This window comes from Microtus oregoni, unplaced genomic scaffold (genome assembly GCF_018167655.1).
Source record: "Microtus oregoni isolate MIOR12 unplaced genomic scaffold, Mior012 000042F_ref0000377, whole genome shotgun sequence".
NCBI classification, from domain to species: Eukaryota; Metazoa; Chordata; class Mammalia; order Rodentia; family Cricetidae; genus Microtus; species Microtus oregoni.
The window spans coordinates 2,204,713-2,276,801 of NW_024543209.1; the positions used below are offsets into that span (position 1 = coordinate 2,204,713).

The following is a 72,089-nucleotide window of genomic DNA, read 5'->3' on the forward strand; positions in this document are numbered from 1 at the left end:
CAGATTAATTTAAGAAAAACTGACTAAAAATGAGTCAAGCTAAGGCCAGCCATTCATAAGTAAGAATAACCCTCTGTGTATTTATTTGGGAATTGGGTTGTAGATCCCCAAAGAGCCGAAAGGATAAAGAGTAAGAAAAAACCCATCTGCAGCTGCGGGTCTTGGTATTTGTAGGCGGCATCTTCTCTGATGATGGCTGAGCAGGGCACTGATCTACAAGTATAGGAGAACATCATTAGGAATCACTTTACTGTTTTATCATTGTCATTGTTACTTGAGATAGGGCTTCTCTGTGTAGCTCTGGCTGTCCTGGAACTTCACTGTGTAGTCCAGGGTGGCCTCAATCTGAGAGATCTTCTGGCCTCTGCCTGAGAAGTGCTGTGATTAAAGGTATGCACCCACAGCACCCAGCTTTTTTTTTTTCTTTTTTGAACAGTAGTATTTGGTTTAGTTGTAGTAGGTTTCTGTGCTATGCAGTCTTAGGTGCTTGATCACCCAAGCAGGGTCGGGTATAGATTTGACCTTGTGGAGCAGGCTTTAGATCAAATCAGATATTGGCTTGTTACTGCACAAGATTTGCACCACCATTGGATATCTTGCAGGCAGGACACCACTGTCGATCCAAAGGGCTGTGGCTGGGCTGGTGTTTACAGTTCTCTTATGCTAGTGTGCAGAGTACCTTCCTGTACAAAAGACACTAGAACATAAGGATGAAGGCTCTATTTAGGAGCCAACATGACTCCTCCATGTTTAATGGGTTGTATAGGTTTTTATTTTCAGCAATGAAGCTGTCAGTTTGTAGAGAGAAACCTATTGTCTTGGCAACAGCTTGGGTTGTTGGGGGATTGCCATAGGACTCCTTGGCCAACAAGTCAATTAGATGGAACCCAATTCTGGCAATGGAAGCTTTATTTGGTGACAGGAAATGTTCAGTTGGGGCTCTCTCTCTCCAGTTATTTGGCAATTTCAGTTAGATAGCTGATGGAGGAAGGTCATTGGCTAATAAAGGCACTGCCCTGGCCCATTTTATTGGTTAGAGGATAGGTGGGAGGAGTAAACAGAACAAAATGCTGGGAGGAAGAGGAAGTGAGCTGAGAGACTTGACAGCTTTCCTCTAGGGAGCAGACGCCTGAGAGAGACGCCATGCCCCGCTCCCGGCATGAAGCTCCGACCCAGGATGGACTAGGCTAGAATCTTCCCGGTAAGACCGGTTCTTACAGATTATTAGAGATGGGTTGATCAGGATGTGAGAATTAGCCTGTAAGTGCTAGAGCTAAAGGGCCAAGCAGTGCTTAAAAGAATACAGTGTCTGTGTAATTATTTTGGGGCATAAGCCAGCTGAGCAGGCGGCCGGGGTGCTGGGAACGCAGCCCCGCCGCCCCCATTACTACAGATAGCCTTCATTTATGTATATATTTTAAAAAGCTTCCACTGTGCTAGTTTATCATTTTAACCCTCAGTTTATCATTTTAAGCCTCTTAATTTTAGCTATCTTTCTCCATATTCCCTCTTTTGTCCTCCTCTCTCCTTACCCTCCCCTCTTGATCTTCCTGTCCCACTCCCCAATCCGGATCCATAGCTACCTCTTCTGTTTCCCTTTCCTAACAAGGTCTATTCCTGCTAGTCGCTTACTCTATACCTAACCTCTGCAGTTCTATGAATTATAGCTTGGGCTTCATTGACTGAGCAGTTACTATCCATACATTAAGTGAACACAGATCATATTTCTCTTTCTGGGTCTGGAATACCTCGCTTAGGATGATTCTTTTCTACTTCCACACATTTACCTCCTAATTTCATGATTTCATTTTTTAAAACAGCCAAATAATACTCCGTTGTGTGTACCACATTTTCTTTATCCGTTCATCTACCGAGGGACATCCAGTTCATTTCTAATTTCTGGCTATTATGAATAGAGCATCATTGAACATGACTGAGCAAGTTATGTCTGCGGTAGGATGTAGAGTACTTTGGGTAGATGCCCAAGAGTAGTCTAGCTTGGAAGCTTGAGTCCCATCTTCCTGAGCAATCCCCACATTGATTTTCTTAGTGGCTGTACAAGTTTGCACTCCCACCAGCAATGGAGGAGTGTTCCCATTGCTCCACATCCTCACCAGCATGAGCTGTCACTTTTAAAAAATTGATCTTAGCCATTCTGACGGGTGTAAGATGAAATCACAAAGCAGTTTTGATTTGCATATCCCCAATGACTAAGGATGTTGAACATTTTTGTAGTATTTCTCAGCCATTTGAGCTTCTTCTTTTGAGAATTTTCTGTTTAGATCTGTATCCCACTTTTAAATTCAGTTGTTTTCTTGATATCTAGTTTTTTGAAGGTTTATACACATACACAAACACACACACATTGGAAATATATTGTAAATTAGGCCTCCAGTGTATGTGAAGTTGGTAAAAAACCTTTTCTCATTCTGTAGGCTTCAGTTTGTCTGAACAGAGTCCTTTGCCATACAGAAGTTTTTCAGTTTAATGAGATACCATTTATTAATTGTTGATCTTAGTGCCTGTACTAACAATAAAAAGTCTTTTCTATGCTGATGAGTTCAAAGCTATTTCCCACTTTTTCTTGTACCAGGTTCAGTGTATCTGGTTTTATGTTAAGGTTTTTGATCCACTTTGAGTTAAGTTTTGTGCAAGGTGATATGTATGGATTTATTTGTATTCTTCTACTTGTAACCATCCAGTCTGACCAGCACCATTTATTGAAGATGCTTTTTTCCAGTGTGTATTCCTGTCTTCTTTATCAGAATCAGGTGTCTAGAAGTGTGTGGCTTTATGTCTGGGTCTCCAGTTTGTTTCTACTGATCTACATGTCTGTTTTTGTGTCAATTCTATGCTGTTTTTTATTATGATATCTCTGTAGTACAACTTGAAACTGGGAATGGTAAGATCTCCCTTTGTTATTCAGGATTGTCTTAGCTATGCTGAATTTTCTGTGTTTCTATATGAAACTGAAAATTGTCCTTTTAAGATCTGTGAAGAACTATGTTGTGATTTTGGTGGGAATTTCATTAAAGCTGTAGATTTCAGTAGGATGACCATTTTAACTATTTCAATTCTACTGATCCATGAGAATGGGAGATCTTTTCATCTTCTGATATCTTCTTCAACTTCCTTCTTTAATGTCTTAACATTTTTGTCATGTAAATCTCTCCTGCTTGGTTAGAGTTGCTCCAAGCTATTTTATATTATTGGAGGCTATTGTGAAAGGTATTCTCTGATTTTTTTCCTCTGACCATTTGTCATTTGTAAATAGTAGGGTTAGAGTTTTGTGAGTTAATTTTGTATTTAACTACTTTGCTGAAAGTATTTATCAGTTGTAGGAGTTTCCTGGAGAAATTTTGTTTTATCATGGAATATCTTATTCATCTATGGTGATGAAAAGTTTTGCTGGGCACAGTAGTCTGGGCTAGCATCTATGATCTCTTAGCATCTATAGAATATCTGTCCAAACCCTGCTGGCTTTAAAAGTCTCCATTGAGAAGTCCTGGGATATTCTATTAGGTCTACCTTTGTACGTTACTTGGTCCTTTTCCCTTGCAGCTTTTAGTATTCTTTCTTTATTCTGTACATTCAGTGTTTTGATTATTATGTTTCCAGAGGACTTTCTTTTCTGCTCTGATCTATTTGGTATTCTGTGTGCTTCTTGTTCCTTGATAGGCATCTCTTTCTTCAGGTTAAGGAAGCTTTCTTCTATGATTTTGTGGAAAATTTGTTGAAAATTTCCTGTGCCCATGATCTGGGTTTCTTCTCCTTCCTCTATTTCTACTTTTCTTAGATTTGTTCTTTTCATAGCGTCCCAGACTTCCTGGATGTTTTGTGCCAGGATTTCTTTTTAGATTTAACATTTACTTAGACCTGGGTATAAATTTATCCTATCACATCTTCAATATCTGAGAGTCTTTCTTCTAGCTCTTGTATTATGTTGGTGATGCATGCATGTGAAGTTCCTATTTAAGTTTCTAAGTTTTCATTTGCAGATTTCCCTTGGTTTGGAGTTTTTTTCTTTATCAATTCTGTTTCCGCTTCAGGTCTTCAGTTGTTTTATTCATCTCCTTCCACTGTTTGTGTTTTCATAGTTTTCTTTAAGGGGGTTATTAATTTCCTCTTTAAGGGTTTACAGCATATTCTTAAAGGGTATTTTAAAGTCTTTTTCTTGTGCCTTCATCTATGTTGCAATACGAAGGACACTGTGGTAAGGTTGCTGGGCTCTACTGGAGACACATTGTCCTGTCTGTTGTTGCTTATGCTTTTATTCTGGAGTTCAGGCACCTGTATTTGGGAAGATTGTAATTCTAGGTGCATATCTGGTTTTGTCTTTGTTGGGTGGGGGTTTGTGCCTTAATTTCTGTTGCCCTCTCCAGTTCTTAGGAGTGTGGTGGCTGTCTGGTAGGATGTAGGATGTTCTTCTTGGATCCTGATTGGTATGTCCTCTGGCATTCCAGGTGAAATGTATTTCTAGGTTGGGAGCTGACGGGTAAAAATGGGGATGGACTAGAAGGAGGGCACTAAGGGGGTCTACAAGAGGAAGGAAAGCAGGGTTTTCCACTAGGATCCCTTGGAATGGGGACAGAGAGTGAGGAGAGGCTGCAGTTGGTAGTTTTCTACAGAGATGGGCATGAGACTAGGGGATTGGAGTTGGATAAGAGAGGGAGTGAAAACCTACAGTTAGCCTACCTGCTTCACTGGCCAGAGTGGCTGCTGGAATTGGGGGATAAATGAGTTGGGGAGGAGAGTTTGGAGGGAAGATCTGTGCAAGGAACTGGAGATGGGGCAGAAAGGAAGGGGAAGCTGCCCCAGCAGGTGGTCTGCTATAGAGCTAGGGATGGGAGCTAGGGGGCTGAGAGCTAGGGAGCTGAGAGCTAGGGGCCTGAGGGAGAGGTGAAGATCTGTAGTTAGCTTACCTGCTTCTCTGGCTGCAGTTGCTGTAGGTTCCCAGGGAATGTCTTTAGAGTCATTGATTAACACACAAGCTTTAACAAGCAGATGACAATAAGAAAAAGACAGAAAAAAAAACTTGCAGGTTTTTTTTCTACAATGATCCACTTGAGACTCTTAAGAATGGCACCTCTATATTCTAAATAGTGTGCTTACCTGAAACATGTGCAGATAATTTCATTAAAAATACTTTGCTGTTGGATGTTTTAATCACCTTTCTTCCCATCCCACTGATGTGAATGGTACCGTTAAGAACATATGCAGTTATTACTGAAGATTCTTCACTGAGATGCAGAGTCCACATGCCTTTCCAAGTTCCTACTAAGAAGTACACTGATCATAAAGGTTTTGCTTCTGCTATCTGTTTGCATGTTAAACTCTACATAAGTGGAGAACGTTTCAAGCCAGGGTGCCAGTGATAATATTCACATCTACACTACATTGTCAACCTTCTGCATCCATGGGAGGACTGGTTCCAGAGTCACCCCTGGGTCTTGAAATCTAAGGATGCTTTATCTCTCATGTAAGATGGTGTATGCTTGATGAACACCTCTTGCATGCATTACAACATCTTTAGATTTCTTACTGCAACTAATTCCATGTAGATGCCTTAGGAACATCCACAGTATTGGATAGTTCACGGGATGATGGCAAGAAAAGGCTGGATGTGCTTAGCACAGGTACTATTTGTTTTCTGAATATTTTCTCCCCACAGTTACTTGAATCCTTGGATGAAATATGGATATGTACGGAGGAATCACTGTCATATTTTAATTCAACAAACATGTCATTCAAGCTCCTTTAAGAATTGTAAACCAGAGCACAAGATTTCAGGAAAAGCTATTATTTCAATATTTGTGGAATTTGTGAATTTAATTTGCAGGTACTATATGCTTGAGTGAATATATTTTTGTGATGATTTCGACATTATTCAGAGACAGAAGAGTGATATTTTGTTTGTCCTAGTTCCTTGTGTAATTGTTTTAGCTACTATGTCATTCTGTGAGATTGGCACTTGTCAGTAGAGGAACACCCTCTCAGGAGAATCCTAGGATGGATAATAAAACATTGTGTTGCTCACATGTGGCTTTGTTTAAATAATGTTCTATAAATATTGGGGCATATTCTAGTTTATGCTGTATTTTTAAATACATGATTTCATTTTATACATCTTTCTAATGGAGATTATCTGCAATGAGCAGGCAAGATAGACACAGAGTCTACATGCCTTTCTGAAGTCACACTAAGAATAAATGCTGACTTCAAGAGGTACTGATTCTACAGTGATTTTCTTGCCTCAGTGGCCTGAGGATATCTAAGTTCTTGGACAAAGAGACACCCAGGGTGCCCTTCTGCAAAATCTCAAAGAGCAGTCAAACAGGAGATGCTTAAGTAGCTTAAGTAGCCTCCCAGTCAAATAAGGCCTGTTCCCAATGGTAGCCCAATGGGAAAGGTCACTCCTGAGTCCAGCAGATGTATTGGCACTAAACAACGTTAACACCTCACTCACTTTGAACAACCAGCTCTTCAAGATACAAAAGACAGAAACATTGTCATAGAACAACCACTGTTCTGTCCTGCAGGAAGTGAAAATAATCCACTGTCAAGGATGTGCATCAGACATTCAACACAGAGCGAGATGTGTGAAGGTGGATGACTGGAGAGGAGGTCAGGATGAGCAGGGGTTGATGGAGTGATGTTGGGAGCTATAGATCCCTGGCTCCTTGACTGTCTTTGCCTGCAGCTGCTCTGAGCATGAGGCCTTGATGGCAGGCTGATGAGACCTGCAGCTGAAGGATCCCAAGAACTGGGCGTGGCTAAGGAATCCTATATGCCCCCAGCACAATAAAGTGGCATTTGGCATTCTTGTATCAAGGATGACCCGCGTTCGTGTCTCTGTCTGTCTGTCTCTGTGTTTGTCTGTATGCTTTTAAGTTTCCAGGCTTAGTTCCTGGCTCGAGTACTGGTCCTGTATTAGCATGGGAGCTACAGGGCCATTAATTTTTACAGGAATGTTTGGGTTTTTACAGAGTGACCTCTGAGGCGACACAAGAGAAACAAGAAGGTATTCATCAGTGTCCACAAAGGGATAGAGAAGATGGGGCATGACACATGCAAATACCAATAAACTACACTGTGTGTGTATGTGTGTGTGCGCGCGCGCGCACGCATTAGTGCATGCACTGATTCCAAGGAACTAGGAGAAGTCCAATTTTGGTGAACTTTAAAATTTAAGTTCTTTATCAACAACTCAGAGTCTGTTTGATGAGTCTCATGTATCCCAGGTTGGCCTTGAATTTATTATGTAGCTGAAGTAAATCACAAATTTCTGATCCTCTTGTTTCTGCTGCCCAAGTGCTCAGATTGTGGGCCTGTATTACCCAGTTTATGTAGTGCTGGGGATGGAGCTCTGGGTTTGTGTGTTCGAGGCAAGCACTCTACAAACTAAGTTACAACCCCAGCCCAAGAGTAGAATCAAACCAATGATCTTCCAGTTAGCAGTGTACCTCAATATCCAACTGAGCCACGGACACAGGCAGTATGTGTTTTTTTTTTTTTTTTTTTATTTTGACAGTTAAGATGTAGGGGCCAAGCAAGGTGGAGCAAAGGTCTTAAACAGACCTCAAGGTGTACGGAGGTTGAGAAAACTGTTGAACCATGATGGATAAGGTAGTCTAATGTAGGGAGGGACAGGAGAAAAGTGTGAAAACAAATGGATGAGATCTTCAGATTGTACGTCTGGAAGACATGATTCTTTACTGGATGTAGTTGGTAAAAGGGGTGGAGAACAAAGAAATAATTCCGACAAGATGACAGTAGCAAGCTCAGGAGCTCAGACAGTCTGTGGGAAAGAGTGGACCCACGGGGCTGACCCTCAGTCCCCTCAGCCCCTTCTACTCTTTCCCAATCAGAGTTTTTCTTCTTCAGCATGAAGAGTGCATGTTATTGTACACAGGTATCTGTTGATGTGTTTTTGTTTGTGGTGGTGGTAATGATGGAACCTGAGGCAGCTCCCATGATGGGTGAGTGCTGTCCCAGAGGGCACTATCCCTGCTCTCCATCCTGGACATTACTTGACCACCGGATATAGATGACTTACATTACATAGATAAGACTATAATTCACCCAACTTTCAAGATACTGCTTTATTTTTGACAGCAAAGAATTAAAACATAAGAAACACGCAGATTATTAATAAACACAACACACATCTACACAACTTGCTGTGAAGGACTCATCAGTGGGTGTGGCCAAGGCCAGCGAAAGGAAGAATTTCTTTTGGCACGAGCATATTCAAGGAAGCTGGCCAGGGCTTCCTAATCTAAGACCTCTAGCTAATGCTGGAAGGCACTCTGAAGGAGAACAGCAACCTTGTGATCCCCCATCCCTCCTGGGTAAGTATAGCCTTTAATTCACTCAACGGAAACTCATCCCTTTGCTGCTCCCACAATGAGCCCTAAACCCAGGGCAGCAATGTCAACGAGTAGAGCCACAGTCACTTCCTAAAGACCACGAGACGCACTAAGACTGTTGCAACTGGAAGTAATGGACCCCTTGGTGAGATTCATTTTGAAAGTGGACTATTAGAATATGTCGTCCTCTCGGTTGTAATACATGTCTGACTCCACAGTCCCCAAACCCGCATAGGAGTCAACCCTATTCATCTGGGCCACATCATTTCCACTTTTCTTCCTTTTGCGTGGCTCTCCTTCCTGTGTGTAGGACCTCTGCGAAGCAGGGGTGCTCACACCTGGGAGACCTTCTGCAAACGGAGCCTCTGCCCTTCCTGGTTCAGCTGCATCTGAAGAGTTGGCGGCGGACAGGAGCCGGTCACTCCGTAGCCGTTTTCTTATTTCTTCTTTTTTGGTCTGAAAAGTGATATTAAAGAATGGAAAAGAACCCTGGCAATCTTATTTTCTTCACATTCTCATCCATATTGCTTGTCACGACCGCTTTTACTTATTCTACTTGACTACTTGGTCTTGGAAGAGATGTTTGTCGGGGAACCATATTGGAAGAGACAGACACAGGGCCCACCCCCATAGAGTTTATAGTCCAGTCTTTGCTCTCTAGGCCACTAAATAGGGAGGCAGAAATGAAGGAAACTGGAGTAAAGGCATGTCCCCCAGGAACAACAGGCTTTGGGTTGTAGACCCTAGTGCTTAAATCTATAGGAGCTGACCTGACGGTCTTCAGAACCCACGCTTCGCTCAATACCCATCCCTACCCAGGTTGTCCTCCTCCCTCTAACCCGGATGGAAACTTCCCCCACACATGACTTAATCCAGAGGGTTGAATAGTGTTTACTGAGGGAATATAGACGAAACAACAAATTTCAACCGAGTTCACGGTTCTACTTCATTCCTGCACAGCACAAAAATAATTTTCAAGAAAAAAACAAAGTGTTGAGCCCCCGAAGCACACGGACCACTGAGCTGCAGTGCATCAATGCACGTGATTTGTCTTAAGGCTCCTGATAGGCTAGGTCTTGCAGCTGCTCATTTTAGGAGGCGGTCAACCCCATCCGACCAGCATCCACGGCCCTTACCTTTCTGCGCTCCTCGGCCGCCTGCATCTTTTCCTCTATGTCTTGGATTGTGAAATCTTTTACCTCTTTCTTCACCTTAAGTTTTTTCAGTCTGGCCGGCGGCTTTCTCAGTGGCTTCTCAGTCGTGTCCACCTGGAGGAAGACATTTTGCTTTTAATGGAGAAAGGATTATTACCTTGGCCTAGTGGAGATGAGCAGGCAAGAAAAAAAAAAACAGCTTCAAGTGCAAATTTCAAAGTCTAAATTTTCTAAGTGGCAGATGGATGCAGTATAAATGTGAAATCTGTTCAGAGCAGAAATACATTTATTATTGTTATTATTGCTGCTTTTATTATTGTGCGCGTGCGTGTACACGTGCACGCACATAAGGGCCTGAATGTGTCCCTGCATGTGGATGGAGGTTAGATGACCACTTTGTGGGGTTACTTTTCTTCTTCCACTTTTTTGTGCGTTCGGAGGTTGAACTTGGGTTGTCCAGCTTCAGCATCTGTACCTTTACCTGCTGAGACATCTCGGCCATGCACAGAAGCATTAAAATGCATTTGATGTCTCAAAAATACCAGGCTATTAAAACAAAGCCTGAGAATGTACCACTGAAGCCGGATGGAAGAGGACTCACCAGAGAGATCTCAAGACTGAAAGCCGAAAGAAAGTGTGTGTGTGTGTGTGTGTGTGTGTGTGTGAGTGTGTGTGAAAGTCTAGCTCAGTGTAAGACATTCAGAGTTTAACTTTAGTTGATTGATCTATACTCTTCAAGGACAGCAATTGATTTCATAATATTCTGTGTGTTACCACTTATTTTCACTTGGATAGAGATTAGCTTTTTTATTACTTTTTGATCTTATGATGGAGAGTGACCAGTTATTACTGAGCAACGACTCTATGCTAGGCTTTGCTATTGGCAATTGCCAAATAGTAAAAATTGCCCATCATATCTGAATGGCCACACTTTCGGCAGTTCAGAAAAGTGATAGTGACTTTCTGGTTATGCATCATCTAGTTACAAAAGTGAAATTGTAATAAAGGGCTACAAAATTTTAACTTGAATTCTTTTCCAAAAATACGGTTTTTAAACATGCATTTACAACAGAAAATTAAAAGAATACACGAACACTCTCCTAAGCCTCTACTTAATCACTCTAACCGTACCCATCAGTAGGAACCTAATTTTTAAATCTCTCTCTCTCTCTCTCTCTCTCTCTCTGTGTGTGTGTGTGTGTGTGTGTGTGAGAGAGAGAGAGAGAGAGAGCAGGTGTGCACACACTATGCCACACAGATGAACTTCTGAGGACAGCCTCAGGTGACCAGCCTTGCCTTCCACATTCCTTGAGACAAGATTGCTCGTCTCGTTCACTACTGCATGTGCAGAATGGCTAAACCAAGAGAGTCAGGGGACCTGCCTGTCTCCACCGTCCATTAGGAAGAGCTTCCATCTAGGAGAGCCGGGATTATATAGACATGAGTGACCACATCCTCCTTTATGGGGGCTTTGGGGAGCCAAAGTCAGGTCCTCAGGGATTGCTTTCCCCTCAAAGCCATCTCCTCAGCCCCTCAGCAGGAAATTTTTTAAAGAGTTTGTGGTGATGTTTTGTTTGTGATCTAACAAATAAAGCTTGCCTGAAGACCAGAGTGCAGAGCTAAACCACCAATTATCCATAGAGGCCAGGCAGTGGTGGCACACACCTTTAATCTCAGCACTGGGGAGGAAGATGCAGATGGATCTTTATGAGTTCAAGCTTACCCTGGGCTACACAAGATTGATCCAGTCTAAAAGAGAAAGTGACAGGTGGTGATGGCTCACATTTTTAATCCCAGTATTTAGGAGTCACACCCCTTTAATCCCAGCCTACAATCCACAATCCCAGAGAACCTAGACAACAAAGGGGACCTTAAGAGAGACACACATGGATCTACATAGGGAGGAGAAAAAGATAAGATCTCCTGAGTAATTGAAAGCATGGGAATCATGGGAGAGGGTAGAAGGGAAGAGAGGAGAAAGGGAGGGGAGTGGAGAAAAATGTATATCTCAATAAAAACAATAAAAAATTCTCACAAAAAAGAAAATGTATGTCCAAGAACATTTTAGAATTCTTTTTTACAACAATAGAGTGTGAACTACGATCACCAATGCTTCAATCCTTCCCACTGGATAATGGACTTAGCCTTAAGTGCAGGTTTGTTGTTGGAGGGGTGGATCTCAGGATGGGCTGCCCACAGAGTCATCTAGAAGATTCTGAAAGCATGAAAGCCAAGCCCAATACTCAGGCATGAGTCCAAGGCGGGATCTGGGTCCTGGGATTGTTAAAATCTTCCTAAGTGATTTATGCCAATGTAAGGTTAATACCTAGCACATTGGGCTACAAAACAAACAGGGCTGTGTGTTGCTGCCCCGGCCTCTTGCTAGCCTGGCTTACACTGGCCCATGTGGGTCTAATACAAAAGAGAGAAAAAGTATTGTGGTGTGCTTGTGGCTTGTGACATGTGGTCCTTTTGAGAAGGTCCTGCTCAGGCTCCCCATTCCATCCCATCCCATCCCATCCCATCCCATCCCATCCTATCCCATTCCATCCCATCCTATGTTAGAAGAGAATTTACCTTTAATTCAATTAATGATATCAAACTTCAAGTCCATCATTGTCATGAATAGAGTTCTTCCACAATATTTAAGCTAATCATTCTGTGCACTCCCTTGTTGGAAGTCAGAACTCATTCACCTCTGGTGACTGGGGCTCACTAAACTAAGTTGTAATTTTATTCCCACGGGTATTAGCATCAAGGAGTTACTGCATCTCCCTTAAGGAGGCTTCACTTAGCAACGGAGTGTTTCCATATGTCTTCCTCCATTTGAATTGCTCTCCCATCTTTTGACATCATTTTCTTTTTTCTGTCCCCAGAGGCTCATCTAGAGCTCAAAAAATAGCCCCTCTCCATCTTTATTACAGACATGTTTTTCTCATATTTTCAAATACAGTCAAATATTTGTCATCATCCAAACCATATTGGATCATGGTGATACTATGAAAATGTCAAATGACACTTTACTTTTCCATGACTGTAATAAAATATACCAATGAAAGGAACTTCAGGAAGGAAGAGTTTGTTGTTCAGGTACAGACCCTCCTGCCAGAAAGCCTTAGCTGCAGGAACGTGAGGCAGTTGGTCACACTGCATCCATAGGCAAAGTGGGAAGAGTGATACATGCTTATCTTCAGCTCATTTCTTTTTCTAACAGTGCAGAATCCTAGCCCAAGGAATGGTGCCGCCCACAGGGGACAGTACTTCCACCTCCAATGACACAATCAAGATGCGCCCTCCCAGGCATGCCCAAAAAATATTTTCTCAGGTGATTATATATTATATTATATCTTATATAAGTTGACAATTGAGATTAATCATCAAGTATGTTATAAATTCCTTTTAACCATCTCATTTTCCTATTTTCTTTTGTTGTTGGCTGTCTGGTGATAATCTTGATGTTGGCCATCTCTTTTCATTTCTGCTTATGCCTTCTTCAGGCCCTACTTTGTTTTGTATAAAAAGAATGCCACTTTGGATTTCATCCTCGAGTTCTCCCGTACAGAGTAGAATATTAGCTTAAGCAGTTAGTGAGTTGATCTACACACCATGCTGAGGTAATCACTGCCAACTGCTTTCTCTACAACGTTGAGAAACTTCTCAACTTCTGGTCTCTACTTTCATCTCTCCGTTTCTTGTCTTTTCCATTCATTTCCTTAGGCTCCTTTCCATTGCCCCTCCCCCCAATTTAATTTCTCTTTTATCTATGTGTCAGGTGATCCTGGGAGCCTTGGTTATAAACAAAGGAACAAACAAAATATTTAGTTCCTTAGTGGCATTTTAATTGTATTTTACTAAATAAAGCTTGTCTGAAGATCTGAGTGTAAAATAGCCCTCTGCTGGTCAGCATTATAGACCAAGTAGTGGTAAAATGCACCGTTGGTCCCAGTAGCCACACTAGTTTGCCAAAGAAACCGGGGGTGCGTGCCTTTAATCACAGCAGTGCACACCTTTAATCCCAGCCCTAGAGAGGATTACAGAACGGGAGGAAACAGCTCTCATCCACAGTCTCATTCTGAGGTTCCTGGAGGCAGGATCGCCATTTTGGACTGAGGTCGAGGTAAGAGTCAATGGTTGGGTGCTTGCTTTTCTGATTTTAAGGAAAACCCCAGTTTCTCTCTCTGAGCTTTTTATTAATCATGTTTCATAGTTCTGTTCAGAGTTTTATATAGAACATATTAAAAATTTTATGGTCATAAACAGGGCTCAGCCTGAGTAAATATCTGGGATTTTTTTTGATAAAATTCCTATAAAAACTGTGCAAGTGGGGCACACCTATAGTCCCAGGGATGAGATGGCTAAGGAAACAGGGCGATCCCTGGACACTGGTGGGCCTGCCTGTGTGGCCAGCTGCAGGTCAGTGAGAGACCCTATGTCAAACAGAGGTGGAAGCATTGGAGGACTGCTATCAGAGGTTGTTCTCTGATCTCCACATGTATGTCATGCACACACGTGTATGCACACACACACAAAGTTCACTTAAATAAAAATTTAGAGCCTGAGATCTCCACTAAATTAGTTAAAATCAGAGGATAAATATTTTTCACATTAATGTCAAACAGTGACAAATAAAACAAGGCGAATCAATGAAGAAAAAGAAAGAACACGACAATTTCTGGAACCTTCTTCTTCATGGTTGCATGTATTCCCATGTAGGCATATCTGCTGGAGCTCTGGCAGTTTTTCCTCATGGGTAAACCACAGTTTAGTTTTCTATTCTACAAGACAACACAATAAAAATCCCCGGGAAGATGAAAGCTTGTTATTTCCTGGGACTTATTATATCCAAATTCAGTCAAGCCCAGGGAATGCTTTATTGGCTTCATTAATCATTAATGATCAGGGTGATTCTGAATCCACCGAGAAGCATGGTGCGCAGAGAACTAAGCGAATTTATAGAAGGAAAATCTGGCTTAGACAAATGATATCATTTATACTGTAGGTCTTATATACTGGAAATAATGAGTTGTGATCAATTATATTTTATTGCTAATTTTAAGTATAAACAAATGTTAATTACAAAATCACTTGCCATGACATCATACGACTCTCCATCTCTAAATACTTTGCTTCGACTTTGTATGATTCCTTGGACAATTAACTCTTCCAGGATGTCTGATGACTTTGGTCGTTCCCAACTTTCCAGGAGTTGGGGTTTATTGATTATCCCATTGGCAACTGAGTCTTCAAAAAAAAAAAGCATAAAGAAAGAGAAATTTAAGAATAAAGAGTTTAACACCCAAATGCTAAATGGGGGCTGGAGAGAGAGCTCTGTGGGTCAAAGACCTTATTGCAAAATCACAAGGACCCAAGTTCAAATCCTCAGCACCCGTGTAAAATGTCTGGCATAGTTACCATGCTGACAGTCACAACACTGTAAGGGAACAAGGAACAGAGACAAGGGACTTGCTGGCTGTCAGTCCTGTTCCAGGTCCAGCAAAAAACCCTGTCTCAAGAAAACAAGGTTGGGAGTGATAGAGCAGGACACTGGGACATCTTTTTCTAACTTCATATGTACCCACACACACTCTAGGATACATGATGCACACATACACCATCCTCACACCCATACATGCACAAAGTAAATAATTAAAAACTGATTAATGGGTACCTTATACAAGTCCCTGAATCAAATCTGTCTCGACACTTTTGCATAAATATATAATTTCTTTTTTTTAAATAATTTTACCAATTATCTATCTAGCTATTTATTTATTATATTTTATTTATGATCTAACAAATAAAGCTTGCCTGAAGATCAGAGAAGCAAAGCTAGCCACACTAATCAACCATCCAGGCCAGGCAGTGGTGGCACCCACCTTTAATCCCAGCAACCACACTAGTTAGCCATAGGGGCGGGGTGGTTGTGGTGCACGCCTTTAATCCCAGCACTAGGGAGGAATTTAGGTGGGATGAGGCAGAAACTCGCTCTCTTCAGTCTGAAGATTTTGTAGAGGCGAGAGCTCTCTTTCTAGTGGTTGGCTGCTTTGTTACTCTGATCTTCCAACTTGAATCCCAGTATCTGTCTCAGGGTTTTTATTAGTCGTGCTACATTTACTTATTTATTTTATGTGTGGGTATGCATGCAAGTGTGTGTTATTGCATGATTGTGAGGCTGAAGGAGAATTTGAGGGAGCTGGTTCTGTCCTTCCACCATGGGCGTTCCAAGGACTGCACTCAGGTTGCTAACGCCCATGGCCACAGCCCCAATATCTGGCTTCCGTTATAAAGCTCTGTAAATCTTTGAAGTTCAAATTTTCGCTGCTGTCTTTACAAACACATCAGCATAATCTATTCCTTCCGTAGCAAGTCTCAAGTGCACAGAATCCAGCCCCGTCCCCGTGCTGCCATGGCCAAGCCTCTTTGTTGTAACAACGCGCACGCACTCTGGTCGGGTGACGCTGATTTGTTCCACTAATTACAATCTCAACTGCAGCTGAGGCTGAGGACATCCTCCTGGCGACTGCTCCGAGCTGCAGTTTGGTTTCTATGCTTTGTATACAAACGGTAAATGGCATGAAGTTGCCAAGGGCTGGCTGGTTCTACAGTCCTGGTATACAGTTCAACCATCTGCTAAATCTTCCGAGGGGAGGTCTGCCTTTTCGGAAAGAGTCCTCAAAGGGGACCCGATCTGGAGCTAGCACACCGGCAGCTAAGATCTTACTAATGATTTTAAAGATGAGCCATGGAGCCAGTTACAGGAGCAGATTTATGAGCTGTATTCTCGAGAGCAGCCTCCTCGCTGCAAATCCCCCATGCCCAGAAACAGCCACCTCCACACCATCAGGTCATAAAATAAAAGGTGCAGGCTTGTGGGCCCGAAGATGGCTCTGCTTCGCAAGTCATAGCTGACACTCTGCAGAGCCCTCTGAAGTGAACTCTTTTCAAAAAGTCCTCAGTGTTCAGTGGACGGGGGCTTTCGCAGCTGTTCCTAAAATCTGTGGTTACAAGGACAATGTTCACGGCTTTTTGTGGTTTGAAAACATATGCAGAGGCGGCTCCCATGACGGCCAGCTGTTTCTCATCTCAGACATTAGCCCCCCCCCCCAAGAAAGTGTTCAGCTGAAGGTCACCTGGCATCACTAAAGGGCCAAGCAGATCAGTGCTTTCCAATGCTGGCTCTTCAGCCTCGTAGGTGTATGAAATGGAGCCCATTCTCAATGCAAAGAGCTCGGCACTGAGTCTTATAGAATGCACCCAAGCTGGGCAGTGGTGGTGCGCACATTTAATCTTAGCACATGGGAGGCAGAGGCAGGTGGATCTCTGTGAGTTCGAGGCCGGCCTGGTCTACAGAGTGAGTTCCAGGACTGCCAGGGCTGTTATAGAGAGAAACCTAGTCTCTTAAAACAAAATGAAATGAAACAACAATAACAAAAAGAAAAGTGCTCAAACATGTAACTATGCTTCTCTCTATACGGGAGACATCACATGAAGAAGACACCTGATATCAACACATGCACCTGCACCGACACACGTACTCACATGCATACAAACATCATTTTATCAGCTAGGTCTCTGAGAACTGGAGGTACAAGTGTTAGTGAGTTACCTTATATGGATGCTGGGAATGAACCCGGGTCCTCTGTACCAGCAATCATGGCTCATAACCACTAAGCCAACACTCTGGCCCCATCCTCTTTATTTTTCTATCTTAACTTGTAGTGAGAGAAGAAATGCCAGGGACGTGGAGTAAAAGTTTTCCCTTAAACTAAATCAATGTTCTTTCCCTTGAGGTCTGTGCGGTTTCCTTTGTTCCAAAGGCAGACCAACTATATAAATAAGATGTCATCACTCAGCCACAAGGGAGAGCTCAAAGGAGGGGAGGCCACAGCATTGCATGAGAAGGGCCACAAATAGCTTTTTAAACATCATACCAGATAATAATTACGTCTTTTATGTTTTTACTGTGCACTTGCTTGTGCTGTGGATGGGTAGAGGGAGGGGGACAGTTTAATGAAGGTTTTATTTATTCTTTCAAATGCAAACCTTTCCCTTAGGAAGACAACAACACAGGGGCTTACATTCCCTTACTTCGTGCGGTTTCTACTCCTAAAATGTGTTTTCAAGTCTCAACAAGGGCTCTTGCCGCTCTTGTTGTTTTAAGATGGCTTTAACTACTTCACCCACAAGATTAATGGCTAACATTATTTACTCACATGATAAAAGCCTAAGACTAAATTCGAATGTCTTAGAGATAAGAACCTTGCCATTTAAAGTACACTAAGACCCCAAAAGAAGGGGCCATCAGATACATACACTATATATTTAGAGGTCGACCAGATATCTGTTGGAGAGCAACAAGAACAGAGGCAAAGTTACCTGAATTTACTCTCCCATTTATTTCACTAGGAGGTGGAGAGCTTTCTGGAATAGTCCCAGGCAGGCTTTCCATATGGGTTTGCTGGTCTAGATTTTCAGCATTGTCTGCCGTGTCCTTGGGCCATGCAGCTTCCGTTTTGGGGCTGCAGTTCTCTTTGGAAGAAGTCACTCTGTCACTAGCCTGAGAAAAGAGAACAGTTCGGTGAGATTTCTTAGGAAAACTAGAACAATCTAGCAGGGTCTGATTTGTGAGCACTTACCAATTACTGTCTGTAGTAGTCTGATTAGTAATCATAGCCCGTGGGTGTCATGTTATACAATATAGTGATCTTACAGATGTGATTAAGTCCTGCTCTCAAGAAAGTCAGGCTATTGGAATTATTCATGTGAACCCCAGATGCAATCACAATTGGTTTTTTGTTAGTTTTTTAAAATAAGAACCAGACAGAGAGAGGGTTTTGATTTGAATATAAAAATGTCCCTAAAGGTTGATATATTGAAGGCTTGGTCCCCAACTGGTAGCCCTGTTGAGAGGTGATTGGACCATGAGAATGATAAATGCAATGACTCCTTGGAATCATTGCTGAATGGACTTAGGGTGTGGTACATAGAGGAAATAGGTCATTGAGGGTGTATCTTGTCTCTAGGCCCTTGCTCTCTGGCTCTCTCTATTTCCCAGTTTCAATAACATAAGAAGCTCTGCTCTCTCTCAAGCTCTCTGCCATTAATTTTTGTCTCACAGCAAAGGACCAAGTGCCCGTGGACTGAAACCTCTGAAACTTCTGGCAAAAATAAATCCTCCGCACTTCTGTTGTTTATCCCAAGCATTTTGTCATAGTAACAGAAAACTTACTAACATGGGAAATTACTGATACTGAGAAGTAGTCTCATTACTGTGGCTGCTCCTGAGTGTGTTGTTCAGAACCTTATAGAACTGGATTATGGGAGAAACTTGGAAATGTTTGGAGATACAGGCAAGGGAAACCTTAGAATGCTATAAGCAGAGTTCAGTGGGAAATCATGAAGACAGCACAGAAGTTCAGAATATCAACAGAAATGCTGATGGTAAAAACTGTTCCCACGAGGCTTCAAATGGAAATGAGAACTCTGTTGGGGATTGGACAAGGGCCCGTGAGTTTAAATTCTGGCAAAGGACTCTACTTTCTATCCATGCCCTGAGAGTTTGTGTGAGGCTAAATTTCAAGCTGGCAAACTAATCTGCTAGAGATCATTCAGGAGAATAAAGCATTCACATTGTGGCATGGTTATAGCTAGTTTCCCTTAGCCCAATTTACAGGAAAACCTGATAACAAAAATCAGAGTAAAAGGAATAGAGAAACTTAAACAGAAAAGGACTCTGTTTATGGTTGGTAAGGAAATCTGCACCATTAAGAAAAAAGCCAAGTACTTGGCTTTGAGATAATAGGAAAAGTACCTGGAAGCCATCAAGAATTGGCCTGGTAGCATCCATCAATGGTTCATTATAACTACTGGAAAGACTTCTTTGAAATGAGAGCTCTAGAGAACCCATCTGCAAAGCATCTTTCTGTGTTTAGTCATTCATGTATGCAGGCATCAAAGGGTATGTCCAAGGAGACCTGGCTACTTCTCCTTGGGAACAGTCTTTAACGTCACTCATGCAATGCTAGTTTTCCAGGTACCTAGAATGTAGGTGTTATGGGTGATGGAGGCTTCCACCAATATTGCTCAGGAAAGTCTAGGGAGCCAGGCATTTGCATGGCAGAGTTAGCATGCTTGCCTGAAAAGGCACAATCTGTAGGGGTGAAGCCTACACTGCAATGGAGATTATTGGATGTCAGGGAAACATGAACAAGGAGCATCTGCTGGGGAAATTCCTGTCAGCGGTCATAGCCAGCTGGGGAAGGCACTTTGGGCTTTGGCCAAAAAGGCTATGGGGGTGGGGTTGACCAATTTATTAAGGCCCACATCTTGCTACAAAATGTGTCTGATGTCCAACCTGAAGAACAGGAGTTTCAGAGTAATTTGGACCCTTCCTTCCCCTTCCTCACTCTGGGGATACAGGTTAATAATAGTACATTTGCCTACAACCAACAAACAAGACTCCAAATTTGATCTCTAGTAATGGATAAAAGAAAAATGATAAAATTATACACTTCTAAGACGCAATGACACAGATTGAACACTTTTGTTCCCACCGACATGTCCACAAACCAGTCTGATCAGGGCAATCCCTCAATGGGGGCTTCTCCCCTCAGGAGACACTAGGATGTGCCCATCTGACAAAGGAATCCAAGACAGACACTGTGGGATGCTTCCCTCTCAGGGCCTCGGAGCTCTGGTTGAACTTAAAGATGTATAATCCTCATTGTGAGTTCTTTCCCTAGTTTTCAGATATTTAAAGCCAGTGATAGTGAGAGGCATATTTTTACATTTTTGTATTGTGTTGCATTTTGTAGATTCACTTAAAACAAAACAAAACAAAACCCAGCAATGCACCATGTGACATGTAAGGACTGATTTTGTCATATAACATTTCTAAGTCGAGCTACTGAAAATGGAAGAGGCTTAACGGCAGCCACAGCAGCCAGCAAAATGCTGATAAAACACTTAGGAATGGAGTGAAATTTTCAGTGTTCATAGACCAGAAGAGTTGGCTTTCTTCCACACGTTCTACAATCTACAGCTTGGAATGGATTCAAACACTACCACTTCAGATGGCCTCCCAATGGCTTCCTCATCACCAGAAAGGCTTGATTTGGGATGGGAACCCCAGGGAGGAGCTCTACCCATTTGCATTTACAGACAGGTGCAAGAAAACCTGAACAATTTTCTTTTCTTTCTTTTTTTTTTCATCTCTTAATACACCAGCCTTAAGTTTCTAGAAAGAGATAAAAGGTTTTCTCTTTGGAAAACTAAGACCACCTTTCGAATGTCATGTCAATTCATGTCAAGTCATAACACAGTGGAGGAATGTTGGCCCCATTTTGTAATTTAGATTGAGGTAGCTGTAAGTCAAAGAAAGACACCAGCGATACTGATAAATAATTGAATCTGTATACACTGGGGATGTCGCCATGTGTGCAAGCTTTATATTTTCACACAAATACATATTACATATTGTATTAACCTAGCAGTTTTCCATAAGAAGAGTACTGGGTGGGATGATAGAAGGAGGGTGGGAGATTCTATTATGTTCCCAAGATGAAGTTGTCAAAGCAGAGGTTCAATAAGTTCGACATTTCAGATTGATCTTTTTGTATACTTCAATGCCTTGGAGCTAACATTCTTTTAAAATCAGGTTTCACATTAAAAACTTACAAGTCCCAGGCTGACAGCTGTGTGAGAGAGTCACCAGCATTTTTTTAAAAAAGACACTGGTTTCAACTATACACAGGTGCCTGTTGTTTGCTTTTTGAGGTGTGTGTGTGTGTGTGTGTGTGTGTGTGTGTGTGTGTAGTGTAAGTACTGTATGTACTTCTGAAGCTTCTTTTGGGAAACATATTTTCCAAACAGCTTGGCAGGAATCAGTTGTTGATACTCTCTAAGCTGAAATTGTCAATCACTTGGTGAGCAGAAGCATGTATAAATGCATTTGCCTGTGGACCTGAGGGAAGACTTTGGAACTAGAAATTTTGTTAATTTACTCTTAGTAATATAATTACAAATAGCAACCCCTCAAAGACACTCAGGAATGACTCTTTAACAAGATTTAAGAAGGCCAAGAAATGACTGAGAAGCTAAGGCACTTGATGTGCAAACACGAGGATGAGTTTGGATCTCCGGCACCCACACAAAAAGTCCGAGTGTGGCGGGATATGTCAGTATTCCCAGCCCTGGAAGACAGAGACAGGAAGATTTCAGGGCTTGTTGATTAACAGTCTAGCCAGTGAATGAGCGCCAGGGTCAGCGAGAGATACTTAAAAAAAAAATAAAAAATAAGGCGCAAGTCAATGAGGTACTCAGTGGGAAAAGCACTGCTGCCAAGTCCAAGGACCCAAGTTCAATCCCTGGGACCCACATGGAGGAAGGAGGGAATTGACTTTCACAGGCTGTTTATTGATCTCTGCTGGTGTGTACACACAATATAAAAATGCAACATAAATACTTAGTAACCAACAGAAGGAGATATTCAACATCAACCCTGGCTTCAACAAAAGCATGGGCCATGCACTCCCCTCGCATACATGTGTATGCACACAGACATGTTTGCACATACACACATAGACATAATGTTTTAACAAGTAACTTAGTCCTTTTTCAGTAAAAAAGCAAGACTTATATCAGATGTTAGAGAAAACCCATAAAGAGTCCTTTTTGACCACTGTCTTAGTTAGGGTTTCTATTTCTGGGAAGAGACACCATGACCAGAGTAACTTGCCAGATCACTTCTGCTGGAGAGTCTGGAGCCGGGATCATAATGGGGTCAGTGATGGGAAGGATCATACCCAGATCAGCACCCATATCAGTCCCTCTTGCCATAAAAATTTAAACTGCATTTCTGTGTGTGTGCGTGTGTGTGTGCACATGTGTGGAGCTCATAAAACAGTTTTCAGGTCTTTCCTTCTATCATGAGGGACCAGGGCATTGAACTTAGGTATTCAGGCTTCGCATAAACACCTTTATCCGCTAAGCTTCCTCATCCTCTGTTTAGACCCCCCATGCCAGGACCCCAAAGATGGACTTGAGGAGTCACCAGACCTTTTTTGTTGTTGTTGTTGTTGTTCCTCTTCTCAATGTGATCACATTGAAAAAATTTAAAATTTTCTCTGCTTTCACTCTTAATTTTATAGGTGGCCAAGCCTGGCTCATTACGGTTAGCAGGGCCTAATTGCTCTTCTAGAGTCAGGGAAGGATGGTAAGCAACCCAGTTGTTCTGCCTCCATTGCATTGTGGGAACTTCACTTTAATATCGCCAGGGAAATGACACAGACACAAGCTTGAGGCACAGTAGAAAGACGGGAAGGAGACTTACAAATTAGGTTCCCTCTGTCTCTGTCCCCAATGAGCTTCACCGTCCAGAGGATGTAGCTAGATGGTTAACAGAGCTTTGTACTGGAGATAAATACAGAGAACAGGAGGTCCGGAACCACCAATTGCTGGCAACTGCCAGGAACTTCCAACTTCCCCTGAGAAACCAGGGTGATGGGCAGAACCACAAGCCCTCCTGTTATTCCTCATCTGCCCGGGGTATGGGCACATACATCTGTCTTCTTGGACATAGATACATAGATGCATGTACTCGTTCTTGATTTGGCGACTCCAAGCATCAGTGGCAGAATAAACATGCTTGGTTCTCATTCTGTTAGGTACCTACTAAGAGGGCAGTAAACTCCAGACTGGCTCCAGACAACTCCAGAGCTTCCTGAATGTGGAAGCGTGGGAAATCCTGTCACTATGCTGTGGTTTTGTCTTCCTCAGGTCTCCCCACCCCCATTTCTTTCATACCTCCTTCCCTTCTGCTCTCTCTGACAGTGTCTTGCTGTGTAGCCTCAGTATGCACTCTGTAATCCAAACAGGCCTCAAATTCAAACTGGAAGCAATTCTCCTTCCTCAGCCGCCTGCATGCTGGGTTTCCAGGCGTGTGCTTCAACACGGTCTGTGATTGTCTTTTACCTTGGATCCCTCTTCCCAGCCCTTCCTGGGTGAGGGCACGTGGCTCTGGCTCCGGTCCCCTGCTTGCTGGGAAGGTCCGCAGCCCATCGCGCCTCCTCTCTAGGCAGTGCCGGGGGAACTCCTATCTTGTCCTTCAGTCCCCGGTTTCCCAATCCCGGCCCAGCGCTCCCTCCTCCCCCCACCTCCAGGCTGGGCTGTAGGTGCTCAGCATCTGGGCAGTTGCTGGGAACTGTTGCCACAATAAACCGCGTCACACAGACCTGGGACTTGAGCAGCGATGGGACTTTTGCAAAGGAAAACTAGAAGATCTGAGAAACTATCCAAACCCCTACCAGAATGCAAATTAGTGTCGCTTCAGGAGCAAAAAAAAGGGACAAACTGAACCTAAGCATCTTCCTGGACGCTCATTTCTTTAGGACACGCCCCCACTCCCCTTACCTCGTCCAGGCTTCACAGCGCGGCAGCTTGTTGAAGGAAAAGCAGACAGCCTACAGAAGGCAATGCCACAGGGCGCGACCTCGGAAAGGACGGTCACATAAGAAACAAAGCCAGTCCACAATGAAAATCACACAGGACCATTGCGGCTGCCAGCAGGTCTCGAAATCATTTTTAAGTTGTAAACTCCACTTTAGGAGTGGTTGTGCTGGGGGCGGGGTATATGTACATTGTGTAGAGAATGAAACAAACATGATGTCACTCATCAAGAAAGACAGAGCAGGGGGCTGCAGGCTGCTCACACGTTTCCTTCCTAAACTCTCGAACCCTTTCATCCTATTTTCAACCGTTTTCCTTTTTGAGTACTGAGGAAGTGGAGTGGAAAAGATACTTGAGATGTCTCAACCCTTCGTTTTCAAGGCTATAAACTTAGACTCGAAGCCAGTGAGTGATTTTCCCAAGATCTCCAGGGAGCTAGTTATTGAGGGAGCTGTGACGGGGACCCAGGGGGCCTGCTCAGTTCCTTCGTGTCTCAAAACAACTGGAAAATTCAACCCAGGCTTCTTGGAAATGCAAGACTCCAAGAATTTCCCCAAGGAACCCAGAGGTCCGCCCTGTTATAAGTGGCTAGATCGTAGCTGCGCTACAATCATACATTTATTTCTTGCTTGCTTGCAGCTCAGACCTGGACTCAGTTCAGGACGGCCTGGCACTCCCGCCTTTCATGCCTCTGCCTCACTTGTTAAAAGGATTCAAGGGTGTGTAAATATTTTTCAAATTTTATATGTTTTTATTTTTGGACATTTTGAGACTGGGTCTTCCTAATGTAGCCAGGACCTCAGCCTAGAACCCAAGTCTGCTTCCGACTCACAGATATCCTCCTCTCAAGTAGTAGGATTACAGGTGTGAGCTGCTACTCTGGGCTTTATTTTACAGCAGTATGGACAATCATTTCACTCTGTTATCCTCCTGCTGCTCAAGTGAGGATGCTTGTCGAGTCTTACTGACTTTGAGGAAGATGAACGGAACCCAAGTCAACGTTGTATAATTGCGAAACAACAAACTCAGAAGACTTGTGAATGAGGAGTTGAAATAAAACTAGCGGCTGTTTGAGGGCTATCTCTGGAAGTACAGGCTCACAGGTTAACTAAGTTACCTTGGAAAAGTCTCATTTGGATAATCCAATGCCAAAGGCACTTGGGAAATGTTCTTGGGGAAAGTTCAATGGGTTTTTGATAAAACTAAAGGGTAAATGTTGCAGACGCCTGTGTGCATTTTGAGGCAATCTGTAGACAGAAGTTTTCATGGAATGGATGGGGCAGCACCAAAATGTGTTATGCAGGCATTTACTGCCTCATAGGACTGTGGTCCAGAATTGTGAAAATACCCTTTCCCTAGGAGTGTGCTGGGGCCAACTCCTCTGGCTCCTGAGAGCCCATCACTGGCACTGTGGAGTCCCAGTGCTAAACGCAGGCAGTTTCAGAATTAAATCTCATAACCTTACAATGGAGTATGCTGAAAACAGCAGTAAAAAATAGCAGTGTAGATCATCTCTTATTACTGCAAACGATGGAAAGGAAACCCAGGAAGTGGAAGTGGGAAGGAGTGAGGAGGAAAATGATGGGGATAATTAACCCAAAGTCTGCTAGAGGAAGAGAAACTCCGGCCTCATTTTAGTCAGGCATTCTCTGCCTGGAAAGATCCCTATGCCAAAATTGCAAGTAGGATCCGTGATGGTACACACCTTCTGGTCTCTTCTTCCTGGTGGAGAGAAGGGGTTTTTGTCAGTCAGCATGGAAAAGACAGAGTACTCTGCTTCCCTCCTTCCCTGTTCCCCCCTCCCTCCCTCCCTCCCTCCCTGTTCCTCCCTCCCTCCCTCCCTCCCTCCTTCCCTTCCTCCTTCCTTCCTTCCTCTCCTCCCCCCATTCTCTCCCTCCCTTTCTCCCTCCCTTTCTCCCTCCCTTTCTCCCTCCCTCCCTCCCTTCCTTCCTCTCCTTCCCTCTCTCCCTCCCCTTTTTGTTTTCCTTTGTTGTTTGTTTGCTTGTTTTGTTTTGTTTCAAGACAAGGCCTCCCTCTAGCTCAGGCTGGCCTTTCCCCTGCTTACTGTGTGGCCAATACTCTCACAACCTCAAGGCAATCCTTCAGCTCAGGCCCTGGAGGAGTTCTGGAATTACAGGTGTGCACCATCACATTCCATTTGGTGGGAAGTTCACCTGCCTGGGAAGGACAGGTAACCCATGGCAAGATGATCTAGCCATTCAGGACACCACTAGATTAGGCAGAGTGGGGCACACGGGGTGGGGCAAGTCCCACTCCACGTTGAAAGTCTTCCAATTTAAGTTCCAAATCTAGGCATTTGCAAGAAGTGGGAAATCAAGCAGAGAAATCAATTCAGATGCCACTGTGTTTTTTAGCATTCTTTCAATGCAGAGCAAGATCCCACGCCGACTTTCACCCCCAAACTCTCCAGACTGCTGCATCGGTACAGTAAGAGCTGACACTTTGAGTCCTGGCCAAGGATGAGGTCAATCAATTAAGCCGATGACTATTATTTCTATTACATCAATCTCTTCCTGGCTCAGTAAGGGTTAGAAAACTAGGACCCAACACCAACTTGGGCTCACAGCCTGCCTTTAGGCGACCACGAGTTAAAAATAGTCTATGTTTTTAAATGGTTGAAAGGGACCAAGAAATCGCCATCATTTAGTCATTTAAAAAATATGTGAAATTCAAAAGCCAGTGTCTACAATAAAATTTACCAGAATATGGGCCATCTGGCTTGTTTACATTTATCTGTGGTGAGTTTGTGTTACCATGAGCGGAACTAAGTAGCTGTGGCAGAGAACATATGGCCTGCAAAGTTTAAGGGAGTTACTGTTTAGATTTTATAGAAACTACCAAAACTCTTGATTTTATTTGTTGGTTTATAGTTTGGTTTTTCTGGAACAAGGTCCTGCCATTCTCCTGCCTCCACCTCCTCTGTGCCGTCATGATAGGTCCACACCACAGCGCCTGGATTAATCTTGATTTTATTTTACTTTTAAAGTGGAAAAGGTGTGTGTGTGTGTGTGTGTGTGTGTGTGTGTGTGTGTGTGCTTGCTCGGGGACATCTGTGTGAGTGGGTATGTGGAGGCACGCCATCACTTCCTTTTGGAGACAGTGTCCCTCTTTGACTAAAAGCTTAGAGCTTACCAACTAGGTGAGGCTGGTGGATGAGCAAACCTAAGGGATCCTCCTGCCTCTGTCTCCCCAACACACTGCCTCCCACGGCTTCTTACACGGGTGCTGAGGATCACACTCAGGTCCCATTCCTTCAAGACAAATGCTTTATGAACGGAGCCATCCCCTGGTCTTGACTTTAAATGGTGATGTCCATAAGCCATCAATATCTACTTTGTACTTGGGACCTGAGGACCTGTGTGTGTTGGGGGTAGGAGTACGGTGATGGGTGGCACTCATTAAACAATAGAACTCCCAGTCAGTAGACACTGAATACCATTCCATTCAGCTGTGCAGACACTGCCTCCACCTTCCTCTGCCACCCCATTCACACACACACACACACACACACACACACACACACACACACACACTTTGCTGGAGTGCCCTTCTCTACAGGGGTGCTGTGTAGTACTGAATAGAACCTTGCGGGGTTGATTTGCTGGTTTTTATCAGAGCTGGGGTGTGGATGCCTTACAGTTTCTAGAAACAAAAGAAGAAAGTACCAGATCGTGAGACATGGGTAGCAGTGCAAGTGTCACCTTAACTTCAAAGACCTCATTTTAAAGTTATATGTACCGGGTCTTCATATCCTTCTTAGAATCATTTCAGCCCAACCGCTGTGGTTCTGGAAGACAGCATCTATTCATTGCATTACTCAGAGCTGAGCTCTCAGTTTTCTTAACCCACCCCTTCGAATTCCACTCCCCAGTCGGTCTACAGTGCTTTGTGATGGGGGAAACTATCATATCTAAGGAAAACATCAGAACACCTCATGTAAAACGGCAACATGAAGCCCAGGCCAGCCCTGATGGTCACAGCAGCCAAGAATTTAAGTCTCAGAATGCAGGCGTGTTTGCTTTGTCCCTTCAAGGCACTTGGTGTGACAAGCACAGGGCAACCAGAAACAAACAAACCCATAAACAGGGGAACAATTGTTTGCTGAGCCTCGGCATTAGGCCAACAATTTTGCTGTTTGCTCATTCAACACAAACTGGGTAAACACAGAGAGAGAGCACTGATCTTGGGGCACCAATCAGAGAACAGTGGCTTAGTGGAAATGTGGCTGAAAATGTCTCATGGAATTATAAGACTTCCATTGATAGCCACCGTGTGACTCCGGTATGAACCCTGCTTAGACATTACAATATGCAGAGAGCTTGACGGGAGGGTGTGGGCGAGGAGGCACAGCCTTTGCTAAATGGCATCCAGGAAGACAAGCTCGCCTTTCAGAGACTGGTAACAACTCCTTCAGGTTCCGTGTGGCAGTTTCACACACTGATACCTTCACAATGAAGGAAAAGTAATATTTAAGCGATTATTTTTTTCTTCCAATTTTCGGCAGTACGTGGGCACAGAACGCTGAGACTCTTTGAATTGGTGGTGTGATTTTTTTTTTTCATCATGCTGGCCTTCAACATATTGTTTGACGCTCCAGGGGGAGTTTGGCTGCTTAAGGAACTGGGAAATAAAAATGACAAAAAGAAAGTTCTCTAAGACACTTGATCCCCCCCAGTGCTGGAATGTGGCTGAAAGGATGTTGGGCCAGCTGGTGAGATTCTGGCCCCTGCCCTGAACTGGACTATAGACTAGCCTCCTGGGAGTCATCTAACTTGCCTCAGGGGAGGGCCTGACCCCGAGGGGCTAGAGAGTCAGCCGCTCTTGGGGCTCTGTTTCTCAAAGCTGGACCTATCATCCCTGTTCTGGAATCATTTCTGCTGCTTGTCCCAGGTACAGACTTGCAGCAGCAGGAAGGGGCAGATGAAACCTGTGTTCATATTCCTTTGTGCTGGCACCGAGGTCAGTAGTGAAAGCAGAGCTCTCTTCCTGAAGGCTGAGTTCTTTTCTCTCTGCCATGTTCCAGGCATCTGTTTGTATGAGAATACATGTTAGAAAAACCAATTCTGGTGCCAGGTATGTCTGAAGGGTTGGCGAGGCCTCGCTGGCCAGCCTACTCTAGCCAATCGGTGAGCTCCAGGTTCAGGGAGTCATCCTGTCTATAAAAAAATCAAGGTAGTGAGCCCTTGAGAAAGGCATCCCAACGTTGGCATGTGCACTCGCACCCCACTCACACAAATGGGCACTACCACACATATACAATTAAACTAAGCACCACACACTACAGACACACATGCGCACATGGAAAATAGAGCCACAGTAGCTGCTTCCTAGCATGGCTAATCCAGCTAGTTTAAGGGGGAGAGATGCCTGCCAAGTGCCTTCCCTCACTGTAATTATGCAAAGTGGGGGCACCATGATGCCTTAGACTTTACTTTGAGGTGGTTTAGACTTTTCTTGGCTATTAAAGTATTTTTTTGTTTTTAAATTGGAAAACCGGTAAAATTGTAAATTATGGCTGAACGCCCATAAGTGATCAAGTTCACCTCCTTTTCAAGTAAAATAAACCGGGCTTTCACTTAGAGCCAGTTGTTTCTTTTAAACCCCCAATTCCATCTCATTTTAGAACGTGGTCTTTGGTAATTTCATAGATGAACACATATTTAGATCATATCCAACCCCTGTTCCCCAACTCCTCCCAGGCCACACCTCATCTTACTGTACACCATCACAACCCAGTCATCCTCTGGCTTCATAGATGTGTCTGCTAAAAGCTTGCCAATCAGTTTGTATCCTCTCATTTCCTGGGACTCCAGCCCTGCCCTTCTCCCCTCTGGAGAGCCCCCTGCCCTTCTCCCTTCTGGGGAGCCCCATCCTGAGTAGGGATGGCTTCTTGTAGCTCCAGGGTCCTCCACTTCTCTTTCCATGCCCCTTCCGGTCTTCTCCTTCATCTGGCACCATAGTTACAGCAGAAATAGCAAGCTGTCTGCTCTCCGTTCTCTTACAAAAGAGCTGCAATAAGGACGTGGGAACCAAATGACCTGGAAGAAAATTAGGACTTTTTAGTTATACTTTCCTTAGACCACTAGATCCTGAATAATGATGTGGAGACTTATTATTAATTATGAAAGCTTGGCCTTAGCTTAGGTTTGTTTCCAACTATCTCCTGAAACTTAAATTAACTCATTTATATTAATCTATGTTCTGCCATGTGGCTCCTTATCTCTCTCCAGTACAGAACATCTGACTTCCTTCTCCTCCAGCTGGTTCCCATGCCTCAGATTCTTCCCAGAGTTCCAATCTCTGCCTGGAAATCTTTCCTAACTAGTGGCTGTTTAGCTGTTTGTTAAACCAATCAGAAGGTGCCTTAGGCAGGTGAGGTAAAACACAGACACATCTTCACACAGTGTGATCACATATCCAGCAACCAGGGGTCTTCAGGAAAGCCAGCTGAGCCTCACCCAGAGGCTGATTTCTCTCCGTGAGGACTGAGAAACTCAGGGAGAAATACAGTGTGCTGTGGAGGACAGAGGAGTGAGATATAAACAGAGATGAGAGAGAGAGAGAGAGAGAGAGAGAGAGAGAGAGAGAGAGAGGAGGAGGAGGAGGAGAGGGGGGCATAAATGGAGACAAAATCAGACAAATGGCTATGGGAGGTAGGAAAGTCTATAGATCGGTAATTGATGGACAGATAGTTGAAGAGTTAAGGAAACAGATAATAGCTAGATGGCAAATAGGTGGTTGGATAGAAAAGATAGAATAGATAGCTATAGTTAGGTAGATGGTAGATATACAAGGAGAGAGAGAGAGAAGGTTATGAGGGTGAGTGTTGAGGTACCTAAAACAGGAAAGAGTGCATGGGTATGCCCTGGACCAGTTTCCTCTGGGAAAGAATTCAGAATTCAGCTCCTCAGCATCCCTGTGGCTGACCAGGTTGTATCCGGACACTAGGTGGTGAAACCATCTTTGCTCACAGGAACGGCTCTCTTACTCCCAGATTTTATTCCTCAAATATTTATTGAGCATCTACTTAAGATTCTTCCGGGCCACATTGGGGTCCATGGCCACTGAGGACCAGCTTTTCAGCTGTGTATCAGCAGCAGGGGATGTTGCTGCTATGAGATGATTGTACGAGATGCTTGGGGTTGAATCCACTGCATGCTAAGTAAGCGCCCTCCCCCTGAGCTACAGCTCTGCTCACCAGTCAGAATTCACAAAGTGACAGCCATTAACGGAGTAGTGAGGACCTGCAGACACCTGCGGGCCAAGAATGAGGAAATATCAGCCATTCCTTGTTTCAAAAGCCAGTGCTTGTTTGGAAGTGGATATGCTAACCTAAGACTCCCGGTTGGATTTATACACAGCCCAAGTGACTGCAGGTGGTTAAGTTTTAAGTGTAGTTAATCACCTGTTACCACGTGTTCAAGGGTTAGCACTAAGAAAATAAAGGACCATGTGGCTGTGCTACATCACTCCCAATGGCCTTCATGTGTGAATCCTGAATCCAGTTTCCCTGGAACTCAACAGAGAAAGATGCTGAACACAAGCAGGTGGTGCTACTGGGGCCGAGACGATGTTCAGATGCTGATACTCCCAGAAAGCATTGCGGTGGGGAGCATCCTTCTCCCTGTCAGGTTTTGCAGCCAGCAGCCCCACTGTTGCTCTGCAGCCCAGAACCTCCGAAAACTTGAAAGGAGTAATTGAAGAAATATCTGGAGTAGGCAGGCCTGAAACTTTCCTGCTGAGTTTATTCTTGTCCCCTCTAGAGTTAGTCCTGGCAGACTGGCAATTAGCCTGAACATTTACCAGACAAGTGCTGAAAGGGCAGGAGGGACACTTATTTGCTGAGATATTAGCAAAGATCTTCGCCTAGCAGGGAGACTCTTAATTGCAAAGGGCTCAGAACAATGCTTTGAGATTGGGCTTTCTATTGTTCTGAGCCAATAGACGGATAGATATCATCTCCGGCTGCAATGGGAAGGTGTTCAGCTTGCTCCTCTCTTGTGCTTTTAGCTTTGGTTGAATGCAATTCAGCTATGATTTGAAGAAACTTTCATTTTCCACTCCACCAAGAAAAAATGTAAAAAAAAATGCTTCTTGTAAGACAGGGTGGAGTCGGGGGAGGAGGCCTCTGATTCTTCCCCTTTCCTCAATCCGTTTTATAAAACACAGAGAGTGAAATCTGGTATGGTGTCACAGGCCTGTCATCCCAGTGCTTGGAAGGCTAAGTCAGGAGGATTGCCATGACCTTTGAGGACAGCCTGGGCTACAGAGCTTAGGGAGACTGTCTTCAAAGACCAACAAACCAGTTGGCAAAATTCTAGGAGCGAGTGAGCACAACATGACCTCAACTGTGCAGTTTCTATGTATGAAGACATCTTGACAACTTCCTGTAGTGTTTTTTTTCTTTTGATGCATCATAGACCTAGAGACTTCAACCTCCCATCCTTGTGTGCTCTCAGGAAGAGATATTGTCTGTCCTGGAAGGCAAGTGACCTTGGTCCTTGGACACCAGACAGCTGGGGACAGGGCTCCCAATAAAATGGACACAGATCGGGTGAGCCCTCTACTCAAGTGTCTGCCTTGAGAAAGTCTCGAGGACATAAATAATGCAGGGAGAGAAATCCAGGGCTCTGCTGAGAAGGGACTCAGCTGAGGAGAGAGGCTGGGGATGCAAAGGGGGTGGGGAGGGGGGGGGGCACGAGGGTCCCTGTCTAACTCAGGTTAGACAGAAAGAGAATTGTGGAGAGCTGCAAAGGTGGGAGTGGTTACCTGGAGACTCATTTGCATTAGCGCAGGAGAAAGTTACCCAACACAGAGAGGGAATTCCTAAAAAGAAGCACCAAGGAGGCTCAGGGTTGTCTGGTGTCTATTTACACCCTTCAGACGGAAAAACCTCAAGGAGGACAGACTTAGTAATGGGGGAAAATTAGCCTTTCACTCTGTTCTGTGTGGTTTTTACCTAACATACTGTAAAAGAAAAGCCCACCATTGGCATGCATGTCTGCGTGCAAAATGGACAGAGTCCTGTACCTATGCCTGTGCCAAGTAAGAAAGAAAGAAGCAAGACCTGAAACTGAGCCCAAGCAATGAAATTGAAAACCAAAACCCAGTTCAGAAATACTGAACGCAAAACAACCCTGTGATCCCCAAAGTGAAAACTGATCATATTTGACATCGACGCAGCATCTTGCTAGGCGTGCGCTGAAGCAGGAAAGCAAGCGTGGAGCCATGATTAGAAGGAAAGATCAGTCAGATCTTATCCACAAATAACATGGATGTTTCAACTAGCAGGCAAAGACACTAACATGTTGTTTTGGGTTCCTTTCTGTTGCTGTGATAAACACGACAACCAAAGCAACTTAGGTGGGATTTATTTGACTTCCACTTCCAGCTTGTCACAGTCACAAGAGAGAAGTTGGGTGGGAACTCAGGCAAGACCTTAAAGCAGAAACCATGGGGGAACACTGATTGCTGTCTTGCCCTAGGATCCAGGCTTCACCTGCCCAGGGATGTTGCTTCCCATGTAAACTGGGCCCTCTTACATCAATTAATAATCAATTATAAATAATCAATCTTCCCCTCCCCAGACATATCTACAAACCAATCCGATCTGGTCAATTTCTCAGCTGAGACTTCCTTCTCAGGTGACTCTAGGCTGTGCCAAATTGATCGTTAAAGTTAACTAGAGTACACATTGTTATTATTGTACCACATACACTCATAGAACTAAAGGGAATAAACATGTTAAGTAGGGACATGAGACACATTAAAAAGATCCAAATGAACTTTTCAACCTGAGTTTTCCATGTATGAGACTTAAAAATATACATTGAATGGGATTAATAAACTATCAGACATTACTGAAGAAAATATGAGTGACCTAGAAGACATCACAATGAAAATTATCCCAAATAAAACCTAAGAAGGAAAAGACTGACACATGCCAAAGGACTAGTATCAGAACTGAGAAACAGCTTCACACATGCCAAAGACATGTAAGTGGATGATAGAGTGTATGATGTGAAATCATAGCCCAAGGTCAGGAGGGGAGAAACAGAAACATGCTCAAAGTAAAGAAAAAAACCTGACAATATCTTGGGATAAATTCCCAAAGATTTAAAGATCACCCCCAAACAAACAAGAACAAACAACTCCCCCCTCCCCCAATTCCTCTAAATAACTGACGGGTTTGCTAGCTCATGTCTGCAGTCTTAGTGCTTGAAGGATGAGGCAGGAGGATTGATGTGACTTTGAGCCAGCCTGGGGCACAAAATGAGTTTTAGACCAGTCTGGGCTACTTAATGAGACCACTTGAACAGTGACATTTCCTAAGGACACGCAGCAATGATCATTCATGACATCATGTCTGGTAATTGACAGTGGCTCTATGATCTTGCAGACAACATTTACTGCCTGAAAGTCTAAGTATGGGCAGACAGACTCCTGTGTGTTCTTTTTAGAGACTGAAAGGCTTTTCAGCTATGCCTACTGGACAGTGGCAGAGAAGGGACAAAAATGTCTTCAGGTATCCTTTAAGGAAAAAGTGCTGACTAGGGTGACCCAGAACATTCTCCTTCTGTATCTGGCTTTACTCTGAGAGAAGAGGCCTTAACCACCCTCCCAACCTTATAGGGAAGCTGGAGGACCAACAGCATCTTTTGAGATGGCCAGGATTAAGCCGCTAAGAGCCACTGGGGGGCGATAACACCACAGCAATGCTAGGTTAGTGAGGCTCTAGCTTTCACAGTGTCCAAGGCTCCTGAGGATAAACTTAGGTGGATGATCTGGTACTACTGTCTACTCTACAATTAAGTACTAATCCACTAATTATGTCTCCTCTCTGAAGCAACAGCGACAATCAGTGTAAGCAGCCGGTACAGCTGGGCCCACTTCTCAGTTGGGAATGTTTACTCCCTTATCCGGTTCCCCTTTTACAGGACAATCTTCTAGCTAAAGGGGGCCGGGGTGGGGGAGAGCATAGACTGTGCAGAAGGTGGAGGCACCTAGGACCAGAGGATTCACAAGTTTATCAATAAAAAACAAAGCCATTCATGGGACGATCCTCCCAGGATCATTCTCGAAGAAGGAGGACTGGAGTTAGAGATGCAGAGTCCGACCTCCTAAGAGCTCCCACAGACTCTCTGCCCTTCAGCTCCTCCACAACCCTCCACATTCCTAAGGTAGACTAGGCACTGTGTCCTGCAGAGATACTGGTGTGCTCCTTACCCCAGGGTCCCAGAATCTTGTGGGACTGAAGACAGTAGATTAGTTATCAAGCCTCTACTCACATAAACCCCACAGAGGGTGTGGGGGAGTACAAGTCACTGTGAGGAGGTATGGCACAGGGAGGGATGGTTAGAAGCTGAGAAGGGAGGCTGGGAGGGCCAGATGAAGGAACAACTTGGGAAAGGGTCTTTTAGGTTGACTCCCAAGGGATCCTGGACTATCTGGAGAGGCGTGATGGTATTTAATGACTGGGCACTCTCCAGATAATGTTAAGAGTTTGAGATCTTGATCCTAAGCACAGAATTAAGTAAAGACCTTATTCAGAAAATTAAAAGCCAATCCATTAATGTTTTCGTAAGGTCAGCTGGCTTCTGTTCGGAAGAACGACTGGAAGAGAACTGGGGTCAAAGCAGGGGAGACAGTCACATCATCAGGAGGTAGATGACAAGTGATTCTCAGTGAGGATGCGGAGGAGGAACCAGACTCCAGAAGTACACTGAGCACCGCAGAGAAGACAGGAGAAGGGTCAAGAGTGACCCTTTAGCTTGTATCATGGGATGTGGTAGAAGAAGGTGACATTTACTGAGCTGTGGAAAGCAGGAAAATGAACAGAAGATCCAGGTCGCAGTTTTAAATGTGATCATTTTGGATGTCAGGAGACATTCAGGTGGGGGTGTAAGGAACGGAAGGAGGCGATGTGAGATAGAAACTTGGTTTTAAGCATCATCAATGACAAGTTCCAGAAATAGATGAGATTACCCCTAGGGACAGTACGGACCAGGAGGAAGGTTCATCACGGACCCAGGAGGATACCAACATGTTAGGCTGCCATGTATATGTTTAACTGTGACTCTTAGGACTGTCCTGATATACAGAGAATGGGGCATCATGCAATCCAAGGGAAGATCTTTTAAGACGGATGGAGTCTATTGTGCCAGGGGAACTTAAATAGCACACCGTGGAGACCCTCAGTGACATGAGAACATTATCAGTTGATCAACAGACATAGAAGCCAGCTTAGAGTTTGAGGAGGAGGCAGACAACACAGTACTCTGAAGTAATTCGTAGATGTTATATTATATTTTCATAGCTGTGACTGAATGCCTGTCATATACAACCCAAAAGATGAAGAGTTGATTTGGGCTTACGGTCTTGAAGGATTTTACCTGTGGTCCCTTGACTTCATGGGTCTGGGCAGAAGCACAGGGCACAGGAACTTCTTCAATACGCTGCTGACAGGAAGTACAGGGAGGCAGACAGGAAGAGGTCAGGGGAAGGATACTCTAAAGGAGCAATGTCCGGTGACCTATGTCCTGAAGCTAGGCCCCTCTTCCTGAGGCTTTCAGAGATTCCCCCAGATAGCACATGAACCTGTGAGGGGAAATTTCATATCGGAACCATAACAGATGGGTTATGAGAGGTGAAACTTTAAGACTTGGAAGGATGTTTCCGGGATTTTAGAGCCTGAACACTTCTTTGACACATAAGCAACTGTGGAGAGACTGAGTGAGAAATAAAACTTTTAGTGTTAAAAGTTAAGGCCTGTTTCATAGGGGCTGGAGCAATGGCTGAGCTGTGAAGAGCCCATACTGCTCTTGTAGAGGACCAGCGTCAGACTTTTCAGAATCCGTGTCATGTCAGGAGGCTCCAAACTGGGTACAACTCTAACTCGAGGGGATCCAGCACACTCTCCTGGCCTCTGTGGCACCACAAGCACACACACGTACTCACCCACAGGTACAGAACAAAATGAGTTGAATCTGTCTTCACCAGGGATTCTCCAATGCCACATCTAGGGATGCAGAGAAACTCTTGCCTGTCTGTTCATGGTCTGGGGATGTTGACAGTGTCTGTGTTTATCATGATGAGAACCTGGAAACAACTCAGACAGCTGTCTCAAGGTAACTCTTCGTGGCATGTTTACCAAATATGAAACCAAGTATGAAACCAAAGCCACACAGCACAACCTGTAATGGAAGGGAAGAAATCATACACTGTCTAATACCCATAATGTGGAACAAAATTTTAGCGGGCAGAAGATTGCGTGCTGTGTCTCATCACAGCAGACGTGGGCGCAGAGAGCAGGGAGGGGAAGCTAAACTTTCAAAGGGCATGCTCTGGCTAGTTAACCAGCATGGCAGCGAGCAAACTCTATATGGAACTGGCTCTTGTAGACCAGGCTGGCCTTGAACTCACAGAGATCCTCCTGCCTCTGCTCCTGAGTGTTGGGATTAAAGGCGTGCGCCAGCACCGCCCGGCTCAATTCTTGCATTTTAAATGAGATGCTATAATGGCAAGATGTGATTCCAAGATGTCCCCCAATTCCCTGGACATGAGGTCCCTTTCTTCTTTTTGAAGACAGGGGTGCTGTGTGAGAATTGTGAGTGACTGACTGAGGCTTCAGTGGGTTTGAGAGTCACACAGAAGCTGAGCAGAGAATAGGAGCCATATTTTGGGACTTGGAAGCACGCACGTTTTCCACCTTCCCACACAGTATCTGACCCTTCAAGACTGTTCATTTTTGTGTGAGAATGTTCTATTCCACTGTGCTCTGAGTGGGGCATGCAGCAAGAATGTATTCATTTGATCCAAGAGACATTGCAAATTGCGGCAGCATCCTGACTATAAATAGGACTTTATTAAAACCCGTGGCAATCTCTGTCTGCTCCTTGCCTGGTGGCCTGCTCCACTCAGTTAGGCCATCCTCTTGGTGAAATTCGGAGCTGTACAACTGGATTCAAGATTGCCTTAATTCCGGCTTTGCTCAAGGAAATACATTCACATTTACCCATCCTTTCCGTTTGACAGATGAGTAAAAGGAGCTGTGGAAGTGTTGCTTGCTCCAGATCCTAAGTGCACAGTGGAGCCTTTCCGTTTCCTATTCCGTCGGAGTAAACGGTGCTACTATTTTTGGTTCAGTGTCTTTTTCCATTCTTGGTTATCATGATGGAGACAGGGCTGGGGAGGGGAAAAGAGCAAAGAAATTCTACTTTGTGTCTAAGATGCTCCCTGATCTGTCCGGCTCCCTCCAGGTTATTATCCCAGCAGCTCTCTCATACCAGGTCCCTTGGGTTTTGGTGGCAGGTGAGGAGGTTTACATGATAAAGCCCTGTGAAATGAAATAAATGTAAGCCAGGCGGTGGTGGCGCACATCTTTAATCCCAGCACTCGGGAGGCAGAGGCAGGCGGACCTCTGTGAGTTCGAGGCCAGCCTGGTCTACAAGAGCTAGAACCAAGACAGGAACCAAAGCTACAGAGGAACCACGTCTCTAAAAACAAAACAAAAAATGAAATAAATATAAAGTATAACCCTGAAATCTAAGCGAGAAAAGACTGTGAATTCTCTGAACTTGACACTTATTTAGTAGTTTGTCAAAACCTGCTCTTCCTTAATGCTATGGCCTTGGAAAGGGACCAGAGGGACCTAAACTCATCAGGACATAGTAACATTCATTGAAAAGGAATTTATATGCTGATTAATGGGGTAATGATTATTTTCAATCTTTAGAATAAACCTTCTGAAAATCCCATATGTGTGCTAAAAATGTAATATAAAAGAAGAGTCTAGTGACATAGTTGCAATCCGATTAGCAGGAAGTGTGTCACCGACAGGAGATGGCAGACAGGGAGAGGGTGCCATCAGCATTCCAGCAGTTTGCTGTCATGAGTACATGACATACAATTTTTTCTTCAGCTACTCAGAACAGAGACAGCTTAGGAGTGTGTGTATGTGTGTGTGGTGTAAATGCACGAACACAAGTGTGCACTATACCCACACACGTGCATCTGAGTGCACTCATCCGTGCAGGCTCAAGTGATGACCAGAGGTTGACATCTGGATGTCTTTGCGAAATCCTTCTCCACCTGATTTCTTGAGACAGGGTCTCTCACCAGTTGTTTCGGTAGACTGGCTGGCCAGTGAGTCTCCAGGAGCTGGCTTTCTCTACTCCCTCCCCACAAGGTTACAGATACAGTCCTCCATGCTGTGGGATGTTCTCTACTCCCTCCCCCACAAGGCTACAGACACAGTCCTCCATGCTGTGGGATGTTCTCTACTCCCTCCCCCACAAGGCTACAGACACAGTCCTCCATGCTGTGGGATGTTTCAGTTGTACTCTGACACTCCCAAGGCTGCCAATAAAGTTTACCTTGAACCAGAGGGCAGAATTGGCTACCGCTGACCGGAATTAATCACAGCGTTCTTAGAGGACTCATACTATGATAGAGAGGCACAAGAAGAATGGAGGGGTGCTTCAAAAGTTTCAAAGGCCATTTCTGGGTCAAGGGAAAAGAGAGAGAGGAGATCACTGATCTGTATTCTGCCGCTTCTCTGATCAATAGGGTTTTACCTGGATATCGGACTCCCGAGTTTTATTTAATAATGGAACAGTAAAAGTAACCACTTCACTTCCACGCCTGTTGTTTTACAGTTATGGAGATCTACACTGAGGTCCATACACATTGTGCAGCAAACATTGTCCCTCCCGAACTGTCTCCTCAGCTTCTACCCACTGTGTTTTCATGGAAGAACAGGCATCGTGAAGATGCCGGGCATAAGGGCAAAGTCAACAGTGTCACCTCTGATTCGACACTACTATCCCTCAGTGGGAATAAATGGAAAATGATGCATTGACAAGGGTCCTCAGTGTACCCCTTCCAGCTGAGAGAGTCTAGCATGATCTCTCAGACCTTGGCTCAGCTGTCCCCTCTCTCAGCAGTGCCTCTCTCTCCCCTCCTCAGCACCAGGCAAGCTCCTATACTGGCAGGGGCCGGCGGTGGCTCTTTCAGAAACGTTCACAAACAGTTCCTCTCCTGTCTGTGCTTTCTGGAGACTTCCTGCCCTCCCTGCACACAGCCTGCCTGGATTGTGAGAAGTTTGAGGGCACGGCTGTACCCTCTATCGGTTCCTGTAGCATCTCCTGGGGACACACCTTCCTTATTTTTCTCATTGCAAGGCCTGACCCACAGCAGCTTAACCAAGGACAAATCTCAGTTCAGGGCTCAGCAAAAGCAGTTCACTATGGCAGAGGGATGGAACCCTCTCTGTGGTAGCATGAGACTGCTTGCTCCTGCCATGACTCTTTCTCTGCCAGTCAGGAAGGAAAGCAAAAGAAGGGGATGGGCCTGTATTCAGCTCATCTTCTCATTTTTCTCTTTTTATTCAGTCCCAGTCCACAGCCCATGAGATGATCCACCCACATTCAAGGGAGGCTCTTCCACTTCCTCTAGCCTTCTTTGGGATGTCCTCATGGACATATCTAAGGGAGTGCCTCGCCAGAGACCTAGTCTCTCATCCCCGGGAAGCTGACAATGGAAATTCACTGTCATCAGCATCTATCTGGAAGTGGCTATAATGTTAATATCTAACAATCGAATAAAGAGTATTTAGAAGGAAAAAAAACCCTCACGTCTTGCCTTTGACAATATCTATCTCATTATGGTCAAATCTCATTATACTAATTCAAACAAACCAAAGATCTCCCAGCTTGGGCTAGTAGCTCGCCCATTGAAGCCACATTCATTCTGGTCCATTGGATTAGCGTTTCATAAATAGCTCGAAATACTGGAATAGTTTGTTGCCAGGGAATATTACTTTAATGAACATGGATGAACTTGGGTTGTGGAAAAACACTGTTCTGCTTCCCAACCTTCCCAGGGCGTTCCTCGGCTTCCGTCCTTGTGACCTTACTTCCACCTCTCTCGTTCTGTTACCATTTCTCACTTCGCTGTCATTGGACCCCTCGCGAGCTGCAGCCTCCACACGGGGTTCTAGAAAGTCTGGTGGTCACGGGGGGTGTCTTTATCACCTGTGCTGTGGGGAAGCTGTCATCTGTGGGTGATCCCTGCACAGTATCTCCTGGGAGAGCTAGGTGCTCACGCGTCCTTTGCTTGGCAGGACCAAGCAGCTCCAAAGCGTCACCATGTTGTGTGGAGGTAAGAGGTGTGGCCTCCTAGCTTGAAGGCTAAGGGAATGGTTTCCATGCAGGTGTTCTTGATTAAATCGACCACTCCTGTTCACTAAGCGTGCCACCATGGACAAGGTCATTGCTCTAGGCAAGGCTTCTATGACAGCATATCCGGTACCAGACAGTTTAAAACAACCATTGTATATTCCCTTACAATTCCGGAGGTTCAAAGCCCACATTGATGGTGGTTACTCATCCGGTTCCTCTTAAGGCTTGCTTCCTGACTTGGTAGACAGCTCTCTTCTCAATGAGAGAAAGATGAAGGGAAAGACAGACAGCAAAAAGACAGGTAGGTAAGCAGATAGAGAATATCATATCTTTCATGTCTCTTGTTATAAAGGCACTAATACCATTAGTAAGGGCCTGCACCTTATGATTTAATTGCTTCTCCACCTCCCCAGATCCAAATCCCCCGTGACATTGGCTACGAGGACTTGGATACATGCATTTGTGGGGACACAAACATGTAGTCTCTGTCACTACTCTGTGATTCTGTTTCCTTACCGGTGTGTGGAGTGGCAGTAATAACACTCACCACATGCTTCAAGAGGATCCAATTTATGTCCTTAAAGCTCCCAGAATAGTTCCTGGGTTGTAACAAGCACTATGCAACGCCTTGCTACTCTTGAAGACGCCCGAGTTTGCCAAAGAGTAAGATCTGGGTCAAAAGGTATCTGTGTCAGTTCTGGCCAGCAAAATGCTAGCGAAACAACCTGCAAGAAACATTCAATATTCTGCCCCCAGACAAGCCCAACGTAGGCAAAAGGAAGGAATTGTTCAGGTTTTGAAGTCTAAACTCTCACGTTTTTTCCTGCTGTGTTATTTGATTGACAAGATGAGGTCCATTTTCTTCTGGTGTCTATGTAACCTGAAACCTTATCTGAAGAATTATTATCTCCAAGCAGCTAATGCTCAGCCGTTACAAGCATTACCTTCAATATTTATTCATTTATTTTATCTCTTTTTTAGATTTATTTTATTTTATTTGTATGAGTGTTTTTCATGCACGAAGGTGTACCATGTTCATGCCCGGTGCCTCCAGAAATGGAGGGCATTGGACCCCTGAAACCAGAGTGGCAGAGGGTTGTGAGGCAACATGTGGGTACTAGGAATTGAACCTGGGTTCTCTGCAAGAGCAACAAGCGCTCTTAACTGTTAAATCATCTTTACAGCCCTGCCTTTAGTTTTTAGAATTGTCTACTCTGAAGTGCATACACATGTGTGCACATGCGCACACTCCCCCACCCCCAAATCATCAGACGGACTGACATACATACTTGGGTTTTTGTTAAAATCATGTTAGCAGCAAACTTCCTTGTCAAATTCTCATGAATGATAGTAGTCCACAGTGCTTTCTCCTCTCTCTAATGCCCATAATATTCATCTTCTATAACAAATTTTTGGCCCTCATTTCACAGCCCATATTTATGTGTCAGAAAAGATACTGAGAACTTCCCATGCAGAGGACTGTGCTTTGCGTGTTTCCTGTCATGTTTAATGTAAATCACCTACCGTTGAGCTCTGAGACACAATATTAGGGTCACAAAGGCAGTGGAGGAAGCAAACCCAGTATTCTGTGTCAGTTTCCAGGAAGGAGAGGATGCTGCCTTTTAAAAAGTTTCTTATTCTTATTATTTTTCTTATTAGTTTTAGGACATAAAACAATCTCAACATATGCTGTGTTAATTGCTCTAAATCCGGGCCAACCCTGGTGGAGGAAGTTAATGGTGATTCCGTCAAGATAATACAGCTTTGTCCTTTGATGAACAAGAGAGACGCATGGGTCTGTTCTTTGATGAATCCTGGACCTAGTAACTATTATCAATTGAGGCAACTAGAAACTTGCTTCTTCCTTCTGGGTGCCCCAGGTTAAATAATGCTATAGTGGGGGCTGAAGAGATATCCCAGTCAGTCAAATGTTTGCTTTGCAAACACAAGGACTGAGTCCAATCCAGAGGAGTCATGTAAAAAATAAAATTAAAAAAGCCAGGTATGGTAGTGTGCGCTTATAACTCCAGAGCTGAGGAAGAAGAGACAGATGGATTCCTGGGGATTGCTGGCCAGCTAGTCTAGCTATTTGGTGAGTTCCAGGACAGCAAGGAATTCTGTCTCAGAGAGAGAGAGAGAGAGAGAGAGAGAGAGAGAGAGAGAGAATGCTTTGTTGGTCTAATTCATTTTTGTTTTTCAGACAGGTTTGTAGTCGCGTGTTCTGTCATTCCTCCTTCGGGTTTCTTCTTCAGCTATAATGTTTGAATACTTGATCCCCAGCAGGGTGGCCTTGTGTGGGGAGGTTGTGACATCCTTAAGAGATGGGGCTTTGCTAGAGAAATCGGGTCATTGAGTGCAGGCCTTGAGGCTTTATAGGCTGGCCCCACTTTGTGATGGTACCCTGCTTCCTGATTGGGGATGCTGTGTGAGGAGGTAGCCCTCTGCTTCAGGAGCCATGCCTTCATCACTGGGATGGGATGAACCCTTTGAATGGCGAGCCAGAGCAATTCCGTCTTCCTTTCCATCTTCCTTCTTCCTTGCCAGGCGTTTGGTTATAGCGAGGAGAAAGGTAACTAGCATAACCAAATTTAACTTAGTTATACATTCTTCAATTTTAGACAAGAGCAAATGCTAGAGAGGATGGAGCAAGAGGAATCCCTGTGTACTGCTGATGGGAATGTGAACTGGGGCAGCCACTATGGAAACCTATATGGAGGTTTCTCAAAAATCCACTCCTGAGTACTTACTCAAAGACATGTAATTTACATCCTCTGCAGGGAATTGAGTGAAATGCTCTGCTTATTTATTTTGTTTTATTTGGGCTATTCTTGGTCCATTTCCCTCCTTCACTGGCACAAGGGCTGTGACTTTTTCATTTGCGTGTGTTTCGTCATCATCTTAGAGTTTTTGTCGTACGTCTTTAAATTGTGCCACATCGTGTTCACACACAATTATCCCACTTGGTAGACATCAAGAAATCCTTAAAACAGCTATTTCCATCCCTTCCCTCCTTTTCATTGCTGTCAGTATTTACATGGCTTTTGAATTTACTTTATACTAAGTGGAAGAGAAAGACACATTTAGGTGTATAACAGCCCTTTCTGGAGGTCTGTCTGTCTTTGTGTAGACCTAGTGATGCCCTGATTTTCCTTCTTTGTGATGTTATTCCTCTAAGATGTTTTGCAGTGACAGTCCATTGCATTGGTGACATACTATTTTGGCTTTCTAGCTCTACAAACTTGGGCTCAGTGGACATAGTGGTCCTAACGCCCAATACAAGGGTGTATCCTCCAGGGAACAGAGAACATTTTCAACAGGAGATAGCTGAGACTCCCTCCACGGTCATCTAGGGCTCCACGTGCCATTAGCCTGATAAAAGAAGCTCACTGACCTTTCCTGAGTCATTAATATTGATTCCTAGAGGGACACTAAGTTGCTGCTACCTAATTGAAGTAAGAAAACTTGCGCCTAGAACCTGGCAGGTTTGTTGGCATGCCTTTTTAACATCCATATCTGTTAGCCCCAGACAATGGAGTATTGGAGCAACCCCACACAGAAAGGACCACAGAGGACTCAGATCCTACAGGAATAAGGCTGAAGCCACCCTATAAATGTCTTGCTGCAAACAGCGAGGGAATGTTTCATGAATCAAAGACCCCATGAATGCCAGCTTGGGCCTTGTGAGTACCTGCCAAAACAGGGATTGTAGCAACTACATTCGGTGTGATAATTACTTCTTTCCTGTTTCCTCCTGGGGCCTTTTAGGAGCATCACTAATGCTAACTAATTTTCTATGTCTTACACTGACAGAATTATTAATACATTTTTGTGCGTGTCTGCACCACTGGAGATAAGGATTTTCCCTGGAGAAGGTCAGACATGAGGTGTGGATGGCAGATGAGCCAGAGTGTGGTGGACGTTACAGTTAACTCCTGCAGACCCACTGCCCTCTGAACCCCATTCTACCTGCTCTGTCATGCCAAAATGACCTAAGTGGACTCCCAGTGGCTCCTGGGCTCTGTCTTCTTGCTCAGCTTGGCTAATGAGAGACTTCAAGAGGAGATGAGAGGATGGAAAAGAACAAGATTGGATTACATATTATCTCAGTCTGTCCTGTGCTGGCTTGCTGCAGATTGACCACAGCTATCATCAAAGGCATCACTTCCTGCCAGGGAGCTGTCTTATACCACTGTGCTCTTTGGGTTCCAGTAACTTACTTTTCCTCTTACACCTCAGGTCAAGGGCTACCAGCAGCTTTTAGCTCTTGCCATCCCAAGGGAACGGTGTCAAACGCACTGGCTTTATTATGATATGCATAACACTTAATTATTCTCTCTATCCCTGTATAAAATGTTCTCTCCCTCACTCTCAAGATTCACTTATTTCTTATTTTATGTGTATAAGTGTTTGCCTGCATGTGTGTATATAAACCGTGTGTGTGCTTGGTGTCTGTAGTGATCAGAGAAAGTGTCCGACCTCCTAGAACTATAGTCACAGATGCTATGAGTCACTGTGTGGGTGCTGAGAACTGAAACCAGGTTGTTTGGAAGAGCAGCAAGTGCTCTTCATCACTCTCCAGCCTCTGATTATTCTCTCTCTCTCTCTCTCTCTCTCTCTCTCTCTCTCTCTCTCTCTCAGACTTGGATTGACATAGTGAGTCTTCAGAATCATTCCCTTAACTAACTTTCCACCCCTTCCCAATCAATCAGCTGTGATCAGGAGATGTGAGATTAAAGACCGTAAACACAACTGAGGAGTTGAAGAGTTAGCCATGCATCACCAGTTATAATACATTTACAGTGGGTGTCAGTTGAGTATGGACCCCAAAATGCTGATGCAGCAAGTGTAGGCATGCTTTCCCTTTTCTTTCTTAAAAGCTAGGAGATGTCTCCTCATGCTTGGTGATAACGAATGTATCATCACCATTACTGTTGAGGGAAAGGGTGTGACGTTGGGATGTCTCTGGTTCCATTCCTTGGGATATAAGATAGTGAGAGAGAGGAAGAGATGGAATTATTGTCCTATGAATGTGGCAAACTCTCAGTCGCTCATGGACCCAGCTGGGACAGGAAGAGGGTAGCAGACCCTCTGAGAGCTCCTTTAAGTGCAATTTGATTTGCTTCTCAGAGAAGTAGGAGGGTCCTATAAGGGACGTCTGGACAACAGAGGATATTTGTGCTTCAGAACGGAAACCTTCCGAGGGGGGAGTGGAAGGAGAGCTGTCTCATGGAAACAGACACGGACTGTAAAGATTGAACCATTTCTGTTCCTCCCCTCCTTCGCAGCTACAGGGAGAGATGCGGGTGAAGGAGGGTTACAAACACTTCCCTGCCACTAGGAAATCTTGCTTATCTGTTTATGTGTGTGATTGTGTGTGTCTACAGAACCCAGAGGACAACCTTGAGCGCCAACCTCCAAGATCATTACGTACCTCCTTGGAGGTTGTATATGTATGTGGAGTTCAACAATTCCCAGGTTAGTTGGCCAGTGAGCCTGAGATTTGCCTCTTTCCCTGTCCCCAGGACCGGGATTACAAGTATGTACTGCTAGGAGCCTCTTATCATGCATCCTTTCTCCCCAGACTACTGTGTCTGTTTTTCTTCGTCAGAAACCCTGTTGCTACGTTTTGAGCGTCCTTCCCCATCCCTTTCTGTTTGGTGTTATTTGGAGCTCCCTGCCAGTATAGTTTCACCAGACTTGACATTCCTTTATTAATGACTGAGCTGAAATTATAATTTATTGGTGGACAAAAGCTAACAAATTTTCAAGTCTCAGTGTATGTTCCAGAACGCTGCACAGCACATATCAATGTTTTTATATCACTTTCATTTTTCCTGTTGTCCTTGGGTTTCAGGTCTTGCCTTTTTCAGATATCCACTTCTCTTCAGCGGGGCGCAGAATGGAATGGGAACCATTTCTGCAAACATTTTTATGCAAACATAAATACTTCCAGGCAACCCACTTGGAGATATACCTGCATACTTGATGAATATGAATTATCAACATGTGTAGAGACAAGTATTTCTCTGCCAGTGTAATCCCTGTGTGTTTCCAAGTGTTTTCTAATAAATCCTTTTGTTCCTGTGTCTAAATTTATTTTCTCATAAGAAGCCATCTGGAACCGGCAGGAAGAGCAATGCCCTCTTTTAGACACTTTGCCATGAATCTCTGCCTTGCTATTTAATCAAAGTACTAACTCTTAAATTCATTTTTTTTGTAGTTTCTAGCTGGGGTTTCAAAACTGTTATTGTATTTACTACTCGATGTATACATCTGAAGTAATAAACCGGAAGCCTGAGGGAAGGAGGGGAAGTGAGATGCAGGGACCTTTCCCATTACTCATGATTAATCCAGCTATTTATACTTATTATTATTATTCCAAACCCCCTTGCTTCTGTGCCCCATCTCTTTCCAGATGAGAAGATCTTTGGTGAGGGGAGGGGGATCTTAGGCCAGGTGGCATGGCAACAGATCAGAGTAGCGCCCTTCAGTGGCCAAACTGTTCTTAAGATGGATTAGCTAATGTGGGCAACAGGCTAAGAACGTTTCTGACTCGCGATTAATGTAAGCCACATGCATAGCGGCTTGTGACTGTTGTCATGGTCACTATGGACCACATTATCGTTTGACTTTGCCTCCTGAAGTGGCCCGTACCAGTTTTAGGAAGTGAGCAGATCTTGGCACCGGGCTGAAAATATTGCCTCTTTATTGCGGAGATGTTTGATCAGCCACTGTAATTACCTGCAAATCCTCCTTATGAAGAACAAATCCAGCCTGTGCCCATGACATTTACAGCCAGCTTATCTCCATGATAATTATCATTCCCATGACACTCACGTGCACAGCCATCAAATTAGTCAGACAGAGAGAGAGAAGAGTCGTGTATTAGTCAGGGTTCTCTAGAGTCACAGAACTTATGGAATCAATAAAATAAAGAATTATATGTGAATATATGAATTTATTGGAATGACTTACAGCTGCAGTCCCACAATGGCTGGCTGTTAATAGTAGTTCAGGAATCTAGTAGCTGCTCATGTCACAAGGCTGGGTGTCTCAGCTGGTCTTCTCTGTATGCTGGATCCTGAAAACTTAGGCTCCAATGGCAGTGAAGGAGAGGATGTGCTGACAAGGTGAGGGTAAGTAGGGGAAGAATGAGTGAACCCTTCTTTCTTCCACTGCCCTTATGTAGGCTCCAGCAGAAGGTGTGGCCCAGTTTAAAGGTGTACCTTCCAGCCTCAAGATCTGGATTAAAGGCATGTGTCATCCCTTCTCAAGATTTGGATCAAGAACCCTGTCTTCCTGCCTCAAGTTCTGAACTGAAGGCATGTTGCCTTCATGCCTCAAGATTTGGATCACAAGTGTGCCCTCCATTTCTGGATTATAGTTGATTTCATATAGCCAAGTTTCTAATTAAGAGTAGTCACCACAAGTTGTGTTTGGAGTTTCTCCCCTCCCCTCCCTTTTCCTTCCCTTTCTTTCTCTTCCTTTCCCTTTTCATTCTTGCCTTCCCTCAGCCTTCCCTTTCCTTCTCCTCCCCTCTCCTCTTCTCCCCCCCCCCCCCACTTCTTTCTGAAACACTGAAACAGTGTTCTCACTAAATAGCTGACTGGTCTGGAACTTGTACAGTTCAGGCTAGACTCAAATGTATGGTACCTCTCCTGCCTTTGCCTCCTGAGAGCACCACTACACCTGGCCCTTTTAGAGGCTTCAACCATTTTCTCTGCTCCTAATTGCTGGCACATTATAATGCTAATTATTTTCACTATAATTTCTCATAGAGAACTCAAGATTCTTCGCATTTCTCTCTACTGTTGAGGAATCATTCTTCGCTGGAAAAATATTCATTTTACTTATGTCTTATTTCTGTCATCAAATGAGAGAGAAGAAACACATGGGACTAGATGCTCTATTTCTACAGAAGCTGTGGAAAGTTTGAACGGAACGCATTGTGAGAACTGCGCTTCCCCTTCACGCATCAGGAACACAGGCTTTGCCTGAGAGAAGGCAGAGTCTCATCAATATTTAACAGACAAGACTCTCAGTCTGATTTGCATATTTGAGAGATTAAGAATCCCAGATAGTCTATACTGGGAAAAGCAGAACTAAGGTTTTGATTTGTCACAGAAAAAGGCTTTCAGTGTGTTTCTGTGCTCTGAGGAGATTGGAGGAAGGTCTTCATAATGATGGACTCAACGTGTCTCAAGTGTACATAGAATTACTACAGACTAGCTATTCTTCCTGCTGTTGTGACCAAAATCCCAGTAAGAAGTGAATTCAGGGAGGAGAGGATCATTTTGACTTACAGTTTTCAGGGCGGCAGTCCATCATGGAGAAGACAGCTTGGTAGGAGGCAGCTTCATGAGGTAGGGGCGTGCAGCTGGGAAGCTTCACCTCCGCACACCTTGATGGAACAAGAGGCAGAGAGTGGACAAGAAACTGAGCTGGTTTACAAAGAAATATGAAGGCCAGCTTTTGGTGACTCACTTCCCCCAAAGAGGCTATATCTCCAGAAGGTTCCTTCCAAAACAGCACTTCTGAGTGGGAACCAACTATTCAGACACATGGGCCTCGGGGGAACACTGCACATCCAAATCCTGCACGTTGGTTAGCTAAAGAATCGCAACATGGCAGATGGCCCAGGTAATCGAAGACAAGTATGGTACCCTGTCGTGCTTGCAAAGGCAGACGTGCATAGTGGCAGCAATGAGGGGTAAACAGATGTCACCAAGCAGATTCTAGGTGCTTCTTTGCCCTGGACTGAAATGTAAACCATGTCAGGCTGATCCTCATGGCCACGGCTCAGTCTGCCCAAGACTCAAGCCACAATATTTCAATACTGAGAAGACAGGATTATGCTGTCCTGGTATCAATGTGAATCTCTTCTTCCAGTCAGAAGGCACCTCTGGGACAAATGATGCCTGAGAATGGAAAATGTTATTTTGTTATGCCATGGTGGACTGGTTTTCTTTTGACATAAATGTGCACAAAATATATAGCTGTCTATAGGGAATTATTTAAAGAAATAAAAATGACCATTTGGGGTAAAACAAAATGCAGATACTGTTCAACTTATGAATGGGATTGTGTCCTGCTAAACCTAGTGTTAACACAAGATGTGTTTGCCGTGCTCAACCTGCCAACATCATAACCCTCAGAAGAACACACTGTAGAGCGTTGGGGAGGGAGTTCCCTGAGGATGACGTGCTTGCCCAATATCTCAAATGACATAGATACCATGTGTCTCTAGTTTGGGAAAATACCAAAACTCGAAGCATAGTTCTTACCAACTAACTTCCCTCTCTGTGTCTTTGCCTTTTCAATAACAGAAGATTGGTTCTAGGGTCTCATGTAGACTTGAAAGATGCTCCATCATTGACTGCACCCCTGTAGATAAGGAAGATGATCTACCATTGAACTGTATACCTGCAGACACAGAAGGCGTTCTACCACTGAACTGCACCCCTGGCCTTCTGAGTCCTATCTAACAAGAAGTTCTTGGACAGGTGTGTTGAACTCCTTGGCCCGTCAGGACTGTCCTTGGCTGTCACAGGGTGGTGTGTTTGTAGTTATCACAGCTAGACACTACTAGTAACAGACAATACTACCAGAAGAGGGACTGTTTCTTCCTACCTAAGAAAATATTGATGTCCGGGTGGTGACACATACCTATAACCCTGATATGCAGGAAGCTGAGGCAGGGGGATCACCACAAGTTTGAGGCCACCCTGTGCTACATAATAATGACCAGACTAGCCAGGGCTATGTAGTGAGATTCCATGTAAACAAAAAATAACTTTTTTTCTAGAGTTTCCTGCCATACTCAGATCCAAAGTTCCATTCAGTGTAAACAGCATGTACCCCTAAACGAATCATGAATATGCGGAGGCTAATGAAGCTTCACCCCGAGTCATGAGGAAGGTGAGAGATGAAGCCTCATATAGTGGTATAGGTCTGCTCATGACTAGCCTCAGTTTTGTCTCCTGAAAGTTGGACTTAATAATGTCATTACAAATAAAGGCCAAGCTCATTGCTTCCTTCTGTTCCCCTCCTGTGGAACTACCCAGGGGACAGAAACCCACCATTAACACTGTTCTGCCTATAGACTAATGGAAGGCCTTTTCATGTTGCCTTGCGTTATTTGTGGCTATGGAAAGACTGCTAGGTCTTTCCTATATGGATGCAATAGCATCTGTATTTAAAAAAAGAACACATAGCCTGTGTTAGTGTATTGGAAGTGATAGGATGGGGGTGAGCGACACCTGTGTGCAGTATGCATGTGGCATTCAGAGGACAACCTCGGATATCAGTCCTCCGGTGCTACCCGCCTTGTGGATGATGCAGAATCTTTCATTGGCCTAGAGTTTGCCAACTTGGCTGGGCTGGCCCACCGATCAGCCAGGGATTCACCCATCTTTTCCTCCCCAGCGCTGGGATTACAAGCATGAAACATTGCCCGTGGATTCCTTCATGTAGGTTCTGGAATTCAAATTCAGGTCCCCATGCCCGCACAGGAAGCACTTTAACATTGGAGCCAGCTCCTCAGCCCTTGAGTGATACCTTAAAGGCAACCAAGAACACGCTAGAACGCCTGCATCCTCCCCAGGATATTAGTAATTCGCTGGCTAGTGTGTGAACTGAGCAGCAAGAGTCAGCTGCCCACAGTTCTTTAGGGGAAACAGGAAAGATATAAATGAGCCAACCAGTGAAAACGGATCAGGGAGGCTTTCACCATGGCAACATGGCTTTCGGTAGAAAACTCATATCCACTGGTTCGTTACTTCAAAGCTTGTCCTTATTGCATGAAGGACATTCTTGTGCTCGTTAGCATCCACATGGGCCTCCTAAAAGAAAAGAATTTTTATAGCTTTCTACTTAACATTCAGATGACACACCAATTAATGTCCTTTCATTAGGGACCTGGAAGATTTTTGTGTGATTTGACCTTCTTCCATTTAAGTGAGATGGGGGTCACAATAAAAAAATCAGCTGGGAGATTACGGCCATTCTAATACCTTATGCATCCGGATCTTCTAATTTTACGGGGCAGAGATGAGTACCCCAGTTACAGCCTACTTCGCATGCAGAAGAGGCCATTATCCAAGTTTTCGGAGGGTTTTTTTTTCTTCTGGTTTAGGTTGATCTCTAAGCAACGTGTGGAGGAAAGGGTTTATTCCAGCTTCTAGGCTATTTAGTCCACTATGATGAGAAGCTGGGGCAGGAGCTCAAGACAGGGACGTGGAGGCAGGACCTGAAACAGAGGAACACTGCTCCCTGGCTTGCTCCTCCATGACTCGCTCAGCCTGATTTGTTATACAGTTCAGAACCACTTGCCCAGGGGTGGTCCCACCTACCCTGGGCCCTCCCGCATCAACCGTTAATCCAGGGGTTATCACACAGACTTGCCTCTGGGGTCAATGCTCATGGAGGCATTTTCTCAATTGAGGTTTCCCCTTGCCAGGTGACCCAAGCTTGTGTCAGGCCGACCAAAAATTATTTTCCAATTGCTCAATGAATATAAAATATTGTCCCCTTTTTAATGCCATTAAATAGCTTCACGCAAGCTACAAGGTAGAAGTGTTATTAGAATCTCATGAGATAATTGCAACCCCAAGTGACAGGAATAACTCAGCAGTAAATATGGAATGAAAGGGCTCACGTATGAGAAAAATGGTGCATTTTGAATGCAGCACGGAGAGAGTTTCCAAACCTATATTTTTGTGTCATGCCTTTTTTTTCTCAAAGAAAAGCTTTCCCAGGTCCGTCTTTAAAGGCTGTTTTGAACATCATGTATCTGAATTAGAGGCTTGTTCATGCAGCAATGCGACTGCAATGCTTTCTTTGTTGCCAGAGGAAGCCTCCGCGGCATGCTAATTTCTTCCAGTAACTAACATTTACTTTGAGCGGGGAACTGGAAGAGCCCGGATAATGACTCCGGAGAGAAGCGAGTGACAGCACAAAATGGAGCGGTCCAGCTGTTGCTCAGGTTACCCGAAGGCCAGGTCTCTACAAATGGAATTAGGAGAGGAAATCATGTCGGACTGGATGGGGGGAATCTTCACATTCAGAGCCAGATCCGTTCTTTGACTTCCAGGGACCGTGCTGCACGAAACAGAGAGCAAGCAAGAATCTGTCGTTTCAGGCCTGCCTCGGGACGCAACGGAAGCAGAAATGCGACCCGTAGCCACTTCTTTAAGTATTACCACATGGGGCTGGTCGATGCCTGCATCTAGGTATTCCCTTTGCAGCTGCTCATTTCTATAATGGGATCATCACTGTCCTCGAGTGATTTCTAGCCAGATGGTCACAGTGTATCTGCTTTCAGGGGGCAAGGAGCGGTGGGTGCTGGTGCTCAGCAAGCTTGATGCAGCCCAGGACACAAACCCAGGGCACCGGGCTGCACACTTTTAGGGCGAGTCTTGCCTGATCGAGGAAATCTGTCACCGGCATAGCCATGGGCTAACTTACTCTAAACAATCCCTCAACAATGAGCCTGGTGGCAGGTGTCCTAGGTGGCCCATGTTCTGTCAAACTGATAATCAACACTAACCATCATGGGTAGTTGCTCAGTGGTGGGGGTGGGCATCATACATTTTGTACTTTTGTCATCCTCAAAAGTGATATGGAGACATCTGGGGAGTAAGTGCAGGTACCTTAGGACTCATCCCACCACATCTGTCTCTTGTCACCACCAGCGCTGCTGCTGCCCCCTGTAATGTCAGGGAGAGTGGTAAACCGGCCCAGCTCTCTTCCTGAGCTCTCTAGAAGACTGAACAGAAACCACCATGCTCTTGAGGGGGAAGGCATGGTTTCCACTTAGCAACTCTCTAACAGATGAGGGTATGTCCTTTTACTTAATTCTTCCTCCAGGGCACTGGTCAGTTTATGATTTATTTAGGACTTAGTGCTGGAATTTCCACAAAGGTGGGGTATACGGTTCAGAGAGAAGCAAAGTAATACCTTCTCAGTGTGAGCCAAATTCCAAGCACCTTGTCAGCCCCACATAATGGTCCCAAAGTCCTCCAGATCTCAGAGCTGGGACTATAATGGCTGCAGGGACACACACACACACACACACACACACACACACACACACACACACACACACAGAGAGAGAGAGAGAGAGAGAGAGAGAGAGAGAGAGAGAGAGAGAATTTCCCACAATTCCACATTCATTCATTTTTTCCTGTCCCATTCTTCACTGTCCTCAGGGTGATTCTTAGGAGAAGGCATTGCTTCCACCCACAGGAGCTTGTGGTCATTCTCAGCAGACAGGGAGGAGAGCCTCAGCTCAGGACTGGCTCTTTCTGGTGCCTCTTCCATGGCTTCCCTAGTTACCAAGTCCTCTGAGAAAGCACAGAGATTTGCTGGGTCACTGGGCTATCAAGAGGAGGTAACTGAGTGATGGAAGTCAGGTCTGGGTCCTAAGATTCACTTGCAAGATCCAGCAGTGTCTGGGGGAGGCAAACAGGGATGGCTAAGGGGCTGGAAAGAGGAGAGAGAGAAAAGAGAAAGGGAGTTGACAGTTGATCTTCTTTTCACCCCTCTCCCTTGTTCACACACGTACACACACAACATGCACGCACGTGTGTGAATACATTTGTGTGCATATTTAGTATTGTATTAAATTGAATATATGCACTGAATGTATACAATAGACTATGCATTCAATTGAATACAGTTAAATACATGTATTTGTATATATGTATGGATATAGCTATTATACATATATGTGTGTGTTCTTAATTCTGCTTTAAGTCTTTGGGTTTTATTCCATTCACCAAAATCTTTTGTTTTTGTTTATTTTTAGCACTATTTTCTTTCCTTCTTTCTCCCCTCTATCTTTCAAGCAGGCTCCCAAAATAAGATCTGGTGTTCTGTTACTTGTTTGTCTTTAAAATGTTTTTTTTTGTTATCAATTTTAATATGCAAAGTGACTGGGATATATATGTATATATAATAGTTATTATATATACATATATATATATATAATTTGTTTTTGAGGTCATCCAATCGTTTTGTGCGATGGTCAGTGACCTTCTACAGAAAGAGACATCCCACTCTTGTGAGTAAACCCTGGAAGGCGACTGCCAACAACGTTCCCTGACTCTGGAATGCCGAGCACCTTCCTAAGCACCCATGCATTCAGGCAGCGGAAGTTCAAGAGGGCTCCTTTGGGCTAGACTGAGCAGGTGCCTAGCACTTGGGACAAGAGTGGAAAGCCAGGCAAACCCTGATGTCTGTGGGGTGGCTTCCTCCAGAGTCAATACAGCCCCCGTTAATAGGCTGCATTTTATTGCAAAGTCAAGCACCCCTGCAAAGGCCCTGAGGGTGGCAATGAGGGACCGAAGGGAAGGTGTTTGGAACAAATGTCTGTTTCATTTCCAAGGCAGACTGGGGAATCAGGCACCACCAACACATTGCTTTTCTAACGTGTGCCTAAGACTGTGTGACGGCAACTGGGGAATGCTGAGGATTTTGCTACTGGAGCTCAGAACATTCAGGTTTGTTTCCCAGAATGCATCTGTTTCCTGAGGTCTCCTTGGGAGGTCAAGGGAAGATCTGAGGTCTTTCGTCAGTGTTGTAGGAGAGATACAAAGAGGAAGATAAGCAGCACAGTGCTTCCTAAGACACACAATCTACTCCAGTTCTCAGCCGCACCTGCGTGGAGTAAGGCAGAAATATGTTTTATTTTGGGGTTCTAGGTGTACACTAGGGCTGGGCTGGATTTACAGATAAATTCTGGCTCCAGCGTTGAAGAACCAAAGGCAGCACACCTTTGCACTTCTTCCCCTTGGTGCATAACAGGGAGACTTCGGTTCCAGACACAGAGGTAAACACAAGATTGCTGGGCCTGAATTCTTCTGCTTATTGAACAATGGAAGTATTAGAAACCTGGGGCTGAAATGATTCATCGTTTCCTCAGGCAGAGGAGAATTTTGATATTTAGCTTATACTTAACAATAATAGGTGATAATTATGTAAGTCAATGTGCTAACTACTGTACATGTGATATTTGATTAATCCCCTTAAGCCCTGTCATTCAAAATAATTCCTGTGAAGTACAATAAAAGACTATTTTGAAAATATATATTGAAAAAGTGCACTGCATACCTTAGAATATCAGCCTAGACTGATCCATAATGAAACATTCTATCAAAACTCTAGATTACAAAAAGAGAAGAAAAAAACCTTTTCTAAACATTGTTAGAAAATAGGCAATTTACAAAGGAAGAAATTGGGTATTATACCATATTAAGACTTTAACAATGAATGACTTCTTTTCAAATAAATGAAAATGTGAGGTATTGATTTGATACCCAGCTAAACTAACTTCCAAGCAAGCCCAGAACCAACTAGTAGTCATGCAGGAGGTAGGGAAATACTGCTCACACATTCTTCCCCAGGAGTCAGTTGCAGAATTATGGTCAAATAACCAGACCATTTACCCACAAACTGACATGGGAAGAGGTGCTAAAACTGTCCATTGTTTTAAAATTAAAAGTAGTTATGGTCTAAAGAAAGAAGATCACGAGAGGATAATGGAACTCATGGCAGGAAAGCATAGGGGCTCTTGGGAGGTAAGAAAAGGTAAGGTGGGTGGGGGAAGGGTGAGCAGAGGAGGGCAAACAAGATGTGTGTCTGAAAATACCATAGGGAAAATCATTATGTGTATGGACTAATTAAGAAAAAAATGGGATTAAGGAGCTAAGATTAAGAGACAGCTGGTTGAGAGTGTGGACTGCTCTTGCAGAGGACCAGAGTTTAGTGCCCAGCATCTGCACTAGACAGCTCACAGCTGCCTGTTCTTTCAGCTCCAGGGACTCCAAGGCTTTCTTTTGGCTGTCTCAGCACCTGCACTCAGGTGCACTACCCGCCCCTTCCTTGTCCCCTCCCCCTCCCTACAGACTCACACATACACAAATGCAAAAATAAAATAAACCTTTACAAACCTAATTTAAAGGGAAAAGACAGCCATAATAGCAACCAAGAGTAAATGAGAGTGGCGAGGAAGAGAGGATGGCGCCTAAGGAACACGGGCTCTAATGAGGAAAGCTCCAGGCAACCATTAAAGCAAGGGTGAGCATGGGAATATTTCAAAAATATGATGAGGATAAGGAACCTGAAACGACCCTATCCTATAGCAATACTGACGAATATCTTGCATATCACCATAGAACCTTCATCTGGTGATCGATGGAGATAGAGACAGAGACCCACACTGGAGCATTGGACTGAGCTCCCAAGGTCCCAATGAGGAACGGAAGGAGGGAGAAGAGGAGCAAGGAAGTCAGGACCACGAGGGGTGCACCCACCCACTGAGACAGTGGGGCTGATCTATTGGGAGCTCACAAGGCCAGCTGGACTATGATTGAAAAAGCATGGGATAAAACCGGACTCTCTGAACATGGCGAACAATGAGGGCTGATGAGAAGCCAAGGACAATGGCACCGGGTTTTGATCCTACTTCATGTTCTGGCTTTGTGGGAGCCTAGCCAGTTTGGATGTTCACCTTCCTAGACCAGGATGGAGGGGGGAGGACCTTGGACTTTCCACAGGGCAGGGAACCCTGACTGCTCTTTGGACTGGAGAGGGAGGGGGAGAGGAGTGGGGGGAGGGGGAGAAAGGTGGGGTGAGGGGGAGGGGAATGGGAGGAGGGGGAAACTTTTTTTTTCCTTTTCTCAATAAAAAAATAAAGTCCTAAATACATTGATTAATAAAAAAAATATTTTCAGCAAGTGAAAAATGTTTTCAGTAATTTTAGAAAAGTTTTAAGTAATGTTTTCAGCAAGGTGGTGATAGCTTTATTTAGCCTCCTTTTCTGAGACTGTTATGCATACCGTGTGGTTAGAACAAATAATTATGGTTTACTGGTTTATTCTGTCAACTCCTCTGTATTTAAAAAGCAGGATTCTTGGTGTGGAAGGAAGGAGATAGTGATGCAATGTAGGACAGTTTGTGTGAGACTTAGTAACCTCAAATTGAAGTCTGAACAAATGTATTAGGTATTTTAATATATGTGCAATTCTATATAATGCATATCATAGCTTTACCCATTAAAATTCCCTGAAAACAATGATCTACACCCTAGCAGCTAGGCAGTGGTATTTAAACCGCACTGGATTCCCCACTGAAGGACACTAGGGTTTCTTGGGAAAATGGCTGACTTTTAGTCTGGAATAGAAGGTGCCCCAAGTGTCCAGAGCATTCTGTCCGACCAGCTATCAGACAGTGAGGACATTCCCAAAGACTACAATACTCATGTTGAAAGGATTTAGGAACCAACTTACAGTGATTCCTTTTGAGAAAACATGGAACTATTTGAGCCTCGGTGAAAATAATTGCAAGGGACAAAGTACTGAGAACTTAAATAGACTCATGTGTAGAAAAAACTATAGCCTGGACTAACCAAATAGTAGGTGGAGGAGGGGATTGCCGAGCATATTGTTGACTTGATGGGATTTGGAGTCACCACAGAAACAAATTTCCTGTGTCTGTGAGGGAGTCTCTAGCCTAGGTTAGTGGAGGTTAGAGGATTCATCCTAAATGCGCTGCCAATCCATGAGCTGGGGTCGAAGGCTTAATAAAGAGGAGGAAGCGGGATGAGGAGAGCATTCATTGCTCCCTGTCCTGGTCCTGGGCCATCGTCACCAGCTGTCTCCTGCATTTCCCACCGTACCGTCCCTCCCAGCGTGGTCTGTAAACCTACATAAACCCCTACTTTCTTAAGTGGCTTTTATCACAGAAATGGGACAAGTAACTATCATACAGGTTATGCCTTTTCTAAAATTGACCCAAAATGAAAAACTAAAGAAGTTATCGAGGGGCTGGAGAGATGACTCAGCGGTTAAGGGCACTCAGTGCCCATCTGGAGAACCGCAGTTTTCCCTCATTCACTTCAGATAGCTCCCAAACTGTAACTTCAGCTCCAGGGGATGCAATGTATTCTTCTGGCTTCTGTGGGTACTGCACACACACACACACACACACACACACACACACACACACACACTTATAAAAAGGAGTCATATTTCAAAATTGTCATTTTGGATCCACTAATAAATTAATTAAGCTAAGGCTTACTATAATGGCTGTCCTGGCTATAGCTTTATGTCAGAGCTAGAGTCATCTGAGAGGAGAGAACAAATTGACAAATTGTCTCCAAAAGATCACTGTAGGTGAGCCTATAGGCCACTTACTTAATTAGCAATTGATGTGGGAGGACCCCGTATATTGTAGTGATGCTGGGTACTCTAAGAAGGCAAGCTAAGCAAGCCATTAGGAGCAAGACAGTAAGCAGCACTTCTCCATGGCCTCTAAATCAGTTCCTGTCCCCAGGTTCCTGCCCTGCTTGAGGTGTCATCCTGACTTCCTTTAGAGCTAGAAGTGTAAGCCAAATAAACCCTCTTCTCCCCAACTTGCTTTTGGTCATGGTGTTTTGTCACAGCAATAAAACATCCTAACTAAATCATTGTCCGTGAAGATTATAGAAAAATGTACACTATTTGTCAATCATTGGAAGGACACAGTGTCATCCATGGGAAGAATACACCATTGCTGACAGTCTTGCAAAAGAAATCCAATCTGAGATTTATGCCCAAAGTCTAGACTGTGGGGATTACATTACAGGCCAAAAGTCAAAACACCTTAAGAAATACAAGGAAAGGAAAGGAAAAGAAAAGGGACATCTAAATCATGTTCAGTTTTAAGTGGAAAAAAAAGGTTTTTGGTTTTAGCAGGAGTTGGCATATTTTCTTTTCTCTGTGTAAAGTATGTAGATGGGAGGGGAATGAGAAAAATGCTGACGACAGTAGGAATTTTTCCATTGCTTTCTACCTGTAGCTTCCTGGTTAATCTCAGGAAGTAAATGTCAGGCAGCAGACACAGGCAGAGGGAATTCTGGGAGAAATCCCATTATTCTAATGGTTCATGGAGGGTCAGGTACTAACGACGCAGGGGTAGAACCTCTCTCTCTCTCTCTCTCTCTCTCTCTCTCTCTCTCTCTCTTTCTCTTGCTCTCCCCCCCCCCCCACAACCTACGTAAACTCTAGGTGTTCTGAAACAACCAGGTCCAGGTCCCACTGTGAAAGAACCAGCCAGCCCCAAAGTGCCACAAGAGTAAAGAAAAGAGACAATGCTCCAGGACTGCACAGATGGCAGTATACTGGGACACTCTCTGGTGGAAGCATGGCTCAGGGAGAAGACTAAGTAGATCCCTGCTCCTGGGTCACAAAGGAGGGCACATACACCAGTTAGAACAAAAGTGACTTCAAGCTATATTGTGCCTGGTTTATTGTGAGCTAATACCAAAGAGTCGGGCACATTCCTGGCACTGGGGTCCAGTTCTAAAGCTCCACATGCCACTCTAATGCCTTCCTCTATTTATAGTGAGCTGGGAAAGCATTCAGGGCCCATGATAAAGGTCATCCTGGGACAGGCATGGTGGTTATGATTCGAGATGGCTGCGTTCGTGTTCAGTTGAATCAGGTTACTAGACCGTGAAAGGAAAGGCTCCCTCTGCAGCAGGAGAATGGGAAAAGAGAACCCATCATCCTGAAGTGTGGGGAGTAACTTGGTATCAGTTTCTTTTCTCTTGCCACTTTGTCCCAGAAGAGAGCCTAGCCACGTGAGCAGGTGGAACAATAAGGATACAAATCTAACATTCCTGGCAATGGGGCAAGGAGAGAGGGCTCTTGGAGACAGACAACATGGAGAACTCACGAAGAGCAGGGGGTGTGAGAAGAGAATGCCATAAACTTTCGCAAGCTGTCCAAGCCCGCACCCCCACCACAACTCTCCCCCTTTCCCCCGTCCCTGAGCTGAGCATGCACAGACCTTGCCTGACACAGACAACATAAAAAGGAGGGCACCTTGTGTACAGACAGCTTTCCACCGCTGTGACAAGCTACCCGAGAAAAACAACTAGAAAGGAAGGAAGATTGCTTTTGAGTCATGTCTCTAGAGAACTCAGTCCCTAGTCACCTCTCTCCGTTGTTCCTGGGCTGTAGTGAAGAAAATCTTCATGGCAGGGAGCCTGTGGTTGAGAAAAGTGGCCAATGTATGGACATCTGCAGCAGAGAGATGGGGTGAGGAGAAGAGAGAGACAGGGGTAGGGGTGAAGAGAGAAAGAGTTCTTCCTTAGTGTGCTGATGAGCTTTTTTTTATTTTTTATTTTTATTTTTTGTTAGCTTGACACAAGCTAGAGTTATTTCTAGACAACCTCAAGTGAGGCCTGGTCCCCATCAGATTGGCCTATATGCAAATTTGTGGGGGCATTGTTTTGATTAGTATTCAATGTGGGAGGGACAAGACAATTGAAGGTGCTGCCATTGAGGGGCAGGTGGTCCTGGGCTATAGAAAAGTAGCCGTTGAAAGCGAGGTACTAACAGCATCCTTTTCTTGTCGTTGCTTTTGCTCCTGCCTCCAGGTTCCCACTTTGGCTTCTGGCCCGTTTTCCCTCAATGATGGGCTGTGATGAGAAGTATAAGCCCAATACATTCTTTGCTCCTCAAATTGCGTCTGGTTATGGTGTTGACTAGACAATTATTTGTGAGGTTATGCGCTTACTTGGTTTCTGTGTTAAGTGATGTAGATAGGGAGTCTAGCTGACCCCCTCTCTCAGCCTTCACAGGCACCTGCATTCACGTGCTTACACCTGTGGGGTATTTCTCTCTCTCACCAGTGGCTCGGTGGGGGAGAGGTGAGGGAGACTGAGTCACGATAAGTTTCCCAGGAGGCAGACTCTGGAGATGAGCATCAAGATTCAGGTCTGGTTTAATGTGCATGTTCACTGTTGTATATGCAGACATCACCCAGTCAGCTAAGGACATACCGTGTTACTCTCCAGGGACTCCGAATGGCACACAGCCTGTGTCATGTGAGGATGTATAGGGGGCAGTATGTCCAGGCAGTGTGTCTGCAGGCAAGGGGCAGGAAACAGGTAATGCCCTGGACTTTGGTGCCACATTAGAGGGGCTCCAGTTTGCTGGGTCAGTCATCTCTTGTTCCTGAGGCTCAGGTCTGCACAAACAGCTGCAGGGGGTGGTGGCGTTTCTCACATTCCTTGTCCTTTAGTGACACCATCTGAACAAAGACAGACCCCCCCCCACACCCACACCCACACACAGTCATACACAGAAATAAAAGCAAAAATAGATCGAAATTTTTATGGTTTTATGTAGAATTTGTTAGTTAAAAAAGGAAAGCGCTAATAGTGGCAATATGGTAGGAGAATTATTCCTTAGATATCAATGTTCATTCTTAAGACAGCTATGCAGTGTAGCGTGAATTTAGGAAGGGATGTGTTGAACAGTGACAGAACAGAGTGCAGAATCACATCTGAGTAACTTGGTCACTGCAATGCAGACGCTTAGGAAAAGGGGTTATTGGATTTGTTACACTACCAAAAGGGATTATTCAAAATTTACATGTTAAATCAATGTCTTATTCCAAATTAAAAATTAAATGTGTAATGCAAAACTACATGTAATACATATATAATATAATAATATATTGGTTAAGGGAATTGGCATTGTGACTTCTAGGCAGGATGCTACCCATCTCTTTAGCCTGGAACAACACAAAATCTAAAGGAGGATATTGGCATTAAAGAGATCTATTTGCCAAAGCAGATCATAAAACAAGTCAGAGAATACTCCCCCAACAAGAAGGTATCTGTGTAGCTAAGACTGGCGAAGGACTAGCCTCCTGAATGTTTGGAGTAAATGCCAGACGACATGGCAGCGGCCATCAAAGAAACAGTCAAAACCCTACATGAGAACAGCATTGATGTTGAGTGTTAATTAATATTATTGGTGTTTAGCATAGAGACCTCCAGGAGCGTTCCTTTACTTCTCCTGAGCCTGGGAAATGGTATCAGCACTTTGAAAAACAACGTGTGCTTCCTCTCAACATAAGAAAACTACAGGCTGGCTAGAATGAATTTTAGAATAATTGCTGTTTTTCTGGAGAATGAAGATGGCGTTTGAGGTTCTAGTGCATTGGGCTGTTTTGTCCCTGAAGCTGTGACAGATATTTGAGGACTCCTCTGACTCTACGCACATTTTATACACGCCTTCACGTGCGCGATCAAGATCACAGTGAAACCCAGTCCTCTTACTGGACCAGAACTGGCAGCATTTCTTTTCTTTTTAAAAAACAATTATTGCTTGAGATTATACTACAATTACATTACTTTCTTCCTTTTATTTATTGATCGAATCCTTCATTTATACTCTCTCAGTTGCTCCCATTCAAGTTCTACCTCTGTCTCTCTGTCTCTGTCTCTCTCTCTCTCACACACACACACACAATTCTTTTTTTTATTGTAAACAATATTTTTACTTATTCTTTGAAAATTTCAAGCAATATATTTTGATCATATTCATCCAGCACTACCCCCCACTCTCTTTAATGCTCTCCACCCTGTCTCCCTCCTAACTTCATGTTTTCTTTCTAATTTCTTTTTTTTATTATTTATTTATTTATTTATTAAGGATTTTTGCCTCCTCCCCGCAACCGCTTCCCATTTCCCTCCCCCTCCCCCGATTAAATATGTCAATATAACCTCTGAGTCTGAATATAACCTGCTCAGTCAAACTATTCCTTGCCTGTATGTTTTCAGGGCTGACAGTTTGGTATTGGATAACCAATTATATGTGCCCTTCTCTGGGAAGACTGTTTCTTCCACTGTCAGCACTTCTTAGTTGCATGCAGTTCTTTGTCTAGGGTTGAAGCCTCGGGGGATTTTGGTGTTGTCCTTGTTCAGAGCATATCTAGGCAACCGTGTCAGTGGGACTTCATGAGTGTAGCTTCTGTGACATTTCTAGGAGACACCATCTCACTGCCAATTTCCTCTTTCTCTGCCTTTTCCAGGCTTTCCGCCCTCCCTTCTGCAATGACCCCTGAGCCTTAGGCACAGGAGCTGTGCTGGAGATGCATCCACGGGGATGGGGCTTCACAGCTCTGCCCGTTGATTGCTGCTGGTTTTCCATGATTCCCCTCGATTGCAAAGAGACATTTCTTTGATGAGGGGTAAAGACTACACTCATCTGTGGACATAAGGGAAATGTTTAGAATTAGGAATTATGCTGGTTTAGTTAAGTGGTGGTTGTAGGTTCTCCTCAAAGATCCATGAACGAGTGGAATCACTAACTGTGGTTCTAGTACTAGGCTTGGTTTATTGTCTATTAAATGGGCCTCGCATTCAATCAGAGAGTTGTTGGCATGTGTGCCATTTCTGTTCCCTTAAGGTTAGTGTGTCATGCTGGTCATCATAGTGGTTCACATGTCTCATAGCCAGGAAGGGCTGTCTTGATTCCCTTATTTGAAGCTTATATGACACCTTTTGGAGCGAGTCCTTGAAGAAGGCTTTTGGGTCAGATCCAGCTCAGCTCCTCTGGGTTCTGTGATCATAGCACATGGAATCTTCAGCAACAGGGATTTAACTTCCACTTCTGGGGGACAACCAACAGCAATAGCCTATAGTATTTTGGGAGTCTGTTGGACAACCTTGACCAACGGCTTAATAACAGGTTTCTCATGCCTGGAGAGGCTTTTGTTAGACAGCCTATGGCTTTGGCAGAGAGCATTGTCAGTTCAGATGGGAGATTTCATTTAAACTATGCATGTGCATGTCTACAAAAACATATATATTATAGGTATTTTTAGGGAGACAGTTAATAATACAATTTCTGACTTTTTCACACATATTTACCATGATTTTACCCTCCTCTCTCCTTCTCTATTTATCTCCCTCCCCAGTTCCTAATTAAGATTCCCTCGTTTCCCCATTCCTCCCTTCATATTACTTGTACCCTGTTATCCTCTCTCTATTGCTCCTCCCCCACTTTCAAATGTACCAAACCCTTGACTACAATCTACTGAGCGTTCCATGTACACTTGTTTTATGCCCCCCCCCCATACGTGCGAGATGCATTTTTGTTTATGAGTAAGGAACAAATAATCCCTTGAGTCTTTAAATGCCTTTGCTTCATTCTGAGGACTGAAGGCTGGGCAAGTGGGCCATCGCTGGGCCCTACCTCTCCAACCCAGCTATGCGAGTATCCACAGTTAGGAAATATTCATCTGTCATTTATGTAGTGGGTAGAATGTGAATTAAGAAAACGACAAAGCTTGTTTCCTGCGTCCAAGAATTAGACTCTCGCTCAGGAGATGGGAACACAAATAGATGGTCCTTGAGAGGCCCGTGAAGGTCACTGAATTGAACTTCAGGGTCTAATGAGAAGAACAGTGGGAGTTGAGGCCAGGGAGGTGGCTTAGCCGGTAAAGGATTTACCACAGAAGCGTGAACACTCGTGGGCGCCCGGCACTCATGCAAATGCTGAATTAAATGCAACCGCCATGCTCAGGAGGCAGAGACAGGGGTTTCCAGAGCACACTTGACTACCACATTCGCCAACATACATGCAACACATGCGTCTGCACATGGAAACATACCACACACATACACATGCAAAAGAGACCAGTGACTATATAAAATAGTGTGTAAAAGCAGGGCGTGCATGGTAAGCCATACCCCAGTGTGCCTCTGTATTCACTCAGGCACACTCGTGTGAAGTGTTAGTAGATTTTTAAATCTGTGTGTTGTAGAACAGAGAAGCTGGGATGACATGGGAGAGTGAAATGTTCTTTGTAATTCACCTTGAAGGCTTCGTTAGCATGCATGGAGTGTTCATTCTGCATCAGGTGTTGCCTTTCCTGCTGTGTGTGTAATAGCCATTAACCCTCCCCCTCCAGACATGATATACTACCAAATACCCCCACCTTATAGACACTAAAAAGACACAAAAAGAGAAGTCACACCAACAAGGGTAGCATCAAAATTTAAACGCAAACCATGTAATTTCCCCATTGCTCCAGAGATGAAGTGTTATATAGCTCAGGCTGGTATCACACTGACTGTGAACCTGAGCTCAACTGTGAACTTCTGATTCCCCTGCTTCCACCCCTGGAGTGCTGGGTAACAACTGTGCACCACTATGCCCTTTTATACAGTGCTGATGGCTGAACCTGGAGCCTCATGGATGCCAGCTGAGTTTGTTATTGACTGAGCTTCACGCCCAACCACCACACAATCTCCGATTTCATATTCTTAACCATCACGTCATGGAGAGATTTGTCTAACTTGCGAGCAATGGGTCTAAAATGCTGGAGGTACGGAGTCTGACTACAAATGAAACCCATGTCAAAGAGCCTGTCCCAGCCAAACCTCCTTACGGAGGGGGCATCTGGGTCATAAATAATGAGAAGTACCCAAGACTCGAAGATCTGAGGACAGAATTCCCCAGGAAGACCAAGGAAAGCTCCCACAGCAGAAAGAGAGCTGAAGGTTTGAGTGTACATGTGTTATGAGCTCTTTATAAAGGAATTTAAGTTTAATTAATTTTTATCTGTCTCTGTGTGTGAAATAGGGTAGTGGTGGCCTGGAGGGCAGGTGTATGGAGGTCAAAGGACAACCTCAGGTGTGGTCCCCCTAGAGACAGAATTCCTCTAGTATTGCTCCCGTGGGGGATTTTCCTATCCCCACCTCCCATCTCCTCTCAAGAATGCTGGACTTGCAGTTTTGTGGTACAGTTTGCATATTTACGCGGATTCAGAGAATTCACTCTTGGATGCTTACGCTGGGGTGGCAAGGGCCGTCACCATTGAGCCATCTCCCCAGCTGGGAATACGAACAGGAAACATGGAGCTCTGGCTAAGGAACTTGTCCCTTCTTTACTCCAGAAGGAAGGATGACAAGACCAACCTTACTGTGAAATTAAAGGAGGTCACACAAGGGGAACAAGCCCAGTTGTCATTCTTAACAACACAGCCACAGTTTACGCAGCTCCGTCAGCTTGCCTGTCTCTGTTTTACATGCTCATGTCACTAGTGATGAGCAGGTCTGAGCACTTAATTGATCGGGGACCACAAAACCAACATAACACACACGCCACTTAGAGCCACCGCATCTATCTTACAAGGCGCCGATTTTCCTCATTTTGTAGATGGGAACTGACGGTGTCAGAGGCTAAATAATATCCCCAAGGTCAGCATCTATTGTGAGTGAGAAGATGGTTCAACTCCGTTTATCTTTCTAGACCATGCTCCATTACCAGCCACGAACTCACTCACCCAGGCAGGCAGGGTTCAGCGCCTCTTCCTGATGTAGTCTTGTCCACACAAACACACTGAGCTAGTTTATTTTTGAGGTTGTGATAAACACCACCACAGAGAGCAATTTAGAAAGGAATGGACCTTTAGGTTTCTACTTCCGGGTCACACTCTATCACTGAAGGAAGTCAGGGCAGGAACTCAAGCGAGAGCTTGAAGCAGAAATCCCGAGGGAATGCTGCAAGTTGGTTTACTTTCGGGCTCATGTGCACCTGGTTTTCTTTGACAGCCCAGGACCTCCTGTTCAGGGACAGTGCTGCCCACAATGAGCCTGACCCTTCTCCACTAATTAATAATCAAGAAAATTCTCCATAGTAATAGCACCACACCCATCTGATCTGCGCTAGCCTCAATCTAAACGCCTTTCCGTTCTGCTGACCCCAGGCTATGTCAAATTGATAATTCAAGCCAGCAATGATAATAGACGCGGTGTCAAGTATTTCCTAGAAGTCCAGGAGTGCGATGGTGGTAAGGCTGTGGTGGTGATGACGGACGAGAGACGTGGAGAGATGAAAGCATGTTCCTGCTCTCAGGTGTCGAAACGCTGTGGGGAAAAGCACAGCTACCCAGTGCTCGTAGACTGTGCAAACTTGGCCTGAGCGAATCAAGAATAAAGCTGATTGCAAACTTGGTGTGTAACCGAGAAAATAAAGACATCGCTCCCTGACTGATTTGGACGGAGAAAAGATGTATTTAATTGCAGTTTATTATGCGGAATGTGACAGGCACACATTTGTGCTTTTTATTGAATGATGACTTACTCCATACAGGAATCGGTGCAATTTGTAATGCAGATTATGTTTTTAGACAGAATTTAAAAAAAAGGGTGCAAATACACTGATGGCTGTCACGTGACTGGCCCCGCAGTTCTCAGAAAGTGGCTGGAGCGTGGGTGGGGACGACAAACATATACCCTTGATGCACAAATGTGATTTCTAAAGAAGAAGATTCTGGGCAGCTTCCAGTTCAGTCGGGCGGATTTAGACAGAAGAAATCCATGGCTAAGAAAAGCTAAGGAGCCGAAAATAGCAGGAAGTGGAGCAGATCACTCCCATTAACTGCTGAGGCACCTCTAGACAGAGCAAGAAGAACCAGGATGTGGCACGCAGGGGTCCAGGATGAGTCTCTGTGAGACTCCTGGAGGCAATCAGAGGAGCACCGCCCTCCCCCCCCCCCCAGCTTATCTTCTGAGTCAGGAGTTTAGTGACCTCAGCAGCTTCCAGGCACCCAGCCAGATCTCATCGTGTGACTCATTTGTGCAATCCCTTCAGGAGGCAGACTTGGGCTTTCCACTCCACGTGCATTTGTGAATTTACAAGTGGGTAGGATTCGGTTTTCCTTCCAGATCATCAGCCATCATCTATGTTCCCCCTAATAGATGCACGCATCCAACTCCCACGCCCCTTTTTTACGACGACGTATCATGTCAGTGGCCTTTGGAGCTAATTTCCTCCTCAGATGCAGTCATGAAGGAGTGTTCATTCATGCTAACATGACTTCAGCAGCTCCTGAGTCACACTAGCAGGAATGTGTGACCAAAGGTGCCGCCACACAGAGACTGGGAAATAAATGGGAACACTTCTGATTTGAACCCTGATGAAGAACATGAACAAAGAGAACATCATATACAACTATGAAGAAACACAATTCCCCACCAAAGCCAACAAGAAGGTAGAATGCTCCCTCGCACTCCTCAGCATCCTACTAGAAGGGTTGGAATTGCAATGAAATAAGAAGGAGAAACAAATGACACCACAATTTGGAGTAAAGAAATAAAACTGTTCATTTTCACAGATGACGATTATCTATGTGAGAAGTGAAAAAAAAAAGTCTCATGTAAGACCCCAGTAAAGTTACAGGATACAGAGGTACCACATGAGGTTCCACCACTTCCCTACCTTCTTTCCAATAGCAGATGAGTTGAATTCAAAATAAAAACCAGAGGATAATTTCCATCTGCTCCCTAGACAATAAACCACTTAGATGTAAACCTAACAGAACCTATGCACTGTTTTCAAGAAGGAAGCTGCAGAGCTCTGATGAACAAAATCAAGCAAGCTGAGCAACCCGTGTTTGTGGGAGACTCGATATTATTAACATGTCAGTCCTGAAAAACAAGTCAACTCTTTCTAACTTGATCCGTAGAGTTAATTCAGATAAACCACTTCTAATGTTTGTGTGGTAAAGCAGCAAACTCGGGATAGCCAGTATAGTATTTAAAAATGAAAACAAAATTGGGTAATGGGGGGGGGGCAGTGCTGAGACATACATGGAGGGTGAGAGTACTTGTTAGGAAAGCAAGAGGATCTTGGTTCAAATCCCCGGCAACTGTGTAAAAAGTTTGGTAATATCGTAAGGGTTAGGACATGTGTATCCTAGGAGCTTGCTGGACAGCCAGCTTAGCTAAAAACAGCAAGTTCTGAGTTCAGGGGGAGATCTTGCCTCAAAGAATAAGACGGAGAGCAATTGTGCAAAATACCTGGCATCTTCCTCTGCAAGCATGCTCTCTCTCTCTCTCTCTCTCTCTCTCTCTCTCTCACACACACACACACACACACACACACACACACACACACACACGGGGTAACTAGATGCTTGGCAGTATCAATTTGAAGATTTACAAAAAGGTTACAGTAATCAATACAGTATGGTATTGGCAAACAAACAGATCAATATAACTGAGCATACATTCCATAAATAGAACTACAGAATGAAAGCTAATGATCTTTGAAAAGGAGCAAAGATCATATACTGGGAGAGGAACTTTCAGGAGTGGGTGCTCGACAGCCAGACATTCCCACACAAAATGGGGTTTGAGATCTGTTCTGTGTCCTCTATAAATATTAATGAGAATGGGCCACAGGCCTAAACATGAAGCACAGAACTAAGAAACTCGAAGGTAAAATAGAAGAAAATTCAGATAATTGTGGGCTTAGTGATAACATCTACATCATTGAAAGGGCAACCATGGCAAAGTTGTTGATGAGCCTCACATCATCATAACTGAGAGTTCTGCCCTGAAAGGCTCTATGAAGACAACACACAGGGGAGGAGAAGATATTCACAAGGGGCATATTGAGAAGGACTATTGCCCAAAACGTATAAAGAACACTTAAACTCAAAATAAGAAAATGAAGACTCTAATTGAAAAGCAAGCCAAAGACCTTAACAAACTCCTCATCTGAGAATGATCTGAGTTCAGTGACCGGGACTCACCTGGTGGAAGGAAAGAACTAACTCTCACAAATTGTTCTCTGATTGATACCCACCCCCCGCCACACACACCCAACACACACACACATGAGAGAGACAGAAAGAGAGAGAGAGAATACGTATACAAGTTCTACATCGTATGTCATTAGGGAAACAAAATGACAGGGAGATACAACTACACACACCAATCGGAATGGCTAAAATCCAGAACACTGACAACAATAAATACTGGCAAAGATACAGAACTCAAGAGCTCTTCTGCATGGCTGGTGGTGACACTAAATGGTACAGGTGCTTTAGAGGGCAGTTTGATTGGTTTCTCACCATACCAAATGCATCCCCATCATACAGTGCAGCAATAACCTGTCACCCACGGAAGGGGGTTGAAATCTCACACCCACACCAATAACTCGAATAGAGATGCATAGCAGATTGACCCAGGATGGGCCCAAACTTGATGAAATTGAGGTTCCCTTTGTTAGGAGAATGATCAAACCCTAGTCTGTCAAGTCTAGAATGTTGTTCAGCACTACAAAGAAATGAGACATCAAGGCCCCAAAAGACTCTACTGACATCCAGCTCCACATTCATATGGGGAAGAAGCTGATTTGAAAAGATTACAAACCATGGCACTCCAATTCCGTGGCATTCCAGGAAGGGGAAAATATGAACGCTAAAGAGATCATTGATTCACAGGAGTTTAGGGAAGGGGACAGTGGACAGGCTGAGCAGGAAAGACTGTAGGATGATGCGATGGTGAATGCTGACTGACAGCTTGACGGGATCTAGAGTCACCGAAGAGACAGCTTCTGGGCTTGTTTGCAAGGGATTTTCCAGTTAGACATGAGAAGACACACCCTAGCTTCAGACAGCCCCAGGAGAGAGTGGCTTGATCACCTGCATTCACCCCTCCGGCTTCCAGATGGTGGACACAGTGTGACCAGCTGCCCCAGGGTCCTGTCACTGAGGCTTCCTCAAACTGTGAGGCAAGCCAGACCTTTCTCCTGTTAGTGACTTTTTGCCAAGTGTCTTGTTGCAACAAGGAGACAAGCAACTGACCCTAATGGTGGGAGTACTTGACACAATCACAGCGACTCTGCACCACGCCTTCACACGTTTGTGCAAACTCACAGGAGACACAGCGTCTAGTAAAGTCCCAGGGTCAAGGATGGAGCGTGAGAGGTCAATTTTCTCTCTGATGAGGAAGTTAGCAATAGGGAAGGCTGTGCGTATGTGGGAAAAGGGGCCATATGGGAAATCTCCATAAATTCCCAACGTTGCTGTGAACCAACCACTGCTTTCAGAAAAGTCTTTTTAAAGTGTGCTATCTTTATGTTTTTAAATTCTGTTTCTTAAGCGGGGTTCAAGTGGAAGATCTCCAGGAGGGAAGCTGCAATCCTTAATTCATTCATATCCAGCCACACCACAGCCCGGGTTCCTTCCTACATTAGCTCATCGTCATCTGGGAGAAGCAGAAAATACTTTAAACATGACAACTGACCTGGCTTCCCACCCTATTTCATAGTTCATTTTCA

At 44.4% G+C, this 72,089-nt stretch overlaps 1 protein-coding gene across 1 annotated transcript; it reads right to left on the minus strand.

The window, feature by feature from the left end:
* Nucleotides 1–8,328: 8,328 nt before the first annotated feature.
* Nucleotides 8,329–23,429, minus strand: Stmnd1 (stathmin domain containing 1). The gene is made up of 5 exons (XM_041632588.1): nt 23,327–23,429; nt 17,900–18,080; nt 14,613–14,764; nt 9,506–9,637; nt 8,329–8,825 (listed from the first exon to the last, which is right to left on the minus strand). The coding sequence occupies exons 2-5, from the start codon at nt 17,970–17,972 to the stop codon at nt 8,541–8,543; spliced, it is 642 nt and encodes a 213-aa protein (XP_041488522.1). The 5' UTR covers nt 17,973–18,080; nt 23,327–23,429; the 3' UTR covers nt 8,329–8,540.
* Between the last annotated feature and the right edge of the window lie 48,660 nt (nt 23,430–72,089).

Excerpts from the sequence above, each read along its gene's own strand:
- Stmnd1 (XM_041632588.1), bottom strand. The coding sequence starts at position 17,972 with ATGGAAAGCCTGCCTGGGACTATTCCAGAAAGCTCTCCACCTCCTAGT. Across the intron at positions 14,765-17,899 it reads AAATGGGAGAGTAAATTCAG|ACTCAGTTGCCAATGGGATA; the intron begins GTAACTTTGCCT and ends TTTTTTTTGAAG. Across the intron at positions 8,826-9,505 it reads CGGCCGAGGAGCGCAGAAAG|ACCAAAAAAGAAGAAATAAG; the intron begins GTAAGGGCCGTG and ends ATCACTTTTCAG.